At 32.8% G+C, this 72,089-nt stretch overlaps 1 protein-coding gene across 1 annotated transcript; it reads right to left on the reverse strand.

Moving 5' to 3' along the window:
• Window positions 1-454: 454 nt before the first annotated feature.
• LOC129908414 (histidine-rich glycoprotein) lies at window positions 455-38,715 on the reverse strand. The gene is made up of 2 exons (XM_055984873.1): window positions 38,590-38,715; window positions 455-1,033 (listed from the first exon to the last, which is right to left on the reverse strand). Exons 1-2 carry the CDS (start codon window positions 38,713-38,715, stop codon window positions 455-457), a joined length of 705 nt encoding a protein of 234 aa, XP_055840848.1.
• Window positions 38,716-72,089: the final 33,374 nt, after the last annotated feature.

Genomic DNA, 72,089 nt, shown 5'->3' on the forward strand with positions numbered 1-72,089 from the left:
GCACCTTGCCGAAGGCATAAATAAATATTATCGTGCCCAAAAGGCACATCCTTAATCTACCCTCTGCCATCAATCGACTAGCAATAAATTCCCACACAAGACTTAAAACACTCAAATTCAAAACCATTAGCAATTAAGTGCAGTTATTTAGTTAAGGATTGTTAGGCATGACCGACTTGACTCGCGAAGCTTCTCTTGTTCTCGTCTCTTTTTTTCGCAATTTATGGTCAACTTTAACTTGTTTTTTTTTTTTTTTTTTTTGGGTCTTCTTTTTCCTGGGCCTCTGATATATTTATGTTCTGTCCAATTAAGGATATTTCAATTTTTTCATTCCCAACAGCAAAAAGGACGAAGAAAAAAGGACGAAGGATAAAAAAAAACCATTCGATTTAAATGTAAAAACTTATAATTTATAATTTATTCAATTGTTTTTTTGTCTTCCTAATCTAATCTTTTAATAATGCTTCTCGATGACCCTCAACTTGCTGTAGGGGGCGTAATGGTGCAAGTGCTTGCCCAAACTTGAGTAGTAAGCCAGGTGGGATCCACCATGGGCATACAAATCGGCATGATGATGATGATCATGATGAACATCATGATGATGAAGACCATCACGGATGACCAATGGGGCAGTGTGCACATGAGTGTGGGCAATTTCGCGCTGGTAGTGATGATCGACAACGGGCTTGGTGTAGTGCAAGAAGTGATGGGGTTCGTGGTGCACAACCTTGGTTACATGGTGGACTGGTTCAACCTGATGAATAGGTTCATGATGGACAATCTTGGCGGCTGGCAAGTCATGATGCAGATCGGCATGATGATGGACATCGGCATGATGATGAACATCAGCGGTAGCGGCAGCAATCGATACTCCATTCTCTTCGATAACAATGGCAGGTGATTGGGCTATGTGAACATCGGTATGGTGTCCAGCATCAATGTGTGATGAGTATTCGTCGACATGTCCATGTCCGAGTCCGTGTAGTAGTCCAGCGTCTACAGTGAAGGCGAGGGCGAGAAGGCAGATGAAGGTCTGAAAAGAAAATATTTTGTTTTCGAAATTAGAAGTGAAATTCAAAATAAGATAGTTTTCGAAGTTGGAGAAGTGAAATAAGATTTTATTGAAAAAACTGAGTAAGTCGAGCAAACAAATGAATTTAAACTTTAAAAATATTTTTCGAACATTTTTCGAAGTTCGAATTTTTTCGCTTTTAGAATTTTCCGAACTCAAAGCTTTGCCAAAATTAGATAAAAATAGATTTTTGATTAATTTATTTGGAATTGCTATTAGGCAAGTTTTTTTCACTTTTTCAAACGTTTTTCGAAGTAACAAGGATGTTTTCGAAGTTGGGCAGCACAATTCGATTTTCGATAAAAATTCTCCGAGAAAAAAAGTTAAAGTCAAGACAAGAATTTTATCGCACTCAAAAGTTTTTCGAACTTAAAGTTTTCGAAATTAGATATCACCCGAAATCGGAAGTTATTAACTTTAAATTTAACCGAAATTTAAAGAAGTTAGAATGAGAAATAACATTGAACTCGAGGTATGTTGTAATCCGATAACAAAAGTTTAGAAATGTTTTTCGAAAATGTTCGAAAATTTTCGAAATTAGAATTTTTTTGCCTCTGAGCAAATAAATTTACTGAAATTAGATATCAGTTGAATTTAATAAATTTTCCGATGTTAGATCACTTTGAAAACAATTCGATGTTATGAGTTAATCGTATCAAGAAAATACTTTTCAAATGGATCTTATAACCCGAGCTTATAAATGATTCGAAATTCGAATTTATCAAACCGAAATACTAGTTTCGGAATATTCGAAATTAAAACTTAAACTAACCTTCATTATTAAAGATTAAAGACTTAGGAAAAAGTTTACAAAAATATGAAAAAAAAAGAACTGAAGACTGGCTTCTTTGTTTAACTGAGCAAGCTCAACTGATGCCTTACTCAAATGTGCGATCAGCTTTTATACTAAACAAAAAAAACCTTTACACACTTTGATATTGTCAAATTGTCAAACACTTGCATTTTCGCAATCAAAATGTGAATACAAAACACACGAAAAAGAAAAACCCACTGAAACAAAAAAAAAAACAAATTCGTAGACGAAACGAAAGTGATGAAGAATTTCGAATGCAGCTAAAGACTTACGATTACAATCGAATCGGGAATAACAATCGAAAAAAAAAAACTTTTGATTAAGAGGTTACCGCCTTCTTGCGGAAGTTTGATATCTGTGTTTTTATCAGCTGCTACTGTCACGTAGAATTTTGCATGTAAATAAGTTTAGTTTGACAATTTGACGCGTTTCGTCTGAGTTTATTGTACCGCAATCTATAAGACGATCGTATACGCTATTGCTCATCTAATGCCATAATTGGCAGAGCGAGTTGCTTGCCAAACTTTCGTGCGTGCCACTGGCCCAAATTGCTACTACTACACTGGCTAGTTTGTTTGCGGTTTCACTTTCGTTTAGTCAAATTGCCAAAGTGTGGACGTGCCCTTTTTGTTGATGATGTGGCATAGGCAGTATAGGCACCCTCGTCTTTTTTTTTTTTGAATTCTATTGCTCATTTATAAATTACATAACGACATGGTGTTAGGGCGCGTTTAACTCATTGACATGCATCACTGGTAACCAATGTTGGACAAATTTGCTTACTGATAATACCACGCGTTAACTCGAAAGACGATTACTGGGAACGTCCCCGTCGTCGTCGACGCGACAAATTACGTGCCCACGCATTGTGGTTTGAGTTAATTGATTAAAAGCTGGTGTGAAGTAATTGTGTGATATGCTTATTGGGTATTCTGGGCACAGGTTCAAGAAGTTCGCTTGAACTAGAGACAACGACAACGATTCATTTACACTCAGAGTTAATAGTTTCAATGATTTACTATTTTATTGAGTGACAGTTTTTCGATGTCATAATTTTTAGTTGTTGGGGGTTTTCAACGTAATAGAGTTTGTGATCAGAGTTTTGTTTGAGTGCAGATCATTTGTTTTGAGTAAGTTGTTTGGTTAAGGTCGAGGTGGTGTTCAAAATTGATATTTGGTTAAGAAGTTAATTTCAAATTCTTTTAAGTCGTACTAAAAATTAATCTCAAACATTATTTTTAATTTCAGTTTCAGTTCTTGTAGTGGATATTGTAGATTTTTTGTTATTTTTTGGTAAAAAAAATATTCAAATTTTTAACATTGAAAATATCGTAAGAAAAATGGTAAATTTCTTCTATGAATGAGAAATGAGTCTATCGATGTAATTTAAACGAATATTTTTAAAATTTCTATCAATTTTTCAAGCAAAATTTTATGAAAAAACAACGTAAAAATCGTTTTTTTTTATATCCAAAATGCTATTTAATTTTTTTCCAAACACTTATAATTTTGTTTTGAAAGAAAATTTGATGATTTCTAAAATCGAATGGTAAATGGGTACAAAGAATACATAAATAATATAGAATCTAGCTAATCTAAACTTTTTCTATGAGGCCCAAGGTCTTATAACATATTTACATCAATAGTTTAAAAAAATAAAGTTTTAACGTCAGCTCTTTCGTTTTAGGGAATAAAACTTACATCAAAGTCCTTCTCGGGGTTGAAGTTGATTTTTATTAAATTGTATTCATTTTATAGCTCGTTATAGCCACAGTAATAATATTTTTTTCATATTTACATGTTTAGAGGTGTTTGTTTATTTAAATACTTATTTATTAATTATTTTTTTCCACTTTTACACTATACAAAAGTCACCAAAAGGCTATACAACAAAATTAAAACCGTCCCGCTACACAGATTATACTGCGTGATTACATGGGTGGTCAGCTTTGTATTACAAAACAAATTGTTTTTTTTTTTCGATAACTGAAAATAATTACGCTACCGCCCGCCATCGCATCGTCACGACTCCAAAAGAAAAACGAACTACACAAAGGAACCAGGATGCAATAATAATATGATAATGATATGTTCCCTAAAATACGGTTGCGCCCCCCAGCTTTGATTTTTCAGATCAGATATACTTCCGCGGTCAGTGGCTTCAAAATGTATGTATATGATAATACTGCGCATTGAATCTAAATTATAGGGCTGATCAACTTTGTAATAATTTTTTCGGGCCACTTTCGGTTATAAATTGTCCATATGACCAAAATTACTACACTACTGGTTTCGAGTGAACCTGAGAAAGTATACACACATCTTTCTTTCATATGCAAAACAGTTTTAAAAAAGAAGAAGGGAAATTTCTGGTAGCACTTTGAGTTATTATTGTGGGTTGGGCTACAAATTCAACCCAAAATCGTTATAGATTACACTTTACACTGTCCTTTCTTGTTCAGATGCAGATGTGATATCTCCATATCATTTCACTCTTCAAAAGCCTTTAAGAGATTGGTTAAACTACGTACTTGGAAACAATTTTCAAAAAAAAAAGGTTAAAACCTATCATTAGACCCTTTTTTTTTGTCCTCGAGGCGATTATTCGTTCTCAAAAGAGATTCCATTAAAACAAAATTACCTCCAAGCTATCATAAGAAACAATTAAAAGAAAGTGATGAATGGAAGGAGTATGCCTCTCTACAATCACACTTTTCAAAGGCAAGCCGACTTTCGGTGAGTATAATTTGTAACCCATTCATTGCAAAAATGTATATAAATATCATTTGCTATTACACATCTTCTTTTCACAAAGATTGGAGAGGTCATAATCTATCTTTTTCGTATGAAGCCTTGCTAAAATTAGCTTTTGAAAACATTTTAAAACTCCTGCAAAATAATTATCATTAAAACCCGCTGATCTATAGAACACCGAATACAATAGCTTGAATTGTGGTGGTGGTGGCGGCATGAGGTTGCTATCAAGGACGATATAATGGACTTGGCAAAAACATCAGAAGAAACACCTTCAATAGAATCTATGTCTATTATTTTGCTTTTGATTCTAATCTCTTATCTTACATTCGTGAGTAGGGTTGTGCTAAAGAACGAGTTTTTAAAGAGCAGTGAGCAGTATACAAAAAAAGCGATTTATAGCTGCTATTTAATCACTCTTTAAATAGCAGTTTAAGCAGCAAATTATACTCTTTAAATTCCATACTGATTTATGATTGAAAAAATGTAACAAAATATAAATAAAATGTAAATACGTTACCATTTTCGAATTTAATAAGAAATAACTCCTTAAATGCAATAGTAATTCAATTCTGTTTCGTCATCATAATTTTAAACTTTCCTGTATATATTCAATAAGCCTTATATTTCTTCTAAAGAATTTAACCATAACTAAAGCGAATATGTTTTGTAAAAAGTATAAAAATAATTTCTTGAAATCATAAATTTTTTAAGAAAAAAAGCGAAAAAAATTAACTTTTTTTTTCTTTACACATCATACTGTCAATATTTTTACATGACAGTCTGTAATAAATTTTATATCATCTGAAAGCTTATTATTTAAGCTTTCAATATTTACTTAAATTATGTTTGAATGACATCTAGAAAAAAAGCTGTAATTTTTTGAATGCAATCAATTATCATAAAAAAAATTAAAAAATTTTGTTTTTTCTTTCACCACGATTTGGTCCATTTTTTTATAAGACAAATTATAATAAATTTTATATCATTGAAAAGCTTATAATTTCACCTTAAAAAATTTACTTCAACCATATCTGTACGACATCTACAAAAAAAGTTACAATTTTTTAAAGACAATCATGGCAAAATTAAAACTGAGATTATGGCACTTCCCTCACTGGTTGCTGATGTTGGCAATCGATTTTTGTTCTCGCTCGTCTCAATCAGTACAAGCTTCAGTCGTACCATATAAATACACGTTAAGTGAACCACCCAACTTGGTGGCGTCAGGTTTTTCCGCTACGAATTTTTTTTAATTCGGTAATCATGCCAAGGCCCGCGGTAAAATCTATGCAATAGTTTAAAAAGAATAAAGCAAATTAGATTGGTGAGCAGCTATACTGAAGAGCAATCGCAACTGTTCACTGCTCAGAAAAAGAGCAGCTATCGCAATAACTGACTCACCTCTATTCGCAAGTCCAGTCAGAGATGATCTACAAATTATACACTATATTATATCCACACGTGTCCGTCAGATTGACGGTTGTATCTGTCAATAACACAGAAGCTCTCGAGCTCAAAAGGTAGCGGCTATTATTTGTGTAAAGTGCAAGACAATAGGCGAACCTCAGGTGGGAGTCGTCAGTAAATCAAGGAACGTAGAAAACCATTGTGGGGGAACTTCAGAAGATGCAATAAATTTTGCAGTTTCTGATTGATTGACGGAACTGGACTTGAGCACCTGGTCTATTTGATATGTACCACAAAAGTCAGGCAAGGAAAAATTCACAAATTCAAAAAATAGAAGGCTAAGTTTTAAGGTCCATTGCGACCCAGTAAATTCTATCAAAAAACCACTTTTATCACTTCGAATCTACCTTCTAACAATAGAGCCTTGCATTGACCATTTCCGTTAGTACAGGTATAATTCATAAAACCGAAAGTATAACCACCATATGCGAGCGAGTACTTCCATTCTCTCTCTCCACTTTACATATAGATTTTTTCAAAGCCCCATTTTTGTGCAAAAAGACAACGACGACATTTAGCTTTTGCCGAGTATAGGTATCTATAGTTTTCCATTCATTCCGTTAAACGATGATAAAGTGCAAGAAAAAGGTAGCAAGTGCGACGGCACCTGACATCGCTGCCGCAGCGCGATACACATAATAGAAAAGGAAACCCTTTGAACAAAAGCCGAACATTTATATATGTGTGTTGTAAGCCCAACAACACTCCGACTCGGTCCGGTTATAAAAGATAGCTGCTATACCACCATCATATCACCTACAACGCGGCGATGGGGACCTGCCCAAAAAGTGTTGGCACATTCACCGACCGCGCGGCGCGAAATATACAAGTGCAACCAAAGTATAAACCTCGCTATAACCAACTGCACCATTGGAGCTTATTCAGCCGAATAGTTTTCTAGGAATCGAACAAACGGTCATAGAGAAACCGCGCTATTAAACCATTTTGTGTGCTGTTGTGCTGCGTTTTTTTTTTTAGCAAACAGAAAAGTGTGCGGTGAAGGTGGTGGCCCGGGACGACCAACAACGACCAACGATGGCGTCACGCTTTATTGCATACACTCACTGGGATAGCTTATATCTAACAAACAACGTATTAGGTTTTTGGAGACCGCATGCGAATACAAAATGTCAGGAATTTTAATCCCTCATTCATATCGCGTTGGACCTAGGCAAACAATAGGTCGCGTTATATGTTGTGCGCGAGGCGAGTGTGTCTTCCTCCTCTTATTGAATAGGAATTGTAAGGCCAAAAGCTAAAAGGATGCCGCTGTAAAGAGATTCACCATCATGAGGAGATGTGTGGGTACCTGATGCAAGAGGCGTATGATGGTGGTGTAACCGCATGGTGTTGGAGCAGTTGTGGGAGAAGATGTTCACTTTGATATTTTCTATTTTTAGAAAAAGGGTTTCTGAGGTGCAATTTTTATTTTATATCTGGGATAGAAGCGTTTTTTTTCTTTTCTGAGCATATCTTTTAAACATAAAATTTTATTCAAACGCGTTTAAGTAATTGTAATATTAAAATTTTCAAAAAACAACATTTTTGGATTTAAAAAAAAAAAATACTTCAAAACTTTTTTTCTAAAAAATCAATTTTTTGAAAATAGGTAAGTGAAATTTTTCAAAATTTCGTTTTAAACTCCAAATTAATTATTATTATTTCTTCAAAATGGCATACCAATTTTTTGGAAAATGTTAGAAAATTTGTATACATAAACTCACACGTCGAGTGTTTGAGATATTTGAATCTGAAGTTTTCTAGGTTCCTATTCCAAAACTCGTATTTTTTTCGTCAATTTACTATAAAATTTGAAAAATCTCAAAAAACAAAAATTATAGTATATTATACCTAATATAATATCCCAATAACCGATTTTTTTGCTACTTTGTAAGCAACAGTGGTTCTTAGCTTACAGTGGTTTTGCTTCAGGTATTTAATTCAAAATTAGAATTTTTCTATCGGCTAGAGTTTTTGAGATATTTCCCTTTATTACAGGTAAAATAGTACATAAAATCAAGATATAAAAAAAATTGTTACACTCATGAAACCTGTCAAAAAGTTTGCTTTTGGGATAAGAACCAAGGACAAAAAAAGTCTATAAAAAAAAGTTGGGTGGAAGGGTGTTTTTTCGCTGGCAAGAGGAAGGGGGTGAAGGTCAAAAATATACTGACAAAAATTGTTTGTCGAATATCATCATATGACACATGTTTTCCATGTATATTTTAATGCTGAATCTAATGACATCAAAATAAAGTCAATACGATTGCTCTAAGAAAAGTTATTGCCGATTAAAAACAATTGTGCTTGTTTTTTAACTTCAACAAGTAAAATATAACCGAAACCCATGTACAAAAAACATGCTACACTGATAAAATTCGAGATGAAGGTTTTAGATAAAGCAGGGACAAAGGATTCATAAAGTTCTTAAAATTATTTTTGGTGAAAGGGTGTTTTTTTGATGGGTTAAATTGTGTGTGAGGAAAGTATCATAACAGCTGACTTAAATTTTATTAATTTTTTAAAACTTTATGTAAATGTTTTGGTTGGTATAAGAATTAAGAATCTATATAGTGTAAAAAATTATCTTTAGTGAAAGGGTGTTTTTTTTAAGAAATGATGAAATTCGGATTTAGTACCACAAAAACAAGGAAAAAAAATCCCGAACAGTCTATACAAAAATTTTAGGTTAAAGGTTGTTTTTTTGGGAAATAGGGAAAAATCCGCTATAAGTCCGATTAAATCAGTGGTATAAATGGTACCCTTACGAAATTCATTAAATATGTTCTCTTTCAAATGGGAATTACGAATAATGTACCTAAGTCTATAAATTTTTTTTATGTGAAAGGGTATTTTTTTTTTAGAAGTAAAGAAAATATGGGTATATTTGAAAAAGTGTGTAGTACTAGAGTAATATTAGTGGTACCCTATTGAAATTTAGCAATTATGTTACTTTTAAGATAAGAAACAAGAATCTAAAGTGTCTATAAAAATATAATGGTTAAAAGGGTGTTTTTTTTTAGTGAAAACATAAAAGATGGATCACCCTAATGAAATCTGGTAAAAACATTGATTTTGGGATAGAAAGCAAGTATAAAGAGTTTTCATAAAAAAATGGTGTTTTTTTTTCGAAGAGACAGCAAAATCTGCAATTGGTCCCAAAAAGCCAATGATTCGATTTATTTATGGTTTTGATGACAAATTAAACATTTATAGATAAGTTCTTACACGTTTTACGTGAATCATTGGCTTTTTGGGAATAATTGCAGATTTTACTGTCTCTTCACAAAAAAACACCCTTCCACCCAACTTTTTTCTATAGACTTTTTATGTACTTGGTTCTTATCCTAAATGCCTATTTTACCTGTACTACTTATAAAATCTCAATAATCGATTATATTTGCTACTTTTTAAGCAACTCCCTAGTACCTGTATCACCCGAACTAGAGCTGAGGGTAGATTTAAAATCAGCGTTCCCAAATTAGCAAAAAAAAAAAACCAGTCTAGAAACTTCATAAAACAAAAAAAGATGCAATTTTACTTACCAGTGTTACCAAAATGTGTTTTTATGGTAAATTATTTTCTTTTTGTGAAGAACAAAAAAGCATACAAACAAAATAAAAGGTTAAAAAAGTTCGCTGCTCAGCTCTTTTATTTAAACAGTGTACCTTAATTATCATACTTGCGCTTATTTACCATTTGCATGAGTCAATCTTGTCTCTGGAAATATGTATAATAAGTACTTATTCTTTTCTTATTCAAAATGTATGTATACATGAGCACAAGGGTATTGAAACAAAAGACCTGAGAAGCGAACTTAATTTTTTTTACTTCTTTTTGTTAATCACTTTTCCTGCATGTCAAATCCAATCACTTATCTAGACTGCTTCGAAGAAAGACAGATAGATTGAAATATTAAAAGCACCACAAATGTATGCCAAAAAATTTAGCCTCTTCCAAAAAAAAAAAAAAAATTGGCATTTTGTTCTATTAATCAAAATTCTTTTAAACTGCCTTTTTAGTACCTATATTTACCTCCATAAAACTTTCTCTATAAAATATTTATATCTCCTTTCAAAATGCACGCCTTCTTGTGTTATCAACTAAAAAAACAACATAAAGAGTAATAAAAAATTAAGTATTTTTTAATCGTTAAAAAAAAAAAAATACCAATATTTTATCTATAAATGACCTCTTGTAATTCCTTTCCCATAAACGATATAATATGTTCCCGCAACATATAAAAAATCAGACCATGTGGACGAATGATTCCAGAATTTTGTTTTTTTATTTTATCCTTTTGTCCATCATTTTCCTGTCGTTCATCAAAAACCCAAAACCAAAAAAAAAAAACTAAAAAAGGAATCTCATTCGATTAAGGCAATAAAGTGAAAAACAAACAATCCAACAAGGAGGATCAACATCCTACCTGTTGTGTGTCTGTGCATGGTGTCCTCCACCTACAGATCCTCCTACCTGTTGTCTGTTTTACTGCTGTTTTTTTGTGTTTTTTTCTTTCATTCTTGTCGATCTTTATCATCGATTGGCGGCAGCAGGAGCGGCAAAAATACTTCTAGAGCAACATGCTGACGAGAAGCATGGCGAGAGGAGATGGAAGAAATTGTAGATATACAAAAAAGGACACACCGCGTCCGTCTGTCATCGCCCACAACACGATCAATAAATTTGTCCCCTGTTTGACTTGAGTCCGGTTTTGTTGTTTTTATTCCCTTTTTTTGTTCAAAAACGGCCACATTATATTGTGTGACTTGATGCGGGACAAGGATTTGAAGATAGAGAGAGGATGAACGAATAAAAGGAAACGAAACAAAAAAGAAACAGTGGCCGAGATTACTCCGAAAGAAGTTGACAAACTTGGACCTTGTGTCGTTTGAGTTTTTTTTTTTTTTTTTTTTTTTTTGTAATTTCTGATCACCAGTTTTGGCAGAAAAAAAAGAAGACCCAATGTTGTTAGCTGTCTGCGCAAACTATTCCAAAGCCTATTTAGTCGTACACTTTGTTAGGACAAAATCGACAGAGAGTCTCCCACATATTCTTCTGGATGGTGTACAAAACTGAACAACAACAACAACAACAACAAATGGAGTTGAAAAATTCATTCGCATACCGCAAATAGACCGGGGACAAGGCTGGTCCATCTTTTTCCAACAAACATATCGACGACGACGATGGATGATAGGCTACAGCCAAGTCAACCTTTATGTATAGCCGGTGTTTAAGCTGACTGCTTTTTTTTTTGTTTCAGTGGTCGGTCGTTAAATTATCTCGCTGATCACAAATCACTGACTTTTACAGTGCGGTGATATTTGTTTTATGACACCGGAGATGAAATGCAGGAGGACAACATTCAGGTAAATGTGTTTTGAGCTAGAGGTACATATAAAAGGCTTTGATCTTTTGCCGTCCTAAATATGCTTTGATATACGAGTGAAGGTGGTGGGTAAATATTATAAGGGGCAAGTACATATATTCATAGAAATGATGGCGCAAGAACTGGTGCAATGAGATGTTTTTTTTTTTTTTTTAATGAATTCATGTTGATATGAAATGCATCATCTTTAAGATAGAGGTCTTTCACGATAATATCGGACTCTCTTCTGAGATCTATGAAATGTATTAAAATGGGTTTATGATGTAGAAGAGTTTAAAATATCTTGGAATAATCGTTAAAGTTTGATAAAATTTATATTGCCTCATAGTTAATACTGGCTCATAAATCATTGAGGCCTTACAATTTTTTCAAATATAATTAGGATACAAAAAAAAACAATACTCGTACATTTTATAATTTTGTTGATGATTAAGATTAATTTAAAACGTATCTATTTTGTGTTTTTCTCATTTTTTAAGACCCTAATATAAAATTTTTAAATATTTTAACATTATTAAAACTTGAGTTATAAGGTTTATCTTTGATTTAGGATTATTTCATACAAACTTCTTCAAAATCCGTGGAGTCTTAAATTCCTTGGACCTTAAACATTTTATGAATAATAACTAAATAGAGTTTTACCACTTGATTAAAACCTTAAATTGATTCCAAATCTATGTTCTTTCTGAGCATTATTTATTAAGGGCAATAGATTTTCTATTTAGGGTCTATTAAAGTTTAGAATGAGGCCTTAACAATTTTACGTTATTTATACTTCTGAGTACAGTCCAAACCGAATTTAATCGATACAGAAATACTTTTCTTAAGGTCTTAATACTTTTCAAAATGATAAATTAAGACCTTGAAACAAACCATGTTTTAATAAATTCTAAAATATTAGTTAGGACCTTGTGATATCGATTTCATGTATGTATTATTTTTTTTTTAATTTTTTCGCTCTTAAAAGATTTTTGTAAAAGGTTGCACGTTCGTCAAATACATTGTGTTTCTATTAAGGACCTTTACTTAGAAAAAATAAAAAAAAAATATTTGGTAAGTATTAAAGAAATGCATTATGTGTCCTTGAGATTTCACTACTAACTGCTAAAATTTTCATTGGGCTGTCCGTGATTTATTAAAAAACAAATTGAAATATGTTAGCTCAATCCTTTAAGACCTTATAAGTATTAAATTTTTTAAGACTATAATAAATATTTTTATCTTTTTTTAAACTCTATATCAAAATGAATTAAAGTTATAAAAAACCAAAAACATTATTTATCAGCTCTTTCGTTCGTTAAAACAAAATAAAACTTTTCATAATTGTTGCCCCTTCAGACCCTACAATGATTGAGTTTCAAATTTTTGTTTTTACATTAGTTTTAGATTTTATTTCAACAATTTCGACAAATTTATTAAAATAAATTGAAGATTCTTCATCCATTTAATATTGATCTTCTATTAGGGGTCTGTACTCTACGGAAGTTAGAGAAATACAATTTTTAAAACGTCTTATGATCGTTTGAAAGGACCCAAAGTTTTCATGATTTTAAAGCTGCATAAGCTTACTCTAAGGCGAGGCGTAGTAAATTAAGAATTTTTGTAATTGTTAACCGTTAGGACCTTATAAATATAAAATTTGATTTCAGTCAATTTCAATTGTTTTTTTTTTTACTACATTTCCTAGGGAAACGAAATTCTTATTATAATTTTTTTTTTAATTCAATGGGTCCTAAATGCTTTGCGATTTTTTAAATAACAAACAGGCAATTTATTTACAAAACGGAATCAAAACTGCTTTCTAACAACATAAACGTTTTCGAGCGATATGAGGAAAGTGGAATTTTGTTTTGGACCCTTAGAACTTTTCCTTTGGACCCTTAAAAATTCTATTTATTACCATTAAACTTATCAAAAACAATTTTTTAGACCAACTAATTTATTATTGAAGTGTGCAGTGTCGTAAACTTTTTAAGACCCCAAAAAAAATTTTTCCACACTCTCATCTTTAAATTTTTTCAATTATTTTCATTTCAACAACCTCCACGAAGTGATTTAAAAATGAGATTCAGATTAGAATATATTTCTCGATTTGTGGTATTAGCGCCACTTGACCTGTTCTAGATGTTCTTCGTTCATCTATATTTTTTTTTTAAACGAAGAATCATGAATTGAACACTGTGCAATGTGCATGTGGCATTCATCTAAGAATTGAAACGTTTTCCAATTATCACAGCCAGAGATTGTGTCCAGCACATATAGAGAGTCCAGAAACATGGCTTCCAATTATGAATAACATAAGTCACGCATGAGATCACTTTTGATCTGGCCCATCCGCTCATAGTGGTGGCTGAGATCTTCATCTCTTCTAGAAATATAAAATATAAAATTAAAGAGACACAGAGGGAGCTGCTGTTGCTGCAAAAGAATTGGTATAGAATAGAATGCAATCAATGCTGAATGTCGATGATGATGATGATGCTGCCGACTGCTGCTGTACGGGGTGGTTCAATAAGGACAATCTATGCAGGTGTTACCGCACTGCATCTCCCAGACTGATCGTGCATAGAGCTCGCACATTAGCGTCAACAAATGAGATCAATATAATAATTATGCCGCACAGCCTTGAAGTCGTGTCTTCATCATTATCTCGCTTTTCGCTACTACTAGCCTACGTATAGACAACGTGGTGGAGTATAGAATGGATGAGCCAGAAGGGGCGGACATCACAACAGAACTCCAACTGTGATCGCCCGGCCGAAAGAATGGAACTATAACTCTATTCAAGGATGCGCGCGCGCGAACTCCCCAAAAGGTCTCGCCAGGCTATCGACTGCAATTTACAACTTCACATGTTCTCTTCGGGATTATGTTCATCGGTGGCGGCCAATATATGACGACGACTTCTTCGATGATGACGGCGACGCGCCCCAGCATAATGTAACGTCTTAATGCGAAAAGTTTCGCGTATCGAAATTGAATGAGGAAATATCATTATCATCGGCAGCATCATCAGCATCATCATCACCAAGCTGGCACCATCATCGCCATCACCACCATCAGCGTCAATGTGGCGTGGCAGAAGCAATATTCAGTCCATTCAAAGCCTTACAGCTGAAGCAATGGATCCCCCATATCTGATATAGCGATATACAACAGCATATACAGCAGCTAGCTGGTAGCGCTTCGAAAAGATGCCTCTAGGCTTTCAGGCGGCTGCTAACTTAGCGAATAGAGAGGTGCGCGCAGACGCAACAAATAAAAATTACTAATTTAGCACAGTGTGAGTGTCTGGCTTTATCACAAAAAAAGTATCTCGTCGATACAATAGTTCATGGTTGCAGACAGATATGTACAACGACGACGTGCGGACGCTCGACTTGGAGTATAGACTCACAGCTCAAGCGATGCAAATTGCTGTAGAAAGAGATCGATTGCTGGCTAGAAGATATATCTGGGGGCACCACCAGCTACAACATCATAGCTACGTAACACTTGAGATGTGGGAATATATAAAGGAGTTTTGTGTGTGTGTGTGAGAGCGCGTGCACCCCATCTCCCAGATGGATGACTCGGAACGGAAGCTCTATTGGGGTCTTAGATAGTTTTGTTTTTTACATTTATTAACCGAATGGGCTTTTTGCAATCATAATTGAAGGAGTGCAACACAGTGCAGGTTATATATATGATATTGAGTGGAAGCAAAAGTGTGTGGATATCTTTGATTTGTGATACTTGTCTCGGCATGCAGGTGTTTTTGTCTGATGGTGAGAGGGATCAAAAGGTATTTTTTGCTCTGCAAGTGTTATTTTGAATGGGAACGATGAAAGTGTTGATATTTTACAGTAAGTAATTATTATTTTTCACTTGCAATTAAATATCTATGCTCTATATAAAGGTCTTTTAAGGAGTGTTTATATGACAACGAGTTATGACCCATGATTTAAATTAAAGTTGATATATAAAATACAAAAAAAAAAAAAAGGTTCGTAAATCAGCTCTTTTGTTTTAACTCTTAACATGGTCTTGTAAGTCTAATATTGAGACTTTTCGATGTAATAAAATTATTTTCGAACAGTTTTACTAAATTATAATAATTTATCTCTGTTAACTGCTATAATAAAGTAATTAAATGGCTCTTGAGCCTGTGTTAAATGCAGATTTTAGCTATAAGAGATTGTGTGAATAAAAATAAAAATTATAAAAATAAATAAACTTCTATTATCATTTCCAAAAATTTAGTTAGTAATTAATTATATATTTATCAAAGTCAAGTCAAGTACATTTATGCATAGCAGATAAAATTTAAATAAGATAAATTATTTCTGTTTTTCGTGGCCAACGAAGAAGATAACTTATCTTAATAATGATATATTTAATTTTTTTTTTTAAACATTTTGAACTAGTTGTGTTGTGTGATATTAAAAATTCATTACATTTAGTTAATTTGTATGCATCAATTGTAATTTTGTCTATGCAATATGTAAATTTTTGAAAAAGATTGAAAAAAAAAAATGTACCTCCACCACCACCACCGTGCCAATTTTAACGTTCATCATAAAAAAAAAACAAGCTTTTCATTGTGAATACTAAAATACTGTACACATATTTTACTTTTAAGGTTTTTTTTATTGCTTGTTCGATTTTTTATTGAAAGTGGTTAACAGAATTGCTAAAGAACTGTAACAAAATATAAAGTATTAAGTATGCTTGCCTTGCTCTGTTGTCAGCATTTTTATATTGTGTCGCAAAGAAAGTTGTTGAGAGATTGTGAATTTCTTTTTAATAAGTCTTTAATATGTACAGGTAAAATAGTACATAAAATCAAGAAATTAAAAAAAAAAAAAAAAATTGTTATACTAATGAAAATTCGTCGCCTGAGAATTGTTTTGTCGTATACGCCAATTTTGGAATTTTGGGAAATCGCATTTTAAGGTTTGAGCTTCTATAAAAAAAAAACTGGCCGATAGATTTTTTTCAATTTTTAATAGAATATTTTGTGCGATATCTTCTTTATATTTATGTTGTCAAAATTGTCACATCTAATTTGGCTTTCAAATTATCGGGGTTTTTACCCAAAATCAGTTTGTCGTAAACGCCACCAAAATCAACTTTTTTTCCATCCCATACACGTACGACAAAGTAGGCGCACGTACGACATTCCAATACCAAGACATAAATAAAAAAGTAAATTTTCAATTTTCACAGTTCGTTTTTATTTATTAATTAAACATTTAAAAAATAGTTTCTTATTACATAGTAGTAAAATAAATAGATTAAAAACAAAGAATAAAACAATAAATATGACCATAAACATGAAAAAAAAATAAAACAAAAAAAAATTTAACAAAAACTAAAAGCCATTCTATGACTATGAAACATGAAAGAAACAACAAATAAAACAATAAAACCGCGACTTTTTTTCACTTCAAGACAGCGCTCTTGAACCAAGCGCCGCCCGCGACCGACGGTCGACTTGTTGTTCTTTTGTGCTCGATACAAGATCAATAAGTGATAAGTGTACAGCAATAAAACAATAAAACAGCGACCTTTTTTTCGCGAAGAACAATGGCGCCTTAAAAAAATAATTTTCGATCAGCAGGTGTTTTTGCGAGCGGGTGCAATAACAAAACTCACAGCAACCCTTTTTCGCTTCGTTCACGACAGCGCGCGTGAACAAAGAGGCGACTTGTTGATCTTGTGTGATCGATACAAGAGCAATAAAACAATAAAACAGCGAAATTTTTTCACTTCACTTCGTTGAAAACAGCGCTCGTGAACGAAGCGACAAGATCAATAAGTGTACAAAAATAAAACAATAAAACCGCAACCTTTTTTCACTTCTTTTAAGACTTGTCGACTTGTTGATCTTGTGTTTTTGATAGAAGATCAACAAGTGTACACATTTATGAGCCACACCCACTTCCATATTGTGTCAGATCGGTTCTTGCAACCGAGGATGAGGTCAAGATACTTGCGGCAGGAACAAACGACAGGAACCATTAATTAAACACAACATTTGAGATGTCTCTGAAATGCACTTTTTTCTTCCTTGCACCTCTAGGAATAAAGCAAAACCTCAAGTAGCGCAGAGCTTAATGCAGCCCATAGTTTTTAAAGTCGTTGTCCCTATAGCACATGAAGTCCTTATTTTCAATAAATACTTTTCTAGTAGGTATATTATATCTGTTTATATTCTATTTCGGATATATACCTACTTTTACATACATGTAAGAAAAAACAATTTTAAAATTTCTTTCGAAATTTTCTACCTATCGGTTTTGTACGACGTACGACAAACCAATACTGAAGAAAAAAAAGCTGAAAAATACATAGAATTTTTGTCGTAAACGCCAAAAGTTGGCGCTTACGACAAACCAACGCTAATCCAATGCTTATTTTGTGGATATACGACAAAATGCACACTAATTATCTCAGTAACCGTAAACGATAGGACAAATCTGATAACAGAAATGAAAAGAGAACGTTCTAAAACCTATTACTACATATCCAGTTTAAAAAAGTGCATTTTGGCGTTTACGACAAAACAACTCTCGGGCGACGAATTGGCAAAAAGTTTGCTTTTAGGATTAGATCCAAGTACAAAAAAAGTCTATGAAAAAAAAATTGGCTGGAATGGTGTTTTTTCGCGGACAAGAGGGAGGGGGTTAAGGTAAAAAAATATACTGAAAAAAATTGTTTGTCGAATATCATCATATGACACATGTTTTCAAGGTATTTTTTGATGCTGAATCTAATGACATCAAAATAAAGTCAATACGATTGCTCTAAGAAAAGTTATTGCCGATTAAAAACAATTGTGCTTGTTTTTTTACTTCAACAAGTAAAATATAACCGAAACATATGTGAAAAACATGCTACACTGATAAAATTCCGGATGAAGGTTTTGGATAAGGTAGGGACAAAGGATTCATAAAGTTCTTAAAATTATTTTTTGTGAAAGGGTGTTTTTTTGATGGGTTAAGTTAAGCTGACTTTTGGTTTGTATAAGAATTAAGAATCTATAAAGTGTACAAAACTATCTTGAGTGAAAGGGTGTTTTTTTTTAAAGAAATTATGAAATTAGGAATTAGTACCACAAAAACTAGGAAAAAATTATTACACCAATGAAAATTGGTAAAAATGTTTCATTCATAACAGAAACCAAGAACCCGAAGAGTCTATACAAATATTTTAGGTTAAAGGGTGTTTTTTTGGGAAAAATCCGCGATACGTCCGATAAAAACAACGGTATAAATGTTACCCTTATGAAATTCATTAAATATGTTCTCTTTCCAATGGGAATTACGAAATAATTTAAGTCTATACATTTTTTTTATGTGAAAGGGTGTTTTTTTTTAAGAAGTAAAGAAAATATGGGTATATTAGAAAAAGTGTGTAATACTAGAGTAATATTAGTGGTACCCTACTGAAATTTAGTAATTATGTTAATTTTAAGATAAGAAACAAGAATCTAAAGTGTCTATAAAAATATCATGGTTAAAAGGGTGTTTTTTGAGTGAAAACAAAAATGATGGGTCACCTTAATGAAATTTGGTAAAAACATTGATTTTGGGATAGAAAGCTAGAATAAAGAGTTTTCATTAAAAAAAAATTTGGTAAAAGGGTGTTTTTTTTCGGAGAGACAGTAAAATCTGCAATTGGTCCCAAAAAGCCAATGATTAATTTTATTTATGGTTTTGATGACAAATTAAACATTTATAGATGAGTTCTTACACGTTTTACGAAATCTTAAACTAGCCTTAGAAAATAAAATAAAATAAAATAAAATATCAATAAAATAACAAATGAAATTTCAACTTATTGTGTTTTTTATTATTTGGAATAAATTTAAATTTTTATTTTTGTTGTTTAATTACTGAAACCTGAACCAAAACTACAATTTTTCGACACCGATGATGCGTTAATTATCATATCCAGCCGAATAGTGAATTTCGTCAAACCTTTCACTCGCAATAATTATGTCTTTCCGGATTTTAAAAAAGCTATGCTATTGAACGAAATTTTCCTTTTTTTTCCAAAAGAGATACGTTTTGTCCTTAATTTCGAAATTGACGATTAACCTCCAAAAATAAACAATTTTTTGCCCGAAATAAAAATAATGTATAAAATGCACAACGTTTTATCCAGAAGTCTATTGATAAAAAAAAAATTCAAATTGTACAAGCTGCATGGTGAAATTCGTCTTTGCGAAAAAAGTTCATAATAAACACAATCTGTGGATTGTGTTTAGTTTTCATTTCACAAGAAATGAGTATTGACTTTAAGGGAAATCATAATATAAAATATGAAAAACATATTGTGTTTATTTGGTATAACTCAAATTTTAAATATTCACCTCAATTGATTCCAAATGATATTTTAATTTTTATTTAAAAAAAAAAAAAATAATTTTTCATGATAAAACGAAGGCAGAAATGGCTCCCGAATTTTTTTTTTGCATCATTTCTGAGAAAAGTAAACACTTGCAACCTTTATAAAACTTGACCAGGTCAGTTCATATCTGTTGAGTGCAGTGTCCACCTTAAGATATGAAATCTTCATTTTCTTAAAATTTTATATTAATCATGTTCATATGTACATTCAAAGAGAGAAAAAAAATATATATGTTTTCTTAATTGAAAAAACATTTATTTTCGAGAATCAACCTGTTTATCGTGATAAAGTTTATTCAACAAGTTATAGCGAGTGTGTGTACTACACCAGAGGGAGCTCCTGCTATGTGTGAATATTTTTTACTTTAGCAACATTGTCACTTTATGAATCGCGTTCTTCAAATTAATACGCCATCCATCTTCAGTATTTCAAGAGAAACTGGACAACCAAAAAAGGAAGAGAAACAGACAGACACACGATCATGCAATCGACTTTACCATCATAATTTAATATATATCTTTTGCTACAAAGTAACAAAATTAAACGCAAAAGTCTTCAAGTGTGTCACCACAGAATGTGGTCCAATCACACTAATTTTTACTCGTAATATGCCTCAAAGGATTCAGGTATATAGCAGACACGAATCCAGACAAAATGCGCCTACAACGATTCTCCCAAACAAGCAAAAGACTGTACGGTGAATGTGAACTAAACGAGATGATTTTAATGTCCAGATTTACAAACTTTGATGGAAAATGAATAAAAAACGGGATTCAAACCGCACTAGGATGAGTTGAGAGCAGTTTAATCTTGGAATCGTAAATCAGACGAGATGAGTGTGGTCATATCTCTTTCTTATGTGCAAATAAGATTTGAGAAAAAAAAAAAAAAACACCACGTCGTTTATATAAACGGGATGTCCTTCTTTGAATCAAGTACAACTTTGGGGTGTGAATCGGGCATGCATCGATATGCTATTTCTTTTATGCTGTCATTAACAGGCAACTTGGTTAAAGATGATAGATTGTTTGTTTACCAAATGATTTCTTATTTTTCTTCATCTAATTTGACCAATTTGAGTTTAAGACTCTTGAACCATTGTTATGTTTAAAAAAATATTCTTGATATTTTTGGCCACATTCAATTTACTATTTTAGGTAATAATCTCGTTGCTTTGGAAATCTGTTTTTTTCTGTGTTTCTGTTTTATAATTAATTTTCTTATAAAATTAGAAGAAGAAATCAATAAAAGTAAAATTTGTAAGAAATTTTCTTCATGTTAAAAAAAATATATTTTAAAGTTTTGACGTCAGTTCTTTTGTTTAGCAACAATAACGAGTCATGTTTTAATTTTAAAAATATATAATTTTAAAAAAGTGTAATTTTAAATGCAAAACTGGAACGCTAAATGTAGGTATTCAAACGGAGCTAATTAAGCCAAGGGCTAATATTATAGATTCACAGTAATGACGCAATATTATAAAATCACTGAGCTGTTTAAAATTCTGTAAATCAAGACTTTAAATTTCGGATTCTAATGTTTTGGAATTCTGCTGCTCTAAGGTTTACAATCAAAACACATATTAAATGGCATATCAGTTAAATTTTCTTCATAACACGTAAGAACTTTTTTATCGAAATTCTCATCAAATGTTTTCCATATAATAAATAAATGTAAATTTTGTTGACATAGAGTTTAAATTTCTTCCTTCAGTGAATACACTGTGGAACGTGTTTATGTCGAATTTAAATGCGTTTCCCTTGTTTGATTTTTTTTTAATTTTTATTTTTTGGAGAGCAACACCTTCCGAGGTGAAAAATAAATGAGTTCCACAAAGTGTTGCTTAAGAAAGTTTTGTTTTTACTATTAATTATAAAAAATAAAGGGTGTGGAATGTAAAACTGTTCCCTTGAGAACATTATAATTTTTTTTTTTTTCAAACTGATTTACGGAACAAAATGCCTCCATCGGGAAATGGGGACTTTAAAATGAAAATGTAAAAATCTTAAGCTACTCGATAAAGTTTAAATATTTCTTTTGTATTATTATTTATATTGAATGCATACATACGATGTGGAATGCATTGAATAAATTTATAATAAATTTTCGTATTTAAAGGATTGTGGAATGTATTTGCATGATGTTTAACCGACAAATTAAAGGAATACATCCTTAGAATTTGCTGACCATGTAGATTTCTGTGAAATAGTTTGTTGTGGAATATATGAATAATGACAATTTTTTTAACAGAAAAATCATCATCATTTTTCAACTTCATGAATTATTTACGAGAGGAACTTTGTGGAAAAATATTAATCTTTTTGATATTATAGTTTTTTTTTGAAATATCATGAGCAAAGTAGGAGCTTGTGAAATGCTCTAGTTTCAATAAAAAAAATTCTGGAGGCTTTAATCAAAATAAAGTAAATTTAACGGCACAAGAACATTTCTCCACTAGAAACGTTCACAATCGAATAATTTCCAACCTTTGTGGGAACCTTTTCAACTTGACTTGGAATTTTTTTTTTTTTTTTACAACGGAGGAGCAATGTGGATTTATGTCATATTAAAAACAATCATTATGGACTTTTATCCTACTTATGACCATGCCCAACAAACAATTTTGCTTCTGTAAAGCTTTAAAGGTGCTTCTATAGCTTCTGTAGAGCTTTATAGAAGCAAACACCCAAATAAGGGTGTTTAATAGCAGAAAGTGAAGAATAAAAGAGATTGTGGAACTTATTCAATTTAATTTTCACAAGGAAAAAAGAAATCTTGATTTCTTAAATCTTAGTGTCTAGTTTTCTTGAAATAAATTTGAAATAATAATTTTTGGAACTTATTTAACTTCTTATTGTATAGAGTCCACTTTTTTTTTGCCATAGCTAAATTATGTAAACTTAAATTTTTCAATGTTGATAACACTAGTTTACAAAAAAAAAATATTTTTTTGACACCAAGTGCCGTTATACTTTTCGTACAGATTTGGGCCCAGAAAACACGAAAATCTTATCTAAAAAAATATTTATGGATACGTTTTCGAGATATAATTTTTCAAAGTTTCTTGTCGGTTTTTTTCCAGCGTACTTAGTATTCGGGCTATATCTTGAGTAATAAACAACCAATCTAAACAGAAAAACCGGTTCCTGAAAGCTGATCAAGTAAGCAACAATTACTGGAATAACTTTTTTGGGTCACTCCAAAAGTTTAAGTGCATTGTATTAAAACACTTTAAAAAAATCGACTTTTTAAAGGAAATTTTTCCAAAAAAAGAGTTTCTTACTGACATAAAAAATCTAAATCTTGCGAATCCACATAGTTTTATATTTTTTATGTATAGTGTACTTTCTGGTAAAAATAACAAGATAATTTTCTTTAAAATCTATGGATAAGTTAAGAAGATATGATAAATAACGATCAATATTTTCGACTTTTTTTTGTTATTTTTTGTGTTTCCGTCTATAACTTGAAAAGGAAGTCGAATATGAAAATTTTTATAAAGGAATTTTTTGTAGATAATTAAATTCAATATTTTAAATCTATATCTAAACAGTAAAATTTTTAAAAATCTCTTCCATGATGTAGTATTTCTCATCCTTAATGAACCCTGACACCTGCAACGTGTTCCTTTCAAAACATCTAATGAAATCATACATCATTGTTCCTCTCGCCGCCTAAGTGTGATGGTGGTGGCTTTAAAACAAAGTGCCAGCGTGATAGCCATTTGACACTCATTACCCAGCGACAAAACACACAGAACACAGTGAGTGTGCCGCTTGCTGGCTGCTGTAGTCTCCTTTAAGTTGACTATAGGCCGCGGCCGGGGCCAGCCCGTTTGCTTTGAGTAAATCTCAAATTGAATACTGAATGGCATTATACAGCTTTTTTAAAGTTGCCGATGACTATCACGATTGCTATCATCCTCGCTAGCTGCTGCTCCACCATATAGAGCCTCTCATTGAGCCAGCTTCAACCAGTGTAGGTACTCTTAATGTCGTGATGGCAGTGGCTTATATTCCAGCAGCACGATTTTTCAGCTTCCTCTGTCTAGTGCTGTAGCAGAGCTTATACCTAAACATTTTCAATAGTAATTTCGGTATAAGTAAGTCTCGAGAGTTAGGGCTGATGCTCGCAACTATAGAAATAGCAACCTTATAGCCTCTCACTCTAAATGAACACATCACGCGAACCCATCAGCCATGTTATTATCCCATTCACACACAACAACAAGCCCGCGCTCTTCCGCCACCAACTAGAAGCAGCAGCCAGCAACCATCACCACGACCACAATCGCCTCCAATTGTTTTATTGTTCGTTTTTGGCCACGTGCTGGGAACTTTGTGCGCGATTCGCGAAGCAATGATGTTTCCTCCAAATGGCATCCGGGTATACTGGCTAGCTGCTGGCTGGCTGGGTGCACCTCCACAATGCACTGTACCTGGCCATCACTATAAGTTAGGTTTTGTGCTAATGCAAATATGCAGCAAATGTTGGCAGAACATTAGAATTAAGTGAACGAACAGGTGGGCAAGTGGGCGGGTACTACTGTTTGCTGGTTTTTAGTTCGGTCGGTCGCCACCGCAGCAGTCGTCGTTTGTTGGTTGCACTGCCACCATTTGGAATTTATATTTTGATTCATTTGATTTATGGGGATCTCTATTGGACTCTCTGATAATGACTCAATTCAATGGCATGTGGGATTTATTAAGTTAAATTAAGTAAAAAACGTTTATATTATTCGTTTTGCAGGTGTTCAGAGCAAGGAATTCCATCAGGAGATGGTCAATATTTGATTGAGCAGTTAGATTGCCGGGGAAAAAAATTTGAAGCGCACTAAGGCCAGTGGGTTAGTCAGATAAGGTCTGGGTGAAATCAACTACTCATCGAGCTTGCATTGTTTGTAAAACCTATGATGCATCCCAAATTCTAGGAAAATAAAAGTTTGTTGTCTGAATCATTAAGAAGAAAACGTTCAGAAGCTCATTTTTTAATTTTAAAATCAAGCATAGACTGGCTTTTCTAGCAATAATTATTTTACACATAAATAATATTAAAGTTGAGTTTTAAAAGTGGAGTTTTAAGGCAAACCAACATCTGGAATTTATCCTTAACTTAAAATAAATTTCTAAATTGAAGACTTATATCTTCGGTTCTATTAGAAGACCGAATATTCGTCGAAGAATTTTGTTTTTTGTTGTAAAAACCTATTCGGGTAGGGGTCAAAATTCCGAAAACTGAAATTTCAAATAGCCAAAATACCAAGATTCCAAAATTCAGAAAACCCGAAACCTAAAAATTATATTAAATGAAAAATTTGAGCAAATTTTTTGTTTTAATAACATTATAGGATTTTGGCCTTTCTGGATTTTGGGTTTCTGGATTTTGGTTTTCCAGGATTTTGGATTCTTGGAATCCTGGGTTTTCGGAATTTTTTTTTTGGAGTTCAGAGTTTTCTGGATTATGGATTTTGAGGATTCTGGGTTGGATATAAAATTTTGGCCTTTCTGGATTTTGGGTTTTCGGATCTGGAATTTGGGTTTTCGGATCTTGGGTTTTCATGATTGTGGATTTTTGGAATTTCCGATTTTTGGAATTCTGGGTTATCCATTTTTAGGATTCTGTTTTTTTTGGACTATGGATTTTGATTTTGGGATGAATATAAGATTTTGGACTTTCTTGATTTTTGGTTTCCGGATTCTGGCTTTTAATGATTGTGGACCTTCAAAATAAATTTATTACACAGGCAGCTTCCCTGCAATTATGAAAAAGCTATTTACAAACCTCTTCTCAAAGATTTTTGGAATTTTTGATTTACGGGATCTTGAATTTTCCGGATTTTAGATTTTTGAAATTTAAAGTTTTCTGGACTATGGATTTTCGGTATTCTGGCATGGATATAGGATTTTCGCCTATCGAATTTAGAGTTTTACAAGTTTTGGACTTTTATTTTTATGAAAATTCTGGAATTTCAGAATTCTGGGTTTTTGGGATTCTGAATTTTTGGTGATTATCGGATATCTGGATAGTGGATTTTCGGAATTCTAGGTTGGATGTAGGATTTTGGTCTTTCTTGATTTTGGGTTTTCATGAGGAGGATTTTCGGGATTCTGGGTTTTCGGATTTTGGATAATAAAATTAGTACCACCTGACAGATTGCCATATTAATTTCTTATTATTTTTATAGAGAAAATTTTCTTTAAATTTGAGTCTTATTGTTTTTGTTCTATTTTATGTCGTCTATTATTCTCTGGGTAGAATTTTTGTGTCGAGTTTTTTTTGTTTGTACAGTACTAAACGACTGTAGTCTCATAAAACTATCCTCATTCTTCGTATGTTTCTATCAAAAACTTTCAATAAATTTTGTTTTGTTTATGTTATTCCTCCTCCAACAAGAAAAAAAGTAAAAGATAAAACCATTCACTCGGCTTATACCACAATTTCCCTAAATGTCACTTTAAAAAGTTGACAAAAATGTCTTGCGGTCATTTAAGTGTCAGATAATTCTCACCCTCGCGAAACAGAAACACCGGTTTTCTTTACAATCCTCAATCCAGCAAAAACTACTACTTTCAGTTTTTCAGTGTTTTCCAGCTTATTTCCATTCGACATGAGTAGTTTATGCTCACCAAATAAATTCATTGGCGCTGGTCGCCAGGATACTATATTAATCAATAGAGTCATTCCCTCTTACCTCGTTTGAATGCCAAAAAATCATATCCAAACTAGAGACAATAATTTGCACTCGCATACTCACACTTTACACTTTTCTTTGCTTTTGGAGCATATTTATAAGATTATTTTCTATACAATTTGCGTTTTATATGATTTATCTCACGGCTGTCACGGTCCCACACGCTTCAGATACGTCGTCGCCATGGCGTCGTCGTCGTCGGTCGCAGTCGTCGCGTTTCTCGTTCAAGACGGCTAGCCAAAACCAACTACACCTAAGCTAAGTAAGTAAGAGTCTATGGTGGAAAATTGCATCTAACGAGGTGGTACTTTGGATGTGACTAATATGTTTGGTCTAATTACCCCGCGCGCACTTTTGCTTGTGTTTTTTTTGCTAATTGGATGGAATTAGTTTTTTTCTTTTGCTTTGAGTTTATTCTTTAATCTTTTATAGAGGCGCTTATTAGTTACAGACACGCAAAGGTAAATCTAGCAGCTAATTTGGTTAAAAAGTCGAACATATCTCTTTTCTCTCAATTGGGTAAATATCTATTTTTCTATTTTTTTTTCTTATTCTTGTTAAGTGCTAATTACTCGCAAGCTGCAAATGATATCTATATGTGCGGTTGGAACATGTAATTATTATAATATAGTCGAATAACTGACAAATTGTTGACAGAAATGCACCAGAGGCTTTTTAAATACATAAATCGCAAGTTCTTGAGTATGTTTTTGATAGGCCACCCAAACACTACAAAAATTAATTAATTCCAATAAACTCATTATTAATTCTATATTGGATTAAGTCGTAATAAGAGTTTCAATTGGATTTGTAGGCAGTTTTTAGAGTGACGTCTGATGTTAATTTTTTTTTAATGCCATGAATTTAAGGAACACTATATTTTCAGCGACATTTTAAAAGCCCGGCCGGTGCAAAAATGCATTTTTTTATACGCATGACGCGTAATCAGGAATCACACGCAGCTTAGCTGACGCCACTGTGTTTTTGGTCTGAAGTCGTAACAAAACAATTTTTTGTTCACCGTGAATAACCAAAATGTGATTTTTCGGAAAAAGTGACCATATTTCCACTAAACGATTTTTTTGAGAAAAACTAAAAATGCAGTTAGAATAGCTTTGATCATTCCACAACCTAAATTTAATCGAAATCTTAAGAGCCGATTGAGCAATAACTCGAAAAAACAACTTTGGAAATTACGAAAAAAATCATCTGTACTAAACTTCAAGAAAATCCGTTCACCCGCAAGGAGTTGAATTTTTTTAATCGATAGATAAATTTATTGCAAGACTGACAATGGTATTGAAAAAATTCTTACAAATTTCAGAACCAAGCTATTAATGGTTTTCTAAAACTAAAACATGAGGTAGACCTTTGACAAAGTAGTGATTATAGGTAGGGGAATTTTTTTTTGACAATTATTTGAAAAACGTCATTCGAAAGATAATAAAAAATAAAAGTTAAGGGTCTGATACGGATTTTTTTTAAGTCTCTGCGTTTTGAAATGTGAATTTTTGAAAAACACCTACTTATTCTGGGGTATTTTTGGGTGAGTTTTTATTTTCTTAAATTTTTTGTAGCATTAAAAAAATCTCAAGCTTATAGAACATGTATTATATGACTGTGCGCATACATGTGCAAAAAATTGGTATTTCAAAATGGTTTTTGACCGAATAACGGGAAAAACAAGTTTTTTTGACCCAAGTTTTTTGACGTTTTTTAACCGTTTTTTATTTTTTATCTTTTTTTCTTCAATAGATAAATAAATAATAAAATATATAATGTAGAAAGATAATAGACAGGACTATATCAATCAATTTTGTAGTCACAATTTTGAGAAAACGGTAAAATAAAGTTTTATTATTCAACAGGTTCTTTTGATCTAAAGCAAATGCGAATTTGAGCATTCTGATGATGTTAGCTTTCATTTGGTATATCACACATAACTGTACATTCACTACAAGCTACACAATGTAATTTTTTTTAGCTTTTTCTTGTAAATTATTGTTTGATTGTTTGAAATAAATAAACGCTTCATTTGACTCATTTTAAAAGCACACAACCTGTTTTCTTACGACGTTATCACGTAAAATCATCGTCCGTAAACCGGCCTTACAGACAACCTCTTTTATGAAGATTCGAATAACGGGAATATTGTGTTGCCATTTTTACTTGCGATATAGGTACTATAGGGCAAGTTTAGGATTCGTAAAAAAAATCGAACTTGAGATAACAATTTTATATGACATTACGATGATGGAGAATGCCAAAAAAGTGGGTCCGGCAATTCTGTCTGTCTGTCTGTGTGTCTGTCTCTATCTGAAGCTGCACCCTAAACGAGTGAAGTGATTTTCTTCAAACTTGGTAGTTAGCAGTTTTTGGTGATTCCCTAGAGGGGAAATTGAAATTTTTTTTTATGACCAAAACTAACGGTACCTGCCATATAACGGAAATAGAAAAGTTAATTTTCTTCAAAAACGGCTCTAACGATTTTGATTAAAATTTTTGTGTTTAGTATTACATATAAGAGCCAACTTTTTAAATAAAAAAAATATTTTTTGTACCGTTATTAACGGTACCTGTCATAGAACGGTTTTTTTCGTTTCTGAATATCTCGTACAACATTAACCCGATTTAAATGAAAATTTTTATACAAAAGTGTGTAAGTAAAGATAATATTAAAATTTTAGAAAATTTTCAAAAAAACGCATTTTTGGATTTTTAAAAAATATTTCAAAATTTTTTTTTGAAAAATCAATTTTTTGAAAACGGATCAATGAAAAATTTTGAAATTTAGTTTTTATGTGTAAATTAATTATTTCTTCAAAATGGCATACCAATTTTTTTTTTGAAAAATGTTAAAACATTTTTATATATAAAAAATTATTTTTTTAAAAAACGGCTCCTACAATTTTCGAAAATTTTTTTCTAAAAATACCTTTTTATACAAGAAATAAAATGGCATATTTGTTTTTTTTTTTTAAGATAATTTAAAACGGAGTTTAATTAATTATAAAAACAGATTTAATTTTTTTATACTACTTATGAAATTTCTTCAAAATATCAAATTTTAAATTTCTTGAATAAATAGCTTTAACATTATAGTTACTTTAAGCATAAGAGCAAGTACGTGCGACCCCAGTCGTGCAATTTATTTTTTTTTTAAATCGTGACACTTATCTTTCAATGAGCATTCGTTTAGAATACCTATCGAAAATATCGTTTTTTGTTTTTCGTCAAATGATCTATGTTATCGAAAAAAAGTGTTCGAAGCATGTTTTTTGTTTTTTGTCTTTTATTCTGAACGGTTTATCTTAAAACCAAAATTCGCAAACAGGTGAAAATTGGTATAGAGCATTGAAACATCGATAAAAGTAAAATCTCAAAAGTCCTTGAAAATTATATATATGCATACAAAGTAATTCAGGGTTAAACATAAAAAACATTAGTTTTTTATATATATGTAATTCTGAAGTGAGGGGAAGTTCTTTCAATTGAATGTAACGTACACGGTTAAAAATTTCATCAGGAACCTTGCATTAAAATCAAAACTTGTCTCGTTAAAATACAAAATTATAAAATTAAATATCTGTTACCATAAACTAAAACAATAATAATGTTTTGATTGCCAAATTAAATATTTATGATTTTGTTTTTCTCAAAAAAATCTTGAATTTTACTAATTTTAATTTTTTTTTTTTAAGCTTAGCATATTTATTGATTTTGACGACTTTGACTGGCCCTTGTCTATTTATGTAAAATTTGAAGTTTAATAACCTATTGCCAAATTATTTCCAGACTAACCAGTCCCTTAACGTAAAAAAAATTAAAATAAAGACCCTAAATTTTTGTTTCGTCATAAAGGTCGTTTGAAAGGTCGACTGGTATTAGGAACTTTTGTAAACAAGGCACCAAAACGTCTGATGGCTTGCCTTAATTTATAGTAAAGACGCATTATTTAGAAATTATGTAGACATGTGTGTATTAAACGTTTAATTAAATCCGCTTTTTTTTTCTTCTTATTTATAAACATAAATTTGTATAATTTATTCAAAATTAAAAAAAAAAGAATTCAAATGGAAAGCCAGAGTTAGAGTGATGATATCTTGAAAAAAAAAACACATGAAGGCACTCATGATGATAGTGTTTTTATACAAAAATTCTTTTAGCTGCTAATTAGCAGAATTTAACAAACAAAAATTAAAATCTTATGCTTATTCTCGAAGATTGCTACATAATTCACACCTTCACAAAAAAATATCGCGCATAGGAATTGGGCTTCAACGGAACGATCGAACGACGACTTTGAGAGTCTTGTATTGGATTTGCATACTAAATAGCAAATATACCACCTCTAAGCCATTTGTCAGTGTCAGCTCAAAGAGAGTCAAGACACAGAAGTTAGTTTTGGTAGACAAAAGTCTGTCAGAAAGACAAACATTATTATATTTTGACAACTGAAAGCCACTTTTCCACTCTCTGATGATCATGATCTGCCACCTGTTGGCCCGAACACGCTATAGCCGAGACACCTTGTCTGGCAAGCTGTCTCGCTTAGCATATTATATTTATTTTTTTTTTTTTATATTTTCAACAAAATCACGGCGCTTAAGAGAGGTCGAATACTCTTATGACAGACGACAACATGGCCAATAAAATAAAGTCTTAGTTTAAACAAAATCAATTTTTTAGGGGGAATTTGAGGGGAAGATGAATTCGCGCCCGCCAACTTCATTATTTGAACACGATTTGAACACGCACAAGAATATTTGACGTTTGTATGTTTGTGGTTTTTTTGATTTTTGGTTGGAGATTTCACAAAAATTTTCATAAACATCGAATAAAAATTGGTAGTTTATTGCGTATGGTTTGTGTTTTTTTTTTTTTTTGTGTTTTTGTTTAGTTGGAAATTTTGATTTTTTCTGATTACCATGAAGTAAGTCGCTGTTTGTCTGGTTTGACAAATTAAAAGTGGGTATAAAGTTGACACACGATGTGAACGAGGTCAAAAATCTTCAAGCTTTTAATATGTTGAGGCTTTTGATAAATCGACACGAAATATCAGAGAAAAAATAAAGTATATAAAACATTAAAAGTGTATAGATGCCAGAGCATAATAAGTTAGTTTTCAATCGGATTATATGGAAATTGATTGAAACAAAGGACAATGCAGTTAATTTTTTACAACATCGAGATCATGAAGAAATCACTCCTCTAGTCTTATTTTAAGGTTTGAATTTGAGAGTGAAACTTAAATTAATAACAAAGTTTAATGTACAAGCTTTACAATAATGACATTTGTACTTATTTGCTTAAAAATTAAGATTTTCGTATTTAACATTGTTTTGCCCTACATACCTAGCCATTTCAAAATATTTTATCAATGTAGTCACATTTTTTTAGCTATTGGTCAATTTTAGACATTGGTCAAAAATTTTCCTTAAAATAATTTCAAGCTTCAAAAATATTAAGTCAAAAAAAAAGCGGAGAAAATGAGAGTTGAAAACTCACGTTTAAAAAATAATCGAAAATAAATTTTAAGTGGTTGCATTGAAATGAAAATATTTCCAGATATACGCTATGTACTTTTCTGATTTAAATCTTAAGTGAAGTCTAAGAAGATTTTTTAAACAAATTGAACAAATATAAACATAAAATTATCAAAATTTTAGCGAGAAATAGGAAGAATTACCAAAAAGTTTTGACGTTTTGATTAAAAAAAAATCGAGAAAAAAAAACAATATGGCTACCTTCAAACCTAACAACGCCGCAAATATTTTACAGAATAAAATGGCTTTATTGTACACTGGTGTCCGAGGACTCGGGTACCCGGGTACATGAAACTACCGGGTAGGTACCCAAACTACTCGGATACTTGTTTACCCGGGTATTTGTGAGTACGTATACAACCCGGTCAAAATCAAGAGTTCTATTTGAAATCATTTGGGAGGTATCAATATTCGATTAGGGTGAGTGTTGATATAATATAAAATTGACAAAAACCCCAATATTTTCATCATTTAAAGCGGAAGTTAGATCTAAAATATGACTTTTGTCTCCTGCTTAAAAAAACTAATTCTTTCAGTTATTTAAATAAGGAACAATTTATTGGCTCTCCATTAAATTTAAAATCGTCATTAAAGCAGGTTTTAAAACTAAAAACAAAATTCATTTATTCAGTCTCTTTTAAGGATTTTTTTGAAGTTTGACTTCATTAACTCATTGAGAATTATATTTAAAAGACCTTTAAGCTAAAATGCCAAATTCGACCTTTTAAGGAGGATTTTAAGATCAAATGGAGGTTTTAAACCGGATTTCTATTTATTAAAAAAAATTTCAGTGTCAATTGACAATTAACAATAAATAAGATATGCCTAAATATGGAAAAATTCGATGATGAAATAGTGTTTAAACAATTTCATTAGACCAACGTTTGGAAATTGGTATTTTAAGCTTTGAGAACGAGTCGTTTTTGTCTTGTTTTAGTCCAAACCACATGTACTTGTACGTTGTTAAGCTGAATTTCTTCAGTTTTTGGTCACCACTGGCATTTCTCTCTCGCCCGATGTTTTTCGAATGGCCTTTTCAGCTCCAAATCCTTTTAAAGGCGTTTTATTGGAAACTCAATAAATTGGCCCTTAATCAATCACCGATTCATTTATTTTCAAGTCATTCAACTTTTATCTTTAATTTCATTACATAATTTTTAAAGCAAATAAATTTTATTACAGTTTTATTCCATCCGTAAGTACCTACATAGGTCTCTAGATACAGTTGAAATACAAAGTGATTTAATTTTATTTAAGATGAACATTTTTGTTTTGTGTTAAATATTTGTTTCATCTTAAGCAAATGTTGTATAAATTAAGCGGTCACTATGGCGTATGTGTAACATTTAATTGTTGAAACAAATAAAAGTTTAGCCAAATAAACAATGTAAGCAGTCGACGTTTGTTTTTTACCATTTATCATACACTTGTCAAATATAAAATTTACTTGCTTCAAATACAAATTTAAGTTGAAAATTCGAAAAATTTTTATATTGATTACGAGTTCCAATTTTGTCACTAATACCTCCAAAATGTCTCTCTTTTGATAAATTTCAAATTAGTTTGTTCCCTCAGAAGTCAATTTACTTCCACTGGAGACTGACGGAATAAACATGTCAAATCAGCCTAATTACAAGAGTCCTTTACAAGTCTGCATTACAAATCCAATTGAATTGCGCTCTCCTTTAGGGTTATAATAATCTATCCAACACACTGAGAATAAATCAATAAAATGATTACAACCCATTGCCAATATACAAAACCCCAAAACAGCGAGGTCAAATCACATCCCGCAGGACTTCAATTCACACTCACAGGTTTTATTTTGTGTGGTTGAATCGAACTGTGATGTGGAAGCTTTAATTTTTGTCCATACTTCATGATGTTGTGATGTGAGCTCTGCGGTGTTTGGCTTACATTACATACGAGTATATAGTTTCCAGCTTTGTTTTTTGGCTCTCACTTTGTGGTCATTTGAAGAACTAACTCATTACCATTAGCTATTTTATTATCTCTCACTTACTCATGCTCGCTTGCTTACTTGCTGCTCCCCAAACCAATTAACTTCACAAATATTGCGATACTCGTTATTTATTTGTTTGATGTTAGGTCCCACATGAATATATTACACCTCTTCTCTCTCTCTCTCTCTCAATTCTCTATAAGCCCTCGAGGGGGTATAGAAACCTCCTCTTTGGCAGAGAGAGGGAAAGACCTTTAGAACTGATGGCAACGGTCCCAATCCCAATTAGAACCCACCACAATAATGTGCTTCGGCCTCGGAATGTTGCCGGGGCATCATCGATAAACAACAAATTCAGTTTGTGTCTCATTTGGATGGTGATTTACTTTCTATAACCACAGGCCTGGTTCACCATCATTCCACCACAATGAGGAGGTATTTGACTGTGGAACACTGCTTGCACCCACCTGCAGCATTCCTTCATTCATTTGGAAATCGGTTAATTTGCGGTCAGCGAGCGGCGTTGTTGGAGGAGGAATCCCAAAAAAACACAAGCTTGGTTCACTTGGAGTCTTTAGGCCTCACAAAAAAGTCTCTCGCTCTCGTGGACCCGTTTGATTAGTTCCCCTGTGACATTAACTGCAGGTGTCGTGTTGTTCTTTTTTTATATTCTTTTTGTTTTTGGTCAGTTTTTGTGGCTCGTTCCGTTTGATGACTTCTCTTTGTTGTTGTTGGTACAAAATAAAGCGGTGATATATTCGATTTTAAATTGGGAACCCGCGACCGATGGTTGTTTTACCGTTGTTTGCCGCTGATGCTTTTAAATTTCGAAAATAAAAAAAAATTGACATTTGAGATAAAACGTCAATCGACACCTAATTACCATTTTGACAGATAGAGATGGGACTGTATAAAAGTCCCATACCTATGCCGGTGTGGAATGCAGTCAATTCGAAAATGATTCTATACAACAAAGAATGTAGATCAATGTGGATGATAAGGTGAAATGGTATAAGCGGGTGATGATGGTCGGCCATTTCGTTCCGGTTTTTTTCCCTAATTGTCTTTATGGCTGGCGCGAAGTTTATTGATTATTAATTCAAATAATTAAAAGACCCGAAAGATGCAGTAGTTTCTCCCAAATCGGCATCTGTTGTGGGGAAATTTATATCCATAAGATGGGTTTTAGAAGAACTAAAATTGCTGTTTGAATGACACAATGCTGAAGAATGGAACGTCTTTTTAATATAATTTCGAAATTAAGAATTCTCTTAAGTAGGTTCTTTGTCTTCTTTTTTTTAATGGATGTCGAGATATTTTGTGTTGGAGTTTTTTTTTTGTTAATTTTATATAAAAAAGAAAAAATATTTTGGAAGCAAAAACAATTGTGGAAGACAGTAGTTTAGATTAAGATACCATGTTTTTTTTTTTTTTAGGGGCTTCTATTTTTGTGGTTTATGTTGATTCAATTTAATTTTTTTTGTTTTTTGTTAGTATTGTTTGGAAAATCATGTCCTTAAGTGCCATTCAAATTCTAATTCGGTAGAGAATTAGTAGCAGGAATTGGATTGGATGGGTTATCTTAATTATGTATAGCATCTGGGGATTGTGGTTTTTATATTGTGGATTGTAGATGCAATATTAACGAATTTTTCTAGTTTTTTATCTTAATATAATTCTATGGAAGGTGTTATGCAAAACAAATATAAGATATTAAAGAACATTTCTATTTTGATCGAGGAAATATCTTTGCCCATTAGCTTCTATAGTAGGAAAGTGGGGTCTTTGTTTGTCTTTTATTTTATTAGATTTTTTATCTAAGTTATCGTTTTTTTTCCGGATTTTTTGGGATCAATTACATTTTTTATTATTTATTGTTGGGGAATTTAAGTTAATTAAGAAAAAATTTGAATTCAAAGCAAGGTAGTCTCAAAATCCATGAAGCTTAGTCATTTGGTAGTTTTGCCTTGAAATTTTTCCAGAAGTTTGGAAAAACCTTGACTTTATTATATTTCAATGTTCTCTTTCCCTGATAATTTGCTGTTTTAATACCAGCATAGATGGAATAAGTTTGCAACCAAAAATGCAATTTTTCCAATATGGCGGAGCGAGCGAACAGCACTCGAAACCTTATTAAGTCAATAATTTTTGAAGCTCTCGGAAAACTTTCTAGGTAATCCCCTTACTGAAACAAATGCCTTGTATAATAGCTGTTAAGATAAAAGTGACTTGGGACTTTCCTTGGACTGCTGATGATGATTATTCTTTCTATTAGTGCATTGGGATGGTTTTTGTTTTTATAATTTGTTTATAAAGTAACAGCTGTGTCCGTTCTATACCGTTTCCCCATCAGCGCGCGTATGCCAGAGAATCATCGGTAAACAAAAGGCTTTCTTTGAATTCTTGTGCAAATTCTTCTCTTATGGTTCTTGTTGTTGATTAAAAGCTTTTGATTTGGACCTAAAAAGACCGGAAATCAAGGAAGCTGTACCTTAATTATTTGAGAGGATTTTCGATATATCTGGAATTTTAAGAGAGGTTGGAAGGTGAGGTGCTTTTTCACGCAACCCAAACTGCATATGAGAAAGTATTATGCTTTCCCTTTAGAAAGTTTAAAAAGAAGTACTGCCAGAAGATTCATCATCAATATAGGTAGTTTTTTTAGAAAAAAGTTGGAGATCTTATCAGGTTTGGCTGACTTCTTGGGTGACTCTTGTGAATATCTTGAATTTGGATAGAAGTGGTAAAGTCAATGTGGTTTGCATTATCACTGGTTGATAAATTGGTGTGTACGAACATACATACGTATAGGTAGAATAGACAAGTCAATTTCATCAAGAAATCCTTGGTCCGCTGAAGGGTTTAGTTGAAATTGGTCGTCGAAGCAGTCTGTAAAGGCTTTGGCCTTGTACTCGTTCCATGTAATCTCGTCGTTAAAAAGTTGAAATGGTTCCTCATCGACGCAGGTTTGTCTGTAGTTAAACGGTATAAAATTTGGCGTAACTGATGTAATCTTAAATTTGACTGCAGTGCTGATGAAGACGTAATTTGTCGAAAAATTTAGTAGAAGCATCTTTTTAATTCAGTTTCGAGGGGGCTTAACGTTTCACGTTAACCGTTTTAAGTTCGCATTATCAATAAAAATGAGGTTTGTTTACGATTATTCTTATTCACTTAAAAACTCGATGACAATTTTAAGATCGGTCGGCGAATATTACAATCTAAATCTTCAAAAAATTGTTTTTTTTTTTTCTTAAGAAAAAAATTTATTTAAACTAAAATTTTTACTTGCGTTATACTTGTACCTATGCATTTGTAAAAAATTCAAAATTGAGATGACAACAAAATACGATTATATAGAGAGTGCAGCCTAGGCCGTGAACCTGAAAAAAAAACTAACACGTATGCTAGCTAATTGTCAGCGCAGCCGTCTAAAAGATCGTTTCTCAATTTAAAGAAAGTTCAAAAATTAATATTTCAAAAAGAGAACATATTTTCGTTAATAAATGTGATGATAAACATTTGTATCATTTTTCCAAAGATTTTTTCACTTAGTTTGAAAATTGGTTTTTAAATATCTACAAAGACAAAGTTTTCTATTTTTCAAAATTCTCCAAAATTGTGTGTAGGTATATTTATATTTTATTAGCAAAAAGACCCATTTTAATTGATATACGTGAAACCTTGTTACATTTACATTAATAATGCCAAAGTCCAAGAAACCTGATATTTGCTAAATATCCAGTTCCATCAAACCTACAACACTCATGGAAAAAATATCCAAAAGCGTCTATAAAAATAGACAACAAGATCCCCAAACACTCAATCCGAATTGATCTTCAATAGCATCATTGCCGCTCCTAATCGAACTAATAGATCCATAAAAGAACATAGAAAAGATGTCAAGTGCGAATATGTATAGTGTCCCCTATCCACATCTCAATCAATATCACCAATACACACAAATACAAATTCACACACACACACACACTCACATGAACCAACGTCATCCCCATTAGCTCATTGAAACTGAACTATTTTTGTGCGCCTGGCGCAGAGTGATGAGGCCCGAATGTAATTAAGAGCTCTCCAAATCGAAGATCCATCACACAAGAAGATGCATGCAACTTTGTTTGTGTCTTTACCGCACCGCAGCGCAGTGATTGGCTCTGACTCCACCCAAAATAGATTTACAATTCCAGCATCCAAACTATAACAGCTCCAACGCATCACACCATCTATGGCCATGATGCATGGGATGATGTCTTCACTAAAAGTTGTTTTTCTTCGATTAAATCCTCAAATCACATGAGGATCATAGCCAAGGGGGATCGGGATATATACGATGCGATAGGACAACACCCTTTATCCAAAAGAAGATATTTATCGATCGACCAAATCGACAACATCGTGTTTCGCAAAAAAAAAGCAAACAAAATAAAAGTTTAATTTTTTGCCTGTTTTCCCGCCACAAAGACATCACAACCTACCCCAAGAGCGGTGCGATTGTCCCGCGCAACAGCACCAAACATTATTTGTGTAAATGATCCACCACGATAATGGCAATCTGTGTGCGCACTCATCTCACCGCACCGACTTCCAGTTCGCATTCGCATCGCATCACATCAAATTATCAACTTTTCGAATTCAAACAGATACAAAATGAACAAAAAAAAAAAAGTATAGGTCCCTCAGCACTCCCCTGCGGTGGTCGGCCAACAAAACTCTCCTCTTAGATAGAGTGTCGCAGACGACATTGCCCACATAAATCAGTTCGTAACAAATTTAAATTGAAAATTCCCGCAAAATGTCTGCGCTTTGGAAAACTGTCGCGCAGTCTGGCGGAATTTATAAGAAACAAAAAAAAAAAGAAAAAAAAAAAGAATGATTCAAAATGGAAAAACGTTTCAATGGAAACCAAAAAGCCAGCTAAAGGAACTTCGAACACAGCCCGCCTGTCAAAGAATATATCGAAAAACCTTAAAAACTTCTTCTTCTTTGCGTCTTCTAGAATTCCTTTTCCTTGGAGTGTTGGTTGGTGTCGGTGTCGTGAAATGTATGGTGCGTCAGCCAAGTCGATGTTTTTATTTGTTGCCAACAGAAGCAAGTGGCGGCGGTGGTGATGGTGGAGCAAGTGCGCCTTGCCTTCTCATCTCTCCCGCCTCTGATACTGGTGGTGAACGATCTGATGCAATCAAGTGCAAGTAACAAGATTTATTGTTGTTACATCTATCGCCTCTCAAGGAAACATCAGGGGATTGAACTCCTTCACTTACAGATGGCGCGCAATCTGGTGGTGGTGTTGATGGGAACCACACCATCATCGCCACATACAACCCCCGCTTAAGTGTCTCATTTCTCATGTTTTTTTTTATTTTTCGATGTCACCGAACTCATCAGTAGGCATATTGCGTCTTGTCGTTCAGAGACGACTCCAGAGATTACACTTATTCGCACCGCATGAAGTGCGAAACAGATGGTGGACACTTTTCCTGTAGTTTTGTCATTTTGGCGGGAATATGAGATTTTTGTATAAAGAGGCAAATATTTTTCTTTGATTGCATTTGCCTTGAGAGTCTTTTGGAGAAGAATGTCACCCCCAACCGTAGTTGAATCATTTTTGTTTCTTTGGGCATTAATAGACTTTCGTCTGATCTCTCAGTTACATTGCTCATGCATCATATGCATGGAGTTACGGTGGGGTATCGAAATATCTGAAATTCATCAAAGCATTTATTTTTGAAATTTAGCTCGATAACTCTTGTTTGGGATCGGTTTCTTCAGGGTTTTCAATTAGCTAAAGAATCTGTTGTTTGAGGTCTAAATATCAATATATGCTGCATTCCAAGTAGTTGGAGATACTCGAGAAAGAAAGTGCCTTTACAAAAAGTGGAGTTCACAAAAAACTAGACCTACCTCAGACTATGTATTTCGATGCGCTAATTACTTCAAATTTTGTAGTTAAGGGGTCTGGCCACCTTGGTCGACTGAAAAATGCAAGTTTTTGTTTTTAATCAATAAATCCTAAAATATGGGTTATGTATTATTTTTTGTTTAACTCAAAATTAAAAAGGGATTCAAGGATAACATGGTAAAATTTTATTTAAAAATATTGAAAAATGGAGCCGGTGCAGTTGGTTGCCGCGGAGGGCCTCCACATCATACGCGCGATCCTTGGTACATGTTGACAGAAACAAAAACAAATTATTTCTAAGAGTAGTTTTGGACCATTGGAAAAATTATGGTGATGCGAAAGCAAAAAAGTTTCTTTTTTACCAATTTTTTTCAAATAAAAACAGAAATATTCATTAAAAACTTGAAAGCAATTGGACGGACCACGGACAGTTTCCAAGATCTCGATGTTAACAGGTCAAAAAATTTAGTTTCGAGATGATCGCAAACGAAAGAAAGCCGAGTCCGCGCAGTGGCTCAATTTTTCTGTCAAAAATGTTATAACTTGACCATTTTTGAGAGAAAAAATGAACAAAAATAATTTTTGGTGAATCCTTAGATGGGAAGTCTAAATTTTATTTTTAGAAAATTAACGATACTTTCTAAAAAATAAATATGGAAAAGAGTATTTATCACAAAAGTGGGTCCAACGATTTTGATTTTAAAAATGTATGAACTGTGGCAAATAAGGTCCAACTTCTATGATAGTAGGTATGTACATGTCATATACATATAATGATTTTCTTAATTTTTAACAAAAATTTAGTACAAAAACGTTCTAGCAATCTTGCAATCAAATTGAAAAAAAAAGTTTTTTTTTGAAATTATGTCGGTTAAGATTTTCTAAATATTTGATTTCTATAAAAAAAACTTTTTGACTCGTGAAATCGAACAGGGCAGAAAAAATCGAATGTCTTTTTCGATTTCACTAGTCAAAAACGTTATTTTTATAGAAATCAAAATATATTTTTTTAATGGCTTTTTGTGCGCTGAGCTCGAATTCGAAGTCAAAAAAGTTCTATCGCTTCACGTTTTTGAGATATTACCATGATAACACATAACAAAAATAGTGTTTTGGACGTTCAAAATTCAATATTTCAAAAACTTTTCACGTTACAGCTATTGTAATGCTAGATTCAAATTGAGAAGGTCAAAGACCATTAGAAAGGTATAACTTGTTTTCTATGAAAAATTATTTCTCGCCAATATTAATACGATTTACAGAAAAATCAATTTTAAAAATCGTTTTTTTATTTTTTTCAATTTTTCTCAATATTTTCTAAAACAAAAGCATAGTTTTTCCCCTTAATCTTTAATAAAAGGTTTTAATCTAAATAATTTCATTCCAAACTTTTCAAAAATCAAAAATTTTTTCGGTAACTTTTTTTATTGAAAAATAAGCTATTTTTAAAATTAAATTCGTGAAAAAATCCAAAAATTAACTTTTTGCTCAAAAAACATTGAAAAATAAAACAGAGTAACTTTTAACCAAGTTTTATTAAAATCCAACCATTTTTGTAAAAGATAAAAATAAAAAATCAAAAAATCATATTTTTGCATTTTTTTTGCATATTTTTGAGGTTATATAAAAAAATGGTCTGAGTAACAGTTGTAGACATTTATACTATCTACAACTTTTTCTCTTACATTTTTTCGATAGGAGGTCTACTTTTGACAGAAATAATAAAAAACCACGATTTTTGACACCCACCCCACTTTTTCGCCCACACACCCCCTTTCCACCAATTTTTTTGTGGGCAATTTATTTTTCCCCTTTCAAATACCATTTATCCTAAATTTTATCACCCATATGATGCTAATAATTTTTTTATTTTCAAAAATTATTGGCACTGGTCTAAAATACAAGTTTGAGTTTTAAAAAAATCATCATTTTCCAATTTTTCATACTATTCATAATGGGCACGTTCAGGAAATATTAGGGACTAGATATTTAGGCAACGTCATTTTCTGAACGGAAATTTGAGTAAATTGACTAAATTAGTTTGGATGTGATGCTATTGTCAAATTTCGAAATTTATTTAAAAATTTTTCCGGTCGCATGGGTAAGACACCAAATTTCACTGAATAAATAAAATTAATTATAACCGATAATGCGTTTTATAGTTGTTTTTCACACAAATAAATTTTATTTTGCTAAATTAATTCTTTAATTAAAAACAATCTGCTGTCATGTTGACAAAAAAAAACTTTCCTAGATTTTTAGGGAAAATTTTCTTGCCTAACTTTCCAGTCAGCTTTCCAATAAAATTACCTACATTGGAAAGATTTTTTTTGACAGCTGACCAATCAGAGACCGAGAAATTACCTAAATATTTAGTCCCTAACGTTTCTGAACCTGCCCAATATCGAATTTAATTTTTGTATAGTAAGTGAGTTTTGGTTGTCAAATGTCAACCGACGATATGCAAATTTTGTTTTATGGTTTCCTTATTTCACTTCTGCTGAAAAATCGACTTTTTTTGGTTGTGACACTATCTTTCTCAACGATCTATACATAGTATATAAAAGCTATTTAAAAAAAGATCAACGATTTTGAAAAAAAAAAAATTGTCTGTAAAATCGGTTAACGAAAGATAATTTTACGTGATTAACGCCAAAAGATAATCATTTTTATCAAATAAAAATAAAGACTTCCTTGGCTCGAAACTTACATATATTACAGTTTTCTATATGATGCCATAGTCATAGTGGAACCACACTGAAAGCACCAGCTTTCAAATACAAAAATCATTAAAATCGGTTCACCCAATCGAAACTTTTGTTTTTGTTCATTCAAAACCTTCATTATAAACTGATAACACACGTAGCAACACTGCTAGTATGGAAAAATAATACATAAACGACAAACCCTACTTACAAGATAAAAAAATATTTTTTAAGCAAATATTTGGGCTATCTAGGGATTCGAACCTTGGATCTCTGGCACAGCGCTTTAACTTTCTGATCTGCTGACTCTACATACTTCTGTCTTCAGTTGGACTTGGCTTCATCGCATCATAATGTTTCGTGCATGCAACCAGTAATCATCGATTTATAAGACGTTTTCAAGTCAAAAAGATTGTTCACGAGGATCACGCAAAATAATGCAATAACCAAACTTGGGGGTTCGCATGAACCCCAAGTTTGGTTTGTGACTTTTTTTCAGAAAAAAATTCCAGAAAATTATATAAAACCGCTTTTATGGAAAAAAGACAAAAAACGTAAACAAAAATGAATTTCGTTCACTGAGTTTTCATCCCAAGTCGAAAAAATGATTTAGAAAAAAGTTATAACCATTTAAACATGCGTTGGGGTTCGCACGAACCCCAATTTGTAAACTAGGGTTAAGAATACAAAAGGAGTCTTACTTCAAAATAACTAAATAAGATATTATTTTGAAACCTGCAACAAAATCTTAGAACTCAATCTTGCAACCAACATCGAACATGAAACATTGAACAAAGATAAATATGTTTGAGAACTTTTAGCTTTCTAAAATACTTAGTTTGAAAATGTCATCGTTTGATGACAAGACCTTAAATTTTACCTTTTATTTGTATCTTGAAACATCAAACTTACAAATACCAGGCATTCTCTATTTTTATTAATGTTAAATAATTTAATAAGTAGAAAGTTATATTTACTGCCCATTAAAACACACTAAAACAGTTTGAAAATATTCCAAAAAAAATCATTGAATTTCATTTTTAAACGACCATAAAAATACTAATAACACCATCGACCAAAAAACAAAGACGTGAAATTCTTTAAATGCCTTCATTTAACCTTAAAATGGGCCCTTATAATGTGGGCATCAATGCCATCTGATATTTAAATGGTCAAATTAACTGTGTTTGATTTTCATATCTGGTTACATTTTCATTGTGCTTATGCTCATTGACTTTTACACATGCTTATTGCTACCATAAAGTTGCAAACCAAAAAATGCAGGTGATTGAATATTCTCATAGGGTCATTTATAGACCTCAAGGTATTGCAACATTTTTAAAATTCCACAAAAAATGTTATTTTTATCTTCGAAAAAAAAGACCAACTTTCGAACATAGAATCGTACAAGTTACAAAAGATCAAATAATTTTTAAATAACTTTGACAATCAACAAGGAATGTTCTCAAACTTGGAATTAGCCATCTAATAAATTTTGTGTTAATATGCAAAACAGCTTAACTCTCCTGTTAGATGTTAGAAATGTTATAGAGTTGTATTTGGTGTAGGTATAACCATGATGATTGCTTTATCTAACCTAGAAAAAATCAAAGATGTACACATTCGAAGAGATGCCAATGGGCATCTTCTCTCAACCCGCTATAAACTGAGACTAGACTTACAACGACACGATCCCAAAATGAAACCGATCGGCATCGAATAACATGCAAACCAGGGCGGAATGACAGTTCTTGGAATTTATTAGCCGCTCTTCGGTCTTCTCCCGCTCTCTGGCACACAACTAAAACTCTAGACGCAGTGACATGGCATTGGTCTTGGTCAAGTGGCAAGGTCCCATTCCAAACAAATTAATTAAGAAACTAACAGCGGTGTTAACTTAATCGACTAATTCCATAAATCAGAGCTCTAACAGTCAACACCACACTCGCACTCGCACTCTCTTTGGCAATCGAAATCGATCGTTTTGCTTATAGGCGGCCTGTGCGGATGTTAACAGAGCACAACATTGCCGCATCGGAGAGGAGCAGGTGCGCTGCGCTGAAGCTGATGCATCAGATGCGCAAAAAGAGAGCTCATCGAACTCAAAAAATGTTGATTTGCAGCCACTGGCTGTCACACGCAAGGCCAAGTCGATTGCGCATGCTTCGTTGCAGAAACTGTCACTTTGCGGATTTGTCAAAATAAAAATGTAGGTTGTTTGTGGTGGTGGTGGTGATGGTGGTGGTGGTGGGTTCCATGTCTCCTCAATTAATTTCGTTTCGCAAAAAAGAAAAAAAAAGAGCAAAACTTAAACAATGTCATTTTTACCGCCATTCGCACGCCCCACATCTGTCATCTGTCAAAATGTTAGAGATTGAACGTACGGAAATCTTGCAAGTTGACGTCTTTCTCGGTCGACACGGCCCACATTTTGCGATGCCAGAGCGTAGAGACCCCCCGGGGGGACTTTCTGGACAAATGCAAAATGCGAAGCACACACACACACACTCTTTTTCAGATTATGATTCGCTGTCAGTTACAGGCTTTTTTGTGTGTAATCGAATTAATTTGCACCAAGTTTGTAGAAGATACGAGCGCAGTTTTTGTGTGCTGCGAAGCGAGGGCAGAGCAATCCAAAATGCACCCCGCAAGTAGATAGATAGATACTTGCATTCAAAATTTCCGTTGGCCGGGTCGTTTGTCAACGAACTGTCACTGAATGACAGCTCATGGAAGCCACTACACTCGGTTTGACAGTTTTATTGGACTTCAAAGTGTTTTATGAGCACTCTCCGCTGGAGTAGTTGAAAATGACGACGAGACGCGACACGACGAAAGAAGTATACACAAGTGAAACCCGAACCCTGTGTTGTGTAGCGCAACTAGCGACACCTACGCTTAATATCTTCAACCATCTACAGTAGGTTCATACCTTAATAATTTGAGTCCAGAGGTGTTTATTCGCTTTTTTTTTGTGTTTTTTGTTTTTCTTACCAACACCAACCACACACTTACCTTAGGTTCGGCACTACTGTCATTGGATTTAAGAAAATTGACAGCTTTTTAATAATAATTTGCATTTGGCTTAAGGCGATGGTGTTGGAGTTTGTGGAGTTGTTGGAGAGTTGCGGCAACGGCATGTGGCATAAGATTGTGTTCGCGTGCTTCTGACATTTTGATGAAGTTTTCTGCTCCACATTGGGTGAGAGAAGATGTGCGTGTAAAAATGAGGCAATACAAGTTAAGTATTGCAATTGGAGCACATTTAAAAGAAGAATAAGTTCATCAAATGTGCTTCATAACAGATGAAATTATTGACAATAAATCGGTTTAATTTGTCTTTATGGTGTGTGGTGACCATCAAATGGGATCTCATTTTCTTTATGTATACCGGTCAAGCACATAACCCTCCTCTTGGCTTTTCCGTAGTCAGGTTATGAAATCAAAGGTTTCTTCTATTTTTTTTTTTAACTTTCTATCTAGGACTGAAAGGAGGTATTTCGCGTGATGAAAGTGATTGACAAAAATTTGCGGACTGGTGCCCAATTCCCCAAGAGTCAATTCCTCTGTGTACATGAAAAATAAATTTGTAAATTGCCCTGGTAACAAGGCAGAAAAAACTCACTCTTGCGAAATTTGGATCCTGGAAAATTCTGCTTTCTGAAAATTCACTTTCTATTCGTAGTTTCTTGTTTAATTTATTGACCAGCGATAAAATATTTTTTACTTTTTCGCTTATATTAGAGAATCATGTTCATCTACAAAAAATGCGTTGTTCATAAGAACTGGGATGAGGTGGAAGGCTGTATCACTTTGATTTCTCCAACTCTGATTTGTGGTTATAGTTTTTGAATTTTTTTACGGCATCATAAAAGCTTATAAAAACAAAACGTATTAAAATCCAGCGAGCCATAATCGAGAATTTCAGGTATATTAAAAATTCAGATCTATGGCATTGCTTCTTCTTAGCGGAAATAATTTTGATCTTATAAACACACCATCGCTTGACAAATTTAACCATATTTAAAGTCAGACAATAGCCAACAAAGGTCAAAAAGTCTAATTACACAGTTTTACCATTATAGAATAACTTGCATTAAATTTGTTCTATAAATCAAAAAAATTGTTACGCATACACCACGGTGACCCTTGAAATTCCATTTTATTTAATTTCTGACTAAAGAGTGAAACAGAAGTACTTCTGCTGACTATAAACTGACTTTTATATGGTGTTCTAGGATACATTAAGTATCAATATCGAAAGCGAAAAAAAAAGTGTATAGTTGTTCCTAAAACAAAAAGACGGACGTTGCAAATATTTTTGTTTACTAGCCCGATGGACAAAAATAAAACGAAATCCCTCTAAAGGAATTTATTAAACATTTTTTTTTACAGAAATATCTACAATTTTAAAATGACTTTCAGCAAGAAAATGCAGTGATTCAAATCCGTTAGCAGTGCTTCGAAACGCAATAAATAGACTTTTTCAGTTTAGAACATAAGAAGAGGAAAAGGTACCATTTTAAAACCTTTTTTGCAACTTTATTTAACCATTCATTTTTATAGAAAATAAATAGTGCTTAGAACAAGTTTCAGAAACATAACATTTTACAATTTAAATACCTACTTGATAACTGCTTTTCTGTGATATTCTGAAATTATTTCTTAGTTCAACCATTTTGAAACTTATTTGCAACTAACGCTAACTTGTCCAAATCAACTTTTGACTTTCGTATAAGGTTTGGTTTTTTTTTTTTTTTAATCGGTTTGTAACTACTTAAGGTCTTTGTTTGTATTAAGACAATATTATACCAGAAAATGTTACCATTTTAGGAAATTTAAAATGCATTAAGTCATTTTAAATACTTAAATATTTTGGTTAAATTTTGAATTCAAATTTGGCTCATTTTAAGACATGGAACCGAGAAAAGCAATTTGTTTTTGTCCGTTATATATATTTTTTCTGGTTCACATTCTTTCCACTGTCGAAGTAAGTCTTGCTCCAACATTTTCACCCACTCCCAGATCTTACAAAAAGTAATACAATTATTGAAAAATATTATAAGTGAGCTCCCCTCCCCCTAAAATTTTTAGGTTACGCCGCTGGAAATGGGGTTAACATGAGAGAAATGTCTATAAAAGCGAAGGGTTTCCATTTCTGAAGTAAAACATAGCTTCCAAACAAAATAACAATGCAAAGAAACAAAATTTTCCAACAACCAAATTTAACAAATTGTGTAGATTAACAACCCCTTAATGCATACGAGTCCAAATATGGCTTCCGTACTTTTTACCCTCCCAAGACCAGGCCAATAATTTTTTTTCAATAAAAATTGATTCATAGCATACACAATAACAATCGATTAAAAATAAATTTTTAATTCCACTTTACTTTCCAAACAAACGCAGTAATTAACATTTAAAGTATGAATAAATTCTACACTTTCGATTTCATTGCACACGACTGATCGACTCACCTGTGATCATAAAATACACCTTTTTTTTGTGTCGGACACACAAAAAAACTATCTCTATGGGTTCTCAGAAACACAAAGAAGAGGATTGTATTTAATCTTTACCATTTTTTTGTGACAGAGAAGAGAAAAGTGCATAGAAACAGACAAAACCATATTTGGCTTCGTATGCAGTAGAGGGTTAAGAGAGTAACACAAAGGTAATTTTGTATTTTTATCATATGAAACTGCTTTGAAACCGCCTTGCAACTTTTTTGTCGCCAGTATATCACATATTAAATTCATGCTATTTAGTAAGGTCGTGCGACCGCAACATTATGACTTAAAAACTGTCTTTCAAAAGTTTTGATATGTGAGCTAATTACCATTATAAATATTTTGAAACTGATTTTTAACTATGACAAATGAATTTTATTTACATATTAAGTAATGCAATACCTATAAAAAAAAATGACTTACTGTAACAATATAATTTTTAGCAAAAAGGGATGTCCACTCTCTTTATCTGGGTAGGTCTGCTTGTCTCGACTTTTCCAGCTCGTCGGTGGGTGAGTTCTTGATTACAGAAAGAGGACCGTGTTACATTATTTTTATTCAGACCTACATATAGTCGGAGGTGTTGTTGGACTTTAATTTTTTTTTTTTTTGCAGGACCCGAAAACTTCGTTGTTAAGTATAGATGGTATATCTGTTGGAGAGCTTAGGTGTTGGAGCTCTCGGAGTAGTTTGCCCTCCCCATAGTGCTTTAAAAAAAATAAATTCCTTAAAACACTCCTTGACCACTATCATTTACTCCAGTTTTAAATAATGGTCCCTACATTCTACTGCCTATAAACACTATACGAGCACGCGTGTACTATTGAGAGCAGCTCAGAAAAAAAGGATAGCTGATTATAGATGACGTGGTGTAGACTTTTTGTTTTTGTACGTATTCTATATATCCCGTTCACCAAGTTTTTTCTTTTTCTTATTTTAGGTATTGGCACCGAAAGGGCGAGATTTTTGACAACTAAAAATGAATTTAGCAGAGTAAAAGTGGTTTTCTCTCCACTGATGGTTTTTATTTTTGATTGATTCGCCTTTTGAGGCTCCATGCTTCGAAATGACTCGATCCCGTGGGATCGAGAGTTTGACCTATAAAACTTGATTAATTAATACCTGATTTAGTTAAAAAGAAAAAGAAGGAGAACTCACCTATAATAAAGCTCAAATTATTTTTTTTTGTATATGGAATCCACAAAGAGATTATTCCAACAAAAAAAAAATTTTTTTTTTTAATAACGTATACGCCCCGCTGCACATAGAATTATAAAATTTTATAAATTTATAATTTATTGTGGCCGAATAAAAAAAAAAAAAACTATCTTACGTTTATTTAAAGACACGTTCCAAAATCTTTTCAGGTGTCGCAGAAAATATATGTATTCTTTTACTTTTCTTTTATTCTTTGGTAGGAGATTAAAAACTCTTATGAGACGACTTTACTTGAAGAAGATTTCTTTCCAAAAGAAAGATTATTCTCGGTGGAAATACCACGATGCTTAAGGGATGGGTTTCGATTCGAATATCCGCTTCAATTTAGTAGTGTACACTACAAATTAAGATCAGATGTGCTGACAAATAAAGCGCACTGTAGTCGGTAAATACGTTCGAAATCGCTCTTTAAGGCAGCAACACAATGGTTGCGTATTTTTAGGAAGTCCAAAAAAAAGGGTGGAAAAGATTTGTATGAAGGTTTGTCTATTATTTTTTTTTTTTTGCATGAATACAACAATGTTAAGGATTACTTGTATTATAATTAAAGCTATGTAGATTGACGGATAAGTTTACTGTTAATTTAATCTTATATCGAAGTTGGTTTTTGGATGGGTGGAGGTTTCCTACATTACTGTTTTTCATTCGGCTTGCTATCAATTTGGACAATATTGAAAATAGTGGGCAAATATTTGACAACATTTAAGCTGCTCTGTCGAAAACGCAATTTTGCATTTTCATCAAAATGAACTACATACTTTGAAACTGATTTGCAATTACAATTGGTCAATTTTGTTTTCATATAAAATTTTCCTTCAGTTTTCAAAATACAGTTGTTTTCAAATTTAAATTGTTTAAATTGTTATTATTTGTTTTGGACCAGTTTCGTTTCCATATGGTTTCATTTGAGTTGCAAATAAATCAACAACCTGTAGAATGGTAAATTAATACAATTCTTATTAAATCTATGTTTTATAGTCATGCATTAAACATTTTTTAAATGTTCTAAAAGTCTTAAGACTGTCTTTTCCTTGGAGCTTATGTATGCTATTCTCATCACCCCTTAATCCGAACTCCATACAAATAATAAATATCAATTTTTGTATATCTCTGTGTAATAAGAGATAATTCCGCCGAATATGGCCATTTATTTACTGCTGCTGCCCAACTATGGTTCGACTTGACATGACCTCCGGCCACATGTAATGACATGTAATTGCTCTCATATCTGGCTGCCTTGCCTCGTCGTATGGTCGCAGCAGGGGTATCCACTCTGCCTCTCTCAACTCCGCAATCGTTTGGTTGGAAATATATATTTTTTTCACAAATTCACAAATTCGAAACCTCCCTATAAAATAATCTCTGCATCATATCGTCCTCCCCGTGCGTCGTCGTCGTCGTTGTTGGTCGTCTGGTGTCCACTTTGCTATAGTCTAGCACATTCTCAGTCTCGAGCTTCAGCTTTATGTAGGAGTTGAGTTATTTGGTTCGCGTTAAATTTATGACGCTTCTCAGAGATACTTGGGACCGCGCGCGCGCACAATTTGATTTAGATGCCTTGGCATTTGTTTACGGTCTGTGCACATTGAATAACATTCATACAACATTCGACAGTCCAATATCGCAGAGCAGAGTGACGAGCACATGACACTGAATCTGAATTTGGAGCGCGACTCCAATTTCGGTCGACCGACGACTCCAAAATGTTATATAGAGGCAGAGGAGCTGCAGCAGACACAACGACTGGACGCCCATATGGTGGCTAACTGGCGCTGGCTGACTGTCTGACTGGCTGCTGCTGGTACCGCTGCTGGGGCACGTGTGTAGGCTAAATGCTGAATTATTATGACAGGCTCATTAGGTGGAATCCACTTGTCGCTGGCTTGTTGTATTGCAGCGCAGCGCTACTCCAGGGTCCCTCAGTTTTAGTCATCAAAAATATTATACTCTGTGCGATGGAGAGCAGCGTCAGTTTGGTTGTTGAACACGATGTGGGGGCGTTTGATTGGTAATTTTGGTAACTGCAGTCCAGTGGTGGTGGTCTATTGCATTGACAGGGGAAGTTAACAAGCCTTTTGACAGGTACTGGCGCCAGGCTTACGAGAGTTTTATGTTTATTTTCCTGCATCTGAAGTATTATATTGTACTTTGTATAGTGTCCCCTTTAAGTTTTTGAGAGGTTAATTTTGATGTAGCCCACTTTTGTTAATTTTGAATGCTTCCTAGGCTCCAGCAGAATAGAAAAATATATTTGATGGGTTAATTTTAAGATATGGAAAGTAAATGGATCGTTTTATTTTATGACATACATAGTGTCCTCAGCAAGCTTCCCTGCGTTACCATGTAACAGCCTCATTTAGTTTTACTTGATATAACTTTAAAATACTTTAAAACCATTGGCCAGGAGGAATAATCTAGACAAATTAGTAGCTTTAAAATCATTGAAAGAGGTTCGGGTGTTTATTGCGTTACCACTGCTGATTTACAGCATTTGTGAAATATAAACCAAATTTGTATTATTGCTATTTTTATCAGTGTTCTTATGACAGTTTTGACGGTGACAGTATTTTTGCGTTACGTTAATTTTTACGGTATTTAGAACTGCGTTACTACTCCATTGCGTTACCATACAAAATAAGTTTGAAACGAAGTTCTTAAAGATCTATATATTTTTAAATTTTTAAATGCAACAAATTTCATATAAATTAATTTAATTCAACCTAGCTATTGTGAAATGTTACTATTATTCAAAAATATCGTTCATTTTCTACAATTTTAACAATTGCTTACATGTATTCGTCAATCCTTCTAACTTTATCAAAATAAAGAAGATGCGAAAAAACTTGTTTGATACCTAGCTAAAATAAATAAACCAGGTTGCACATCCACAAACTTGCTCTAATGGTAAAAGTAACTCTAATGTCAAAGCTTTTTATCGAACAAAATTTAAAAAAATGTTTAATTTGAGTATTTTAAAGAATTTCATAGGTTATCTAAAAAAATAGTAAAATCTGTTTTTAAAATTATTTAAACACCGTTTAAAATAATATTTTGCACAAAACCAAGTACATTATGCCATTTGAATTCTTGTAGGTATACAAAGTAATTTTAAGAAAAAAAAAAAATTGAAAATCGTTTTTTAAACCATAATTTTTTAAATATAAAAATTTTCTAACATTTTTCAAAAAAAAAATGGTATGTCACATTTATGAAAAAGTCATTCAACGCATTAAAACAAAATTTCGATTAAATAAAAATATAATTGATTTTTCAAACGAAATTTTGAAATGTGTATTTTTTAAGAATCCTAAAATGTGTTTTTTGAAAACATTAGATCAATAGATAAACTTTTTGCAAGACTGACAATGGTATTGAAATTCTAAAAAATTTTAAAACCAAGCTATTAATAGTTTTCTAAAACTAAAACATGAGGTAGACCTTTGACAAAGTAGTGATTATAGGTAGGGGAATTTTTTTTTGACAATTTGAAAAACGTCATAGAAAAAAATAATAAAAAAAAAGTAAGGGGTCTGATACGTATTTTTTTAAAGTCTCTGCTTTTCGAAATATGAATTTTTGAAAAAACACCTACATATTTTGGGGTATTTTTGGGTGAGTTTTTATTTTTTTTTTTTAATTTTTTGTAGCATTCAAAAAATCTTAAAATTGGTATTTCAAAATGGTTTTTGACCGAATAACTTGAAAAACCATTTTTTTTGTCCCAAGTTTTTTGACCTTTTTCAACCGTTTTTTATTTTTACCTTTTTTTTTCAACCGATAAATAAATGAAATTTATATTGTAGAATGATAATAGACAGAAAAATTTCAATTAATTTTGTAGTCACAATTTGAAGATAACGGTAAAATAAAGTTCTATTTTTCAACACACTATATCTTTTGATCTAGAGCTCATACAAATTTGATTTGACTTTACTGAGAAACCTGATGATATTACCTTTCATATGATATATCACACATAACTGTACATTCACTACAAGCTACACAATGTTAAATTAAAAAACTTGCGAAATAACTCAAAACACCTGAGATCTGTTGATCATGAACAGCCACCAGTGTGGGAAGTACCGTAATCTCAGTTTGGAATTTCGACATGGTTGGCTTTGAAAAATTCTAACTTTTTTTCTAGGCATCGCAGAAATAAGATTGAAACGTCATATGAAAGGTGAAATTATAAGCTTTTACATGATATAAAATTATATGTTTTTTTTTGCTTTTTTTGATAAAAATTGATCGAGTTCAAAAATGTCTAGCTCTTTTTGTAGATGCCTAATAGACATGATCGATATATATATTTTGAGCTGAAGCAATAAGCTTATTAATTTATTATAGGTTGTTATATCTTTTTTTCAGAGTTTTGGTTACTAAATAACCAAAAAATCCTTTTCATGGATTTTTTATCAATTTCAATCAAAATATGTACAAGCTTTCATTTCTTTTGAGTCGAAGCCATCAAAACAATTCACAGGGTTATCGTTATGTATTAAACACAAAATAAAACTGCATTCAATATAATTTATTTTTAATCAGCAAATCTAAAAAAAAACCAACTTATCAAGATTTTTTTTCCAATAATAAAATTTGCAAATCAAGGACACTTTGTAGGCGACTTGTACCTGCGTGGAATCGCATGGCGCCCTCTCCCAACTCACAATCCCAATATCTCATTCACTATATTACAATAATATGTTTTACCAACATGTACCCTGATTAGTCTGCACGGGCCACTTTATACGTCTCTATGTTACACTTTAAAAAAAGAAAGAACGATATACTCTTAACTCTTTTTACATCGAACTGGGCATTTTCACAAACACGAAGCCATCCCACATGCGGAATATCTTCAGCTTCAACCTGTCATGTTTAACAAAATGGCAATTTAAGTGTTTCCTTCCAATTGCACGTCCTCCTCATTTTCTCTCCAGTTCAGTATACAAATGACAAGGGCAAGCTCTATTCTGATGTGTTTGTTTGTTATTCTTCTTCCCTCTTGCAGACTTCTCTTCAGTCCACAGAAACCTAGGCAATGTTCTACTCCCACATAAACAGTTGTCGACATGTAACACCACACGTCGTAGATGAATCACCTGACCACGAGAATATTATAACAAACCGCAACTCTGCCGGACCAGAACCAGACACAAACCCCACCACCAAGAAAATATATCTGGAGCAGTTAACATTCACATTCGCGCTGGTAGTTTCCAATATTTCCTCCAAGAGAATGATGATACTTTTCTACTCCTTCTCGATATATGAACCGAACATGAACAGGTTGCGATTATGATTTATGAGTTTGATGTTCGGGTATCCGTTCCCAAGCGCGATGTTCATAATATTCAACTGAATTGTTTTTCCCTCAGACGCACGAAATTGGCGCACAAAAAAAAAGACGTGGGTCTTCTTCATATTTCTGAGCGAGAGAAGTAAAGTAGCTGGCGTGTCATTGACGCATTTGAATACTTGTCTCGCGTAACCAGTCGCAATTGAAATTCCTCTAGCGCCTCTAACGCATAGAAGGTATAAGCCCCCACTTGCACAAAATGATTGGGATGGATGTGTAGTAGATACAAGTTTGCAACGCACCGAGCGTCTTCGCAAGATTGCGATGCGTTCTTGTTTTTGTTTGTCATCTATTTAACATGTTGCGGTGCGATGCAGACAAGCCAGCGGATTAATTAAAATTTAGAGCGAAAGCTGGCTGCTGGCTGCCGCAGCAGACAGACACATTTTCCAACGCAGACAAACAGACAGACCGCTACCTTCTTCTTTGCCTTTTATCGTTTTTCTGGACCACAGCAACGCAACGTGTCATCCTCCCCGATGCGACGCGATACCTAATTGCATAGACATAAGACTTACTTTATAGTTGCATATGTATGCCAGCAGGGGGCGCGGGAGGTGACATGGTGCGGGAGCTTGTTGTGTGCGTATGATGGGAATGAAATGCGAATTTCTCGCGATATAGGAATATAGTCAAGGCATCCGAGAGAAATGCTTGATGTTGATCCTCTTCTATATTTTAACATACCTCAATCACACTCGAGACAAAGGAACAAGATTGGGTTAAATTGTGTGAAGAGTTGGAGTCTTTTTTTTTTGCAGCTGCTTTTCCATTTACTTGTCACATTCATCTATGCGAAGACAAAGCATTTTTTTCACTTTGGGGTATTTCGATATTTCCATTGTAACGGGTGTGACACGGTTACTTAATTTTTTGTTCCTGGTTTTTGTACTATTCACTTTATAAGGCATTTAATAGCTTCAACACCTAATGTATTTAGTTGTTCATATATTTTTAAAATGGCCTTTTGTTAACCTTTCAACGTCACAAACTCCACCAATTAGATGTAAAGGGTGTGACGTTAGAAGAACGATTCAGTGTGCTTCGGTGACACTTAGAAATCATTTTTTGTGGATTTTTTAATGAAAAGTCGTGTCGTATTCAATATGAAAGAAGATTTTATTCAAATTAAAAAATGTAACGGGTGTGACAAATTGTTGTAACGGGTGTGACACTGTATGAAAAACGTATTTATACATTAAATTGAATATAAAGAAAAAATCAATAAATTCAAAATTCAAATATTTAAGTTATTAATATAAATTATTTAATAGGGTAAAAATTTGATTACCTTTAACATAAAAATAATTGACTCAAATTTTCTTGAAATTACAGTTGTTTAATCTAGCGTGTTTAAAATTATGTTTGCTTTGAAAACTTTTAGAGTGTAAATTTTTCCGATCTTTTACTCAAAAACTCAAAATTTTTTAAAAATGGCCTAAAACCTTTTTTTAAGAGAATCAAAGCCATTTCTGGACCTTCTGAAAATTTCACCCAAAACCATTTTCATCCAAATTTAAAAACCCTTTAGACGAAAACTTATCCAATGACCGACATTAAATCAAGACAATTCAATTTTTATTCAACTTGAAATTGATCTTTTTTAATTTATGCAAATCCACAAAAAAAAATCCTAACTCTCTGAACGATGAACAACAATTAAAACAGTTAAACTCTTAATCAAGCTTCACATAATCGCACCATCATCATCATCGACCGAATACACTTCTTTTCCATCATCAAAAATAGATACCTTTTTGAATCTATTGGAGAATAATTGGTCATTAACGGTTTTAACAGAGAGACAAACCATTGCCCTTAAAAAACTGAAAATTTCTGCTTAAGATTTTCCCACGAATCTTTGTGACCAAACCCAGAAACAAAAAAAAAATTAATACTGCGGGAGTGTTGTTTATTAAAAAAAAAAGATTTTTTTTTTTTGTTCATCTTCTTTTTTTGTCAACTTGACCCAATCGAATTTAAATTGCTAAAGTGAAACCACTCGGCAGTAGTCCCCAGCCAGCCACACATCACGAGCTTTGACTTGGGCATTGGCTTATTGATGATTTTTCTTGTTTTTTTTTTTTTTTTTGTTGATATTTCTTGTTTGTCATTAAAAAAAAAAATTAAATAAACTCAAAGTGAGACACGCGAATGTATGTTAAATATTTGATTTTGACCGCTGGATGTCTGTAAATCAAATCGAAAAAAACACACATAATTAGCAAAATAATCATAAAAAAAAAAAAAAATGGCGGGTGAAATATTCAAATGATATGGGATTTTTTTTTTTTGTTATAATCTTATGTACAATAAAAGATAATAACCGAAACAAAAGTAATGAATTACTTATTTTTTTTAATATTTTCTGATATTTAAGCTCATGGATATTTCTATTGTAACGGGTGTGACCCAGTTACTTCTCTTTTTGTTAATGATTTGTGTACTATATTCACTTAATAAGACATTAAATAGCTATAACACCTTAAGAATTTAGTTGTTAATATATTTTGTTAACCTATTAAGTAACGTCAAAATATCTAAAGGTTTTGTGTAACGGGTGTGACATTTATATAATCGATTGAAACTGCTTCGGTACCTTTTAGAAAACAAAAAAAAAAAAAAACTGATGACAAAAGCATTCTTATAAAAATTTTACTTATTTTATTTTTATTTAACAAACCAAGCGTTCCTGGAATGACGGTTAATTGATGCACCGTACTCATAAATCAATCTAAAACAATCAATTTTCAAAAAAAAAATCATCTGCCGGCACATAAAAATAAAGTTAAAAAAATAATTTGTTTTAACTCTTTAACCCAGATAATGAAGTTACACAAGTTTTTCACACTAGAATGTTAGAGGACATTTAAAGAAGTTTTTGAATTTTTGTTGGTATATATCCTGAAAGGGTCAAGTGAATCGCTTCAGTGGATAGATTTTTGAGAATTTGGGGTAGATATTGTAAAAACGAAACACCTGTGGAGATCTGTTGCCGATGACCAGCCACCAGTGTAGGAAGTACCTACCGTAATCACAGTTTGAAATTTCGACATGGTTGGCCTTAAAAAATTCTTACTTTTCTTGTAGGCATCGTTGAAATGTAAATGAAGCGTCATATAAAAGGTGAAATAATAAGCTTTCAGATGATATAAAATTTATTATAGGTTGTCAAAAAAAAAATGGATTTAATGGTGTTGGAAGAGAAAAAAAATTTGTTTTGTCTTTTCATGAGAAATGATTGTTTTGAATAAATAATTTTTATACTTTTTGCGCATTGTAAAAATTTAAGTAGATATAGCTTTATTCCTTGCAAAAATTTGTAAGCTTTTTGATTATGGAATTTTTTTTTTTTTTTCATATAAGTAGTAATGAACAAATTGTGTAATGTGTAATATTTCACTATAATTAGAGGTACATATAGGATAGATTAAAATATGGAGTTTTTTTTTTATTATTTTATAGAAAATCTACAAAAGTATCCAGTTTATGACAGCACATGGCAAAAGTTTTCAACAAATAGTTAGAAATGCCTGGAATGTCAAACAACACGAGGATGTTAAAAAATCTCTTAAATTGTTTATACATATTTATTTTACTTTGAGGTCTACTATTTTTTCTATCCCTCAATCTGGCATAATAAATATTTAAACAAAATCAGATGGCCCATTGGCATTAGACACTCATCTAGTATCAATATCGAATAACAACGAGTAAATTTAAATTGGAATTGGAATTAACTTGGATTGAACTAATCGTGATTATGACGTCGTTTGTCGTCACCAACAGATTGGCTTACTCGATAATCTCTCTATTGGTATTGATATTGTATACACTACACACACTAACGAGACAAGAGTGATATAGCGCGGTGATAGCTACACATTTAATCAATTAAGCAAATCACTATCGCGTGTAATTTGATATTTTGCAAAACAATAAACATAGTGAATTAGTGACAGCGTGAAACAATATTTTATTTAAATTTGACAACATTGAATTTTTTTAGAACCTAATTTTTAGTTTTTTTTTTTTTTCTGAAAAGACAAACTCGGCAGGCAAGAGTAATAGTGAATAGTGATGATGTTTTGGGAGCATTTAAACAGAGATTTACGAGGTCTCCAAATATTTTTAGTTGAGTTCATTGACTGAATAAAAATTATTTTATAAAGCTAGTTCAAAGAATGAACATTTTAATTCGATCTAAATTTATTTGATCTTGTTGAAAAATATTTACTTAAACATATTTTTTTTAACGAAAGTAAAAAATAATACAAATCGATTACGGTGTTGATATCTTAGGTATAAAGTACTATTTTTTGGTGTGTCGATACATAAAATGTACATTATGATGAGGTAGGTAGGTATGTTCTTTTACCGAATTGAGAAGTTTTTGACATTCTTAGTTTTCTAATACCTATCTGACATCTTTCCATCTGGTAAGCGTTTGACTAAAAATAGATAAATTAATAATATCATTGTATATAGAAAAAAAATCATTTGTGCAATTCACAAATGGTAGAAGTGAAACCCTTAAAAAATCATTTTTCTTAAAAAAAAAATTACACCATTAAAAAGCTTACAAATTTTACTAAAGAATAAGGCCATACCTACTTAAATTTCGCAAAAAGTATAAAAACAATTCAAAACAATCATTTTTCATGAAAAAAGCAAAAAAAATCTTTTTTTCTTCTTCTAACACCATTTAAATCCATTTTTTTAAATGACATACTATAATAAATTTTATATCATCTGAAAGCTTATTATTTTACCTTTTATATGACGCATCAATAATATTTCTACGATGCCTACAAAAAAATTAAGAATTTTTTAGAGCCAACCATGACGAAACTTCAAACTGAGAACAATTCATTTATATTCAAAAGATAATGGTTTATTGACGGTTTAGTAAATAACTCTTAGTAGGTACGTAATACAAATTAGAAGTTAATACTAACTGTTTACTAAAAAGTAACAGTCAAAGTAATTTTATTAGTTAGGTATATATGATTGTAAAGTATTGTATTTTGATTCATGTTTTATTTACAATTTTTTTATTTAAGAAAATACACTATACTTGAATTCAATTACTACATCAAAAGTAGAAATAAATAAAAAACCCAAAAAGGCCTACATATTTATTTTGAATGTGAATGAAAGTTTAGTCGTTTCTCAACTCAAAACAACTGTATAAATTCCACAAAAGTAACCCACCAACATGAAACACAAAAAAAAAGTAAATATTTTTTTGGCATTCTCACGTTAACCCACTGACCTTCCATGAACTCTTCAAAGAAATTAACATTATTAACCATGACAGGTAAACACCAGCAGTAGTGCATTTCTGAATAATGTCCAAAAAGAAGAAATGTCAACATCAACCAAAATTGCTACCAATTTAACATTTTTTTGACCGCGTTTCACTTAAAATAAAAAAAAAAAAAATAAACTTATAACTTACATAAAACATTTCGAAATTTCAGAGCTTTAAAAATCCAGAGGCTCTTCCCCATACTCTCACCATTTTTGTATAATAATGATCCTCACCACAAAAGGTCAAATGGCGAGCGAGGGCGACATTATGGGAACCACAGTAAAAAAAAAAAAACATGAAACAAACCAAAACGATGATGTTTCTTGAATTGTTTCTTGCTGATGTCCCAAAACTTAAATGGCACTCAACTCCGACAAGAAGAGAGAGAATATCTACACGGCAATAAAAATCACTTGTGTTTGTCTCTCAACCACAAGAACTTCCCAAACCGACCAACAAACACGACACTACCGCTGTTTAACATACCAACTAATTCCGTGAACGCACCTTGCGGTAGACGACCCATCTAACCTGCTTGATGCCTGCGTCTTGTCCAGTTTTTTTTTTGGTTTTTTTTTTTGAGAATTTCTCCAGACCGTCTGGGTGTTCCCATATAAATGTTTTTGGCCTCAATCCCACCAAAGACGACGACGAAGAAGACAACGATGATGACGACGTAGATGAGAATGACTCTGTGATGTCGCGACAAACTGGGGGTGAGATTGTGAGGGCGCGCACATAATTTTCCTCTTCCAGGTAACCGCATAAGATCTCCTCCGAAGACTCTCTCGCTCAAAACCAGCGACATTAAGTGATGAGTTAAGAGTGCTTCCCCGAAATGGTTAGATGAATCTTTTCCTAGGAAACTGCATGCCATATGGTCCCACCACATCGATGTGTGTTCAACACACTTCTCCAAGCAAAGTGTCCGACAGACCCTACTCCTACTCCATAAGAGCGAGGCCACCATTTTCCCGGTATAAAACCTATAGTAATTAATTTGACAGTCCGAACCGTTGTAAGACGTTGTAGTCAGTCGTCGTTAACAGTTTCAATTTCTGGTGGCTGCTTAGAGACACAGAAGCCCATCATTTCTATCACCATGCAGCACGCTGGCTGAGATTATATTGCGTGTGCATTGGCCGACCTGGCCAACATGGGTTAAGTGCATTAGTAGGAGAATCGACTCGACTCTGAGTGGACCCATGTTCGTTGGGTAATTAAATGTTCGCGCATAAGCAATCGTTTATAATTTCTTCCGCACTTTTTCTGAAGCCTTTGGTTGGAGTAGGTGCTGTGCGCGACCATTATGGACCCACCCTAGGCACTCTCGACCTGAGTGCGCGAAACCTATACAGCTCTTACAACCTGCTGCGTAAGAGAGGAGAAAAAAAGTACCTAATGATAATAATGTGGCTAATCTTGATCAGCGGTGGCGGCGGCGTTGAACTAGGCGGCATCTACCAAAGGATTGAAAAGATCACAGCTTTATGGAACCGACCAGCATCTGAGGCTTAAGTTCGGTATTTTATGTTCTGGAAATAATTTTGAAATATTTTTTATGAGGGAGCTCTGGGAAGACTCTTAACCTATCTTCGAGCGACAACACATATTCTAAGTTAGAAGCTATATGAGCTGAGCTAATCTTACAGCCAGCACTCAAGCTACCGGGTAATTTCTCACAAATCATAAAGTCGGAGCTTCATATCGATCAAATAAATCTGTGATTATCAGACATTTTCTCTGATTTTCTTGAGTTTTTAGCCAAATGATGATGGTTCTGTAGAGAAATTTTATGGGTCTCTTGGTAAATCTAATGGACTGCAATGATCAGTGGCGGCGGTGGTGGTGGCGAAGGCGATGATGTTGGTAATGAATTTGATTTTTGGATGGCCAAGTTGATAGGAAAGCCTAATGGAAATTCAATTGAATCTTTTTTTTAAATGAATGAGATAGGTTATGATAAAATTGATGCTATACCTATCGGACTTTGAAGGCGTATGAAATGAAAGTTAAGGTATGTATGGAAAGGAGTTAAGAGCAATTTATTGCATCTTTATTGGAATTTCATCAGAAATCTAAATGTATTTGAAGCGGCTTCTTGTAGTAGTTCAGTTTCCAGAAAAAATAAATTGCACGACTGGGGTCGCACGTACTCGCTCTTATGGTAAAAATTACTCTAATGTTAAAGCTTTTCATTGAACAAAATAAGGGAAAGTTTGAAATTTGATATTTGCAAGGAATTTCATAAGTGGTGCAAAAAAAAAAAATAATTAAATACCGCTTTAAATGATCTCTTACAAAAAAAAAAATAAGTATGCCATTTTATTACTTGTATAAAAAGATATTTTTAGAGAAAAAATTTCGAAAATCCTTGGAGCCGTTTTTTAAAAAAATAATTTTTTATATATACAAAATTTTTAACATTTTTCAAAAAAAAAGTTGGTAAATTCCATTTTGAAGAAATAATTAATTTACACATAAAAACTAAATTTCAAAATTTTTCATTGATCCGTTTTCAAAAAATTGATTTTTCAAAAAAAAATTTTGAAATATTTTTTAAAAATCCAAAAATGCGTTTTTTTGAAAATTTTCTAAAATTTTAATATTACCTTTACTTAAACACTTTTGTATAAAAATTTTCATTTAAATGGGGTTAATGTTGTCCGAGATATTCAGAAACGAAAAAAACCGTTCTATGACAGGTACCGTTAATAACGGTAAAAAAAATACTTTGTTTTATTTCAAAAGTTGGCTCTTATGTGTAGTACTACTCACAAAAATTTTAATCAAAATCGTTAGAGCCGTTTTTTGAAAAAAATTAACTTTTCTATTTCCGTTATATGGCAGGTACCGTTAGTTTTGGTCATAAAGACAGACACACAGACAGACCAGACAGAATTGCCGGACCCACTTTTTTTGCACTCTCCATCATCGTAATATCATGTAAAATTGTTATCTCGAGTTCGATTTTTTTTACGAATACTAAACTTGCCCTATAGTACCTATGTCGCAAGTAAAATGCAATATGGTAACAGTTAGGTATTTGACTAGATTCAAGTGTCGATGAAATGGCGGCTATTGAATCATCTTGAACTACGATCACCAATTAATCGAAGATTTTTGGTAGCTTTACAAAAATGTGTGCATAATCATTACAACTTTAGAAGACATAAAAATAATCTAGATTTTAACACTTGAAAGTTTTGGAAATTACGAAAAAAGACACCCTGTTAAATTTTCATACAAATTTAACATTTTTAAATAACTTTTTTTTTTTTTGATAGATTCATAGATTTACCCAAAACTACTAGCTACTTCACTTTAATGATAACTTAACTTCTGGTATAATTAATCATAATATATACCTAATTAAATATACCACAATTTAGTTTAATAAACCAGAAATATAGTTAAATATACCAGAAGTAATGTTAGTTTTTCTTTGTGTTTTTAACCGAAAAAAAAAGTTTTGCTCAAATGAAGAGGTGATTTTCAAAAGTGTCACTTATTTTTAGGCAAAAACTAAATTGTTCTCTAGAAGAGCAATACAAATGTAAATTGTTAGAGCGGTTTAACGGAAAGCTAGCTATGTTTTTTTTTTGTTTTGACGTGATAACGTCTTATAAATCGATGAACCATAGAACTGGATTTTTAAAAATTCCGTCATTTAATAGGGTAAACAGGGGTAAAAAGGAAAGATGAAATTTGTTTTAAAATCTTAACGCGAAATCGTAGAGAATTGATTTTTTTTGCTATAGATAGATGAGATTAATTTAAGAATAACTGCATTTAAGAAAAAAATTTTAAAATTTTGAAACTAAGCTATAACGTTTTGTTTGAACGTTGTACTCGTGTTGGGGCTATGACAAAATCATGATTTTGGGTAAACAAAATTTTTTTTGACAATTCTAAAGATGCCAGGTGAAAGATGAGAAAAAAAAATTAGGCGTCTGATACGGATTTTTTTTCCACTCTGCGTTTCGAAATATGAATTTTTGAAAAACACCTTGTTTTTTAGGGGTATTTTTGGGTAATTTTTGATTTTTAGCTTTTTTTTGAGCGTTCAAAAAATCTCAAACTTACTTGGTTTTTTGGTTTTATGCATACATGTGCAAAAACTTGGAATCGTTTAGTGAGTTTTAAATGAATAACGGAAGAAACAAGTTTTTAAAAAACACGTTTTTTTACCGTTTTTAACCGATTTTCATCGTTTTTTATTTTTATCTTTTTTTTCTTTAATAGATACAGGAATAAAGTATGTGGAGTAATGATAGACCGTGACCACAACTAAATGTGTGCGAAGTTTCAATCATTTTCGTAAACACAATTTTGAGATAACGGTAAAATAAAATTTTAGAATTCAGCAGGTTATAACTTTTTACCAAGAGCAGATAGAAATTTTTATTAAACTCTTTTGAGCATCCTGATACAATTACCTTTCATTCGGTATATCACACATAACGGTAGACTAACTACAAGCTACACAATGTTAAATCAAGAAACTTGCGAAAAACCACCTCAAAACACCAGTGGAGATCTGTTGATCATGAACAGCCACCAGTGTGGGAAGTACCGTAATCTCAGTCTGGAAATTCGACATGGTTGACTTTAAAAAATTCTAACTTCTCTTGTAAGCATCTTTGAAATGAGATTGATACTTCATTTGAAATAAGCTTTCACATGGTATAAAATTTTGTATAGGTTGTCAAACAAAAAAAATTGATTGATAGCGTGAGAACATAAAAATAAATGTATTTTTTTTGCTTTTTTTAATGAAATTTGATCGAGTTCAAAAAATTCTAGCTCTTTTTATAGATGTCTCATAGACCTGATCGATATATATATTTTGAGCTAAGACAATAAGCTTTCAGATGGTATAAAATTTTGTATAGGTTTTCTTTGCTTTTTTTGATGAAAATGATTGTTTTCAATAAATTATTATTTTTTTACTTTTTGCGCATTATAAAAATGGTTTTATTCTTAAGAAGAAATACTTGGCTTTTAAATTGCATAATTTTTTTTGTAAGCTTTTAAAATAAAAAAATTAATATAATGAGAAAATAAAAAAGGTATTTTTTTAGCTTTTTCTTGAAAATTATGAAGTAAACGCTTCAATTGACTCATTTTATCACGTAAAATCATCGTCCAGAATAGATATTTCTTTTATTGGAAACAGCACCAGAAAACAATAATTTGGAATAACAAAGAAATATTGGAAACATTCAGCTATTTATCATTGGCTAAAGATGCAAACCTAGTAAATCCATTTTCTTAAAATTGTTCAAGACAAGAGCTCTCTCTCTCTCTTTTCTACCAGATCTCAAAATCTTACAAATAACTATGCACTTTTTTTAATGAAAACATTTTCCATGATAATTTGTTAAATAATCAAAAATTTAATATTTGTCAAAAATTGGATTACGGAGAAAAATTTCACTTCCAATTTTTCCGCAGCTTGTTCTTTTCCAGCTGTTCGGGTCCAGCAATAATCTGATCTTTTTTTTTCGAATTTTAAATTTTATCAAATCAAATGAATTTTATTTAACATTCTTGATGTATAAGACAGTTCAATATGTGACTTAACTTAACATTTAATTTTTCTTGCTTGAGTAATCGTTACAGAACTAATTATTTCAAACCAATATCAAAAATTTATGAAAAAAAAAATGAAAACTTCAAGGCATCATTTGAAGACTATCAAGTTGTTAAATATTCAATTAAACACATTTCTTTTAAACAGCTTCCACTTATATTATGAAATAATTCAAATATTGTTTAACAAAAATGTCATGGCTTTTATCTTAAAAGTCTTATATACCTTTCTTAAGGCTCTAATAGAAAGGCTTTTTAATGGCTACTTCATGCAACAAATGGTTTCATATACCTCCTACTAGTGTTCAGCTTAGTTTCATTCATTTTTTCATTTTTCACAAAAGTATAACTATCCACCTGTTTTATCTACCCAACCCTATCGTTAACTATATCTCCTCCAGAAATACAATAACAAAAAATAATTACTTCATTCGAAGCCAGTTCATAGTTACACAATCTCTATCCACCCGTCGTCGTCGTCGTCATATTGGCTTAATATAATTTGATCTCTTTTCCAGCATCCGGACACAAGAGTCTTCCGATGGTACAACATTGCTGTGTATAATTTAAGTAGCAAAAAAACCTCCTTCTAGCGATCATAAAACTGGCGATCCGATTGTAATTAAATCCATCAACTGGTCATCGCCAACAACAGGATGTTAAAAAAAATGCTAAACCAGGTTTTTTTTAGATGTGAAGAGTGAACTCATCGCCTGGCATTACGATTAGCTGGAAAATTGAAGACTACCGCAAACTATAAGCTTAAAGAAAATAGAGTTAACTGCTTTGGCTACCAAAAAAATCATGAAATAATCCCTTCGAAATGAAAGACTATCCACTTTTTATAGCCAAGACATAAAAAAAAAACGTTTTTTCACCGTTGTTATCCCGGGTTTATAGTCTCCTTGATGTTCGAATATATTCGAACTCTTATATGTTCACTTTCGGAGTTAAGTAGGTAAACTCGCCTGGATAATAAGTACATAGTATTCGGAAGAGAATTTGATGTGAAGACTGATTAATACTTGTGTCGTCGAATTTAATGGACTATTTTCTGATGCACAACGAAAACAACGTTCCAATAATTTGCATCAAGTCCGCCTACCTTTGAGAAGACCAGTATTTTGTTGAACGGTGTATTAATTTCCAATTTTTATGACAGAAAACGAATAAAATTGCGGTTGAATCTTTGGCGTTGAAAAGGAGTGTGGTGAAGAGGTCATTTCTCATCGTTTCTCATTTTTATTACATTAATTTCTCATTTTTATTACATTAAACTCTTAAATTTTAATTAAATACCGTTTTTCTGTCCTAAAATAAAAAGAACCCTTCATTTAATTTCCTGATTTTCATTCATAAAATCTCCGTCCAAAAAGGTTAACCAAAAGATATCCAGCAGTGACAACTTGGTGGCGGCTTGGATTCTTTGTTCCTGATTGATTAAAACATTGTTCCCGAACGTTGTCACTTCATTGTTTCAAGAGTCAATGTGTGGTTTATCTATGTTTTCCTTCGTTTAATTTTTTTTATTCTTTGATTTTTTGACTTGACATTCATTTAAATATTTAACAAGCTTTGTCCGTTATACATGACAGTTTTTTAAGAGTAGGAGTTATTGTTTTCTCCACAGGAAGAAAGAAAAAGAACAAAAAATATTTATAACGTTTATTAGAGTGGTATCCCCGGGGAGGAATTATAAGATAAATGGGTTTATCTTTCTCTCTGAGTGCACCTTCGAATTAACTCGGTCAAATTCTTATAATGTCTCAATATTTTTCCCCAAATGGTGACGAAGAGAGTATATAAAGTCAATGGACCAATTTTTATTTTAAAGTTTGGAATATATTGATTTAATAAAAAATGGAAATAGTAAACATTCTTGAAAAAGAGAATTGGAATTGGGAGTGTCGGAAATGAGGCAGTTTTGTTGATAGATAAATTTGGAACACCACGAATTAATGGTTCAATAGATATAGAAATATCAATAAATAATAATAGTTTAGTATTTTCGGCTTTTTTTTGTTTTGAAAAAAATTATCCAGATAGATATTCATATATAAAAGAGGTGGAATAGTTTTTTTTTTAAGTTTTAAATTATGATTTTTTGAGATAGTATTTAATTCAATTTTAAGCAAAGATTGAAATGTTTAAAGGTAATTATGAAAAAAATTAATTCGACAGGTTCAAAGTCTCGATATAATGGTAGAACGGAAATGGTGATTTTACTTTTACCTCGTGGAAACAAATTTTTTTTTTCATTTTTTAATTAAGTTTTTGTTAAAATTATGAAATCCCCTTTTCACAATAAGGCATTTAGGTTGACCTATATTAAAAACAACAAGGTGCAAGGCTAAAAGTTTGTGAACCGTCAATTTGAGACTAGTGAATTAGAATACCAAACAAACTCTTGTATATTTTTGAGTTATTGCAAATGGAATTCCGCCACACCATCGCTGCACCACGTCCGCACCATTTTAAATTTTCTAAAACACCGCACCACCGCTGCACCACGTCCGCACCATTTCATTTTGAAAAATGAAAAAAAAAAATATGAACAAAATTCGCTGTACCACCGCCGCACCACGACTGCACCATTTCATTTTGAATACAAAAAAATTGGTGCACCATCGCCGCCACCGCACCACGTCTACACCTTGATTAAAAATTCTATTCTCGTACCTATACAAATGTTTAAGTCGACGTCAGAGTTATTTTGACTCAAGTAATAAATTGCCAGTTTGTACAAACATGACTTGGTGGTCGAGTTGAACTTCTAATTGAAAGTACTCGGGTTCGAATCTCGGTAATGTTTTTTTTTTATTTTTTAGTAATACAAAATTATGTATCATGGTGCATCGAATTTTTCATCCAAAATGAAATGGTGCAGACGTGGTGCAGTCGAGGTGCGGCGGTGGTGCCCCAAAATTTTCCACCAAACGGTGGTGGTGCAGCTGTTTTGTGACGGTCAAGATTTGTTTTTTCTTTAAAAATTCAAATTCTATTTTTACTTGGGCGACTTTAAGAATTTTGAATTAATTTTCTAGATATATTGAATTGACAATTTTACAATTTAAATAAACAATTTTAACTATAAATTAACGGTTTGGCAAATCAAATTCACTGTATTTCATGCTGTGAGTTTTATAATGTTCGCACAATTTGTTCCCAGCTTTAGAGGGAGGAGCTGAAATTTTATTTTTAGAGCCAAAACTGACGGTTGCTTTTTTAAACAGTTTTTTAGATTTTTTTTATACGGAAGATTTTTAAAAGCTGAAATATTAAAATTTTGTTAAATTTACAAAAAAAAAACAACATTTTGTAGGTTTCGGTTTTTATGTTTCAAATAATAATTTCATGAGGATGGCACGCCAATTATTTTAAATGTTTCAAAATTTTAATTTATAAGAGAGTATGATTTAAAAAAAAAAAGTGAAGGTTCTTTTTTACAATAAAACTCTAATTGCATACTTCGTTTTGAAAAATCGTTCAAAAAGATATTTTTTGTATTTTTTAAAATAATTTTTTTACAATTCTGTTAAATTAAATTAAATTTTTTGTTTATTTTATCTAACTGTGTTTGTCTGAGTCATTCCTTATCTCTTCTTTTTAGCTATGTATTCTACATTTTTATACCACGAGAAATGCTGAAAAAAAATTTTCTTTCCCCATTTACTCCGTTACCATTCCCATATAAGCGACACGACATAAACCCACCCACTTAACAACTTGACACCATCATCATCATTGTCATCATCTCCCGATCGTTTCGGCGATCATCAAAGAATAGTTTTTTTTTTTACCTTAACGATTCTTGTCCCAAATGTATTAATAACCCCATTAACCAATATCCCAGGAACAAATCGCAAAACTTTTCTGTCCTCTGCCGCCAACACTGGATGCTGAAGACTCTAAGTTGACTTGTGGTGCGCTGTCGCGGCTTTACCGCAAAAGACAAAACACACCGCGCACACAAAAATCCAATTCAATCGAAGCCGAAAAAAATATATAAAAAAGTGGGACCTCAAATCGGATCGCTTGGGCCCAAACCACACACGGGCGATGGTGGAAGAGTGGAACTTTTGCCACGATAACAATCTTGACAACAAGCCAGAGAGACAACACTGGACCCTATACCTCCTTCGCCGCCACCAAAAAAACTAAACAACAACAAAAAAAGGCGAACAAAACCGTTTGATTAAACGATCCAGATAGACCCACTTTGGTGGAATCGAGTCACCATATTTGAACACACGATTCTGTTGTCCGTCGAGATGTCGATAAAAGTCAAAACTTGTCAATTAACTAAATCGTCATTTCTAATGAACTGAACGCTGAACGGTTGGTCGGTGCAACTTCGGCTACCGATGAAGAGCTGGCGCTGTGGTGGTGTGGCGTCGGCGGTACAAGTGGATCAGGGCGCAACAGGTAGACTGTGTTCCCCAGACAAAGGGTCTGGTCATAACAATGGAACAACGGGCTTAAATGGTGGAAAAAAGGGACATCAATCCCGGTGATCAATTATCGATTGGCATATGAGTTCATTTCTCGCTCCTTTCACGTGACACGCGGTTGCGGCCTAGGATATACGCGACAATCACTTAGTCAGGCAGTTACTTTGTTCCAACCGACTTTGTACTATGACGACTTAAAGTCAGCCCAGACCCGACCACCAAGCCTAAGTCTCTGACAACCGAAGTTTTGTTGATCTACGGGAAAAACTGAAATCTCACAGATCTCTTAAAAGTCAATCGGTTTTATCGAGATCAAAATCGGGACAGACACTTACTCGCCACAATTATTTATATCTATTGCCATCTCCCTCCGCGATAAGCGCCCCCCGACACGGACATGACCACGACCATGGCCAACAAAACAACGGACGGACAGCTCGGGCCGAGGAGGAGGCGCTCGAAACTCTCTAAGATGATTTAGCAGATTGATCTTGTTAGAGAGCGCTACCATCGAACCGTCGAATTGTGACGGATTGTGTGAACTTGTTGCATTAGCCCCGAGGCAATGAATGCGTTTGGAGACGTCATAAATGTATTTGTTGGCCAAATGGCAATCAATTTTGCAATCATTGTGTCCAGCGAGAGATAACATGGGAATTCTTGTTGCGTTTCATAACAAGAGAGGGAATCCCGTCGAACTGTGCACAGTTCTTTTTCCTCTACCACGCATTTCTCTGGGACCAACACAGTAACTCTTGAATACCGGAATATTTATCCATCACGATGCGTGTGTAGTGCATTCAATTGGGAGTCAGATTTAGAGATGCTTGTAGATTCGCATGATTGATAGGGTCCTCCTTTGGGTGTAGTATAGGTTTAGATGGTGTGGGAAATTGTAAGAAATTGTCCATAAACCTGGAACTGAGAAAGAGTCTTAATAAGCGCAACAAGATTATCAGCTTAATGTTAGCAGTTATTGATGGATTGCATTATGGATGCAAGTGAATTACAAAGTATTGGTTTTATTGGTGTTTGGCCGCATTAGGATTAGAGGATGACTTGAGATCTTCATAGAGGGTATTATAGAAAAATAACTACATAACGACTCTGAGCATGATTGAGGAGGAGTTTTGTTAACGCGGCCTCACACGAGGAAAAGAAGATTTAGATTAATACAAAGTCATTGGCAAAGATATAGTTTCGGTTTGGACTTACAAAGGAGAATTTTTGTATTTTTAAAATTTGAAATCTAAATTCTAATGAAAGGTAATTCATTCAAAGTTTTGAAGCTACAGTTATAAGGCCTTAAGAAATGCCCGATGCGACATAGGGCACGTCCCGAAGATGTCCCGAGCATGTCCCGAAGATGTACCAAAGATGTCCCGAAGATGTCCCGAAGATGTCCCGAGCATGTCCCGAAGATGTCCCGAAGATGTCCCGAAGATGTCCCGAAGATGTCCCGAAGATGTCCCGCGCATGTCCCGAAGATGTCCCGAAGATGTCCCGAGCATGTCCCGAAGATGTCCCGAAGATGTCCCGAAGATGTCCCGAAGCTGTCCCGAAGATGTCCCGAAGATGTCCCGAAGATGTCCCGAAGATGTCCCGAAGATGTCCCGAAGATGTCCCGAAGATGTCCCGAGCATGTCCCGAGCATGTCCCGAACATGTCCCAAGCATGTCCCGAAGATGTCCCGAGCATGTCCCGAAGATGTCCCGAAGATGTCCCGAAGTTGTCCCGAAGTTGTCCCGAAGATGTCCCGAAGATGTCCCGAAGATGTCCCGAAGATGTCCCGAGCATGTCCCGAAGATGTCCCGAAGATGTCCCGAAGATGTCCCGAAGATGTCCCTAAGATGTCCCGAAGATGTCCCGAAGATGTCCAGAAGATGTCCCGAAGAAGTCCCGAAGAAGTCCCGAACATGTC

The sequence above is a fragment of the Episyrphus balteatus genome, chromosome 2 (genome assembly GCF_945859705.1).
Source record: "Episyrphus balteatus chromosome 2, idEpiBalt1.1, whole genome shotgun sequence".
Taxonomy (NCBI): Eukaryota; Metazoa; Arthropoda; class Insecta; order Diptera; family Syrphidae; genus Episyrphus; species Episyrphus balteatus.

Excerpts from the sequence above, each read along its gene's own strand:
- LOC129908414 (XM_055984873.1), bottom strand. The coding sequence starts at position 38,715 with ATGCGAATGCGAACTGGAAGTCGGTGCGGTGAGATGAGTGCGCACACA. Across the intron at positions 1,034-38,589 it reads ACAATCGCACCGCTCTTGGG|ACCTTCATCTGCCTTCTCGC; the intron begins GTAGGTTGTGAT and ends TTTTCTTTTCAG.